General features: G+C 38.7%; 1 protein-coding gene across 1 annotated transcript; it reads right to left on the bottom strand.

The window, feature by feature from the left end:
- Positions 1–17,973: 17,973 nt before the first annotated feature.
- On the bottom strand, positions 17,974–71,779 carry LOC141799922 (uncharacterized). The gene is made up of 9 exons (XM_074682345.1): positions 71,661–71,779; positions 64,049–64,139; positions 59,106–59,192; positions 44,867–45,019; positions 37,925–38,051; positions 37,769–37,801; positions 37,307–37,404; positions 34,335–34,418; positions 17,974–18,317 (listed from the first exon to the last, which is right to left on the bottom strand). The coding sequence occupies exons 2-9, from the start codon at positions 64,124–64,126 to the stop codon at positions 18,216–18,218; spliced, it is 762 nt and encodes a 253-aa protein (XP_074538446.1). The 5' UTR covers positions 64,127–64,139; positions 71,661–71,779; the 3' UTR covers positions 17,974–18,215.
- Between the last annotated feature and the right edge of the window lie 310 nt (positions 71,780–72,089).

Genomic DNA, 72,089 nt, shown 5'->3' with positions numbered 1-72,089 from the left:
TTTATTCTCATCCTTATCTGAAATGATGATGAGAATGTGATGCAGGCCTGCAACGTAAGATGTCCTAACATCCATAGAAATCCCTCACATGAGGGTTTCAAACTGTTCTGAAAAAAGTCCGAAGACAGGTGAGAATTTATAAAACATGTGAGGACAGGACAGGTGTGTAACAGTCTGAGTTTATTCAGAGACCCATCATTAGTCTGGCTTCATGACCAAAAACCTTCATCAGAAGAAAGAAACAAACATTTTTAAAGCAGAAGTCGACTCAGCTCAGAACGAGCAGATATCTGTTCTAAATCTCTTTGTCCTTGGATTCCTGACACAAAATAACGTGCTCTGACAAAAAAATGAATCACTGAATCCAAAAAAAGTGTTAAATTCCTGTGACTGATGACGGCTGCAATACGCAGATATTTAAGAGCAGGTTTTAAAAGTCACAGAGTCGTGAGAGTTGGATGTAAACGTGGATAAAAATCCAAAGGTTTGTTGTCCGTAAGAAACAGGATGTGTTTAAGAAGAGAGTCAAAGAATTTAAATTTGAGATAAAAAATAAAAACAACTGGGAGACAGATGGATCAACAGACTTTAGAAATGGAGCTTTAATTATTGTCATTGTAGAAGGAGCTTTTGTGCTATTAAACTAAAATAAGCCTGAATCCTGAAAAGCACATTTGCTGTTGGAGATTCATTTGCTTTCTCATTAAATCCACGCTTATGAATGCAGCCTTTTGATCTCCGCGACCGAACAACAACAAATCATTAGGTTACACCGCTGAAAGTGATGAAAAATGGAAGAATTTGAAGCAGCCAAAAACCAAACGAAGCTGAACGCTGACACAAACCAGGCTGTGCCAACACACGGTGGGCTGAGCAGTGTGTGTGTGTGTGTGTGTTTTTTTCTGAATAAACCTCGGGAACAGACAGACTGAGAGCACGCAGACAGTGCAGCTGGTCAGCAGCAGATTTCAGGTGGTGGCGTGCATGGAGAAACGGACATTAATTCAATCAGAAGCATTTGTATTCAGAGGATGGTGAAGTTAATGGAGAAATCATTTGATGAAGATTTGCATGGTGCAGCATGGTTTGAAACTGGAGTTTGTCACATTCATGTTCTCCTCAGTCAAATGTGACTTTCTGCTCTTTTTGGGCATCAATCCACGTGTGAGTGGAGGCATTCTGTGGATAACAACACCCCGACCTGAAAAGCTGCCACTTCGTGAGATTTGTGTCACCACCCGGCTCTGACAAATGGTACAGAGCCTAATGTTGTGCATGTCAATATGTTTCCATGGCAATGGAGTCTTCGGAGGCGAGAGGCGACGGCTTATAATGTGCCAAGAGGAACCTCCGGAGAAATCTTACAGGGGTGAAACTATGTTTTCCAACTTTTTCTGGAAGAAGATGATTAAACGGATTCACGGCTCCTTTATTAAAAACAACCTTCAGACATTTATCCGAGGTGATTTGATTGCAAAAAGGTTGCTGTAACCTCACAAGTCACAACAATGATGGTGGAAATAAAATCAATTTTACAATCTGGAGAAAAGAGCGGAAAAGTTTTCCTCGATTTCCAAAAAGTGACACTTTCAGAACTTTCTTTAAATCCCCTGTGAGGAGTTTTCTCAACGAAGATGAAGCAAATACAGGTGACTGAGAGACAGACCAAAGCAAACGATAACTGCACAGACAAGATCAGTGTTTGTCAAGTTACTGAAAATGAGTTTCAAATATTTAGTGTTCATTTTAGTCTGATGATAAATTCTGAAAGCAGCAGACTCAACAGCTGATCTGAGAACAACAATCAGTCTGTTTGTCCCTCTTTGGATCTTTGGATCACAGATTGTGGAGCTGCCGGTCACTCTGTTGGTTTTGCTTTTTGTTGAAGCAGGTTGTAGAATGGTGAAAAAAGTTTTACATCCTGTTTGTAGATTCACCAGACCTTCAATTTTATTTTGGACAGGAGTGTTTCTCGCATTAAAAAGATACCTAATCAATTAATATATATATAAATATATATATATATATATATATATATATATATATATATATATATATATATATATATATATATATATATATATATATATATATATATATATATATATATATATATATTTTTTTTTTTTTTTTTTTGAAAGCAGGATTTTACAGTGATTAGACACTCTATGCATTTATGAAATATTACATTAAGAAAAGTTTAATTTCTTTTTATACAGCTAGCCAAAAACTACACAAATCAAAAAGAGTCAAAAATAACTTAAAAATGTTTGGTTCCAAAAAAATTAAAATAATAAAATAAAATAAAATAAAGAAAAGAAATTTTGGGCATTTTTTCATACTAGGCAACAGTGATGATGAGATGATTTCTTTTTTTTTTTTCATAAAGTTTTGAGCACCTTCTCTGTTATTTGTTGGCTTTGATACTGACCATGTAGAAAACTCACAATTTAGTTGTGTGATTGTTTCTTGTAAAAAGTAAAAAAATAAAAAAATAAAAATCATCTCTTTGTTTGTGTCTTTCGAATGCAGTCACACCCATCGAAATATTCAAAACATTTCCATAAATATTGTGTCAAATGTAAAGGGTGTCCATTTTTATTTTGTCTTTTTTTTTTTTTTTTTTTTTACTGCTGTATATGTTACGTGTTGTATTGGCAACAACAGACCCCAGCCCTTTCCACCCCTTTAAGGAAAAACTGACGGGCAAAACAACCCACAAGCTTGGCTACAGTTTGCAGCAAAAGTTTTCATGTTTTTAAATTGTTTTTGCATTTTACATGCAGTCTTCTTTCATCTCATTTTAGCTGCTATGTATTTTACTTTTTTTTTTTCCGTACAGCACTTTGGCCCACATTGTCTGTTTTTAAAGTGCTTAACAAATAAAGTCAGATTGTATTGGAAACAGAGCCAGATTAGCTACATCCATACGTCCACTATCTTTACTGCTTTGAGACTGGGTTATGTTTTCAGCATTAACGTGCATTGCTTTTTTTTACTTTTTAACACTCAGTGTGGCATCAATTTTTTAACTGCAGGGGGCGGTGTATCACAAATGCACATCTACCACTGTACTAAACTAGAGTAGAAGAAGCTTTTTTTTTTTTGGCCAATTCTTTTTCTGCCGAGTTTGGCAGCAATTTCAAACCAGGAATTTTTTTAATCACACATTTATGGTGATCTCTGTGTGATGAATCATATTAACGCCCCGATTTTTCTACTTCAAAAGCTTGGAGCTAAGTTTTCAGAGCTGGGCAATGCAGAAATTTTCCACTTTAAAAAAAAGAAACATTTTTTTTATTATTATTTTATATTTTTATCTTTATTTTTACATTTCAGGTCATTGTTACATATCGTGCACTAACAGGCCTCTTACAGACAGAGATGTAACAAAAACCCTAAATGTAAAAAAAATATATATATGATAGAAAAATAAAAATAAATAAATAAATAAATAAAAAATTTAAAGCTTGAAACGCGACAATGCAACAAAAGTGCTGAGCTGGAAATATAATGAAAAAGATTTAAAAAATGGAATACAACCAAAATGTAATAACCCAAGATTGTGACAAGTTGTTACATTTTGGCAAAAATTCATTACATTTCAGGTTTTTTTTTGTTTTTGTTTTTTTACATTTTTAAAATATATTTTGGGCTCAGCACTGGTGTTACATTATGGGTCATTGCACATTTCTGCATTTTCACAGGGTCTGCCCAAAAAATTTTGACCCTTGTGCAAAAGTAGCTGATGACCGCTGCGTTAGCTGGATTGCATGATAAATAAGCGTTTACTATTTGGAAAACTACTCATAACGTAGCTCTGTCTGTTTTCTTCTGCTTCAACAGCTTAATAATGTGTTGTAAAGATAACATTTCCCTTTGGAGGTTCTTCTTTTTTTTTTTTGGCACATCCAACCGGGAGGAGACTTCAGGATGAAGCTCAGGGATTATATCCAGCCTGGGAGGGCCTCAGGATCCCCGGAGAAGAGCTGTGGGAGAGGGGTGTCTCTGTGGACCTGTGTAACCTGCTGAGAGTTTTATTCAAGAGGAGGGAAATTCATCAATGCATGAATCAATGAACGATTAATGATGTCTTCAGAGCTCCTTCTTGAACAGTTCTGATTTAGAGAACAAGCTTTAAAAGGAAATCAAATCTCGTTACATTCTGAGTGATTTCAAGACTTCAGCTGCTTCTCGTCAAATTAAGGTGAAAGAAAGAATATTTGCGTGGCTCGATGATGAAACATGCTACCCACATGGGACGTGCTGTCCAGGCTCGTTTTGTTTATCCAGCACTGCGCCTCTTATTTACCCAACATCCAGCTCTCAGCATTTAATTTCATTATTCAACAGTTTAAAGAGGAGGAAATGTCCAAACACAAACTGACTCTGAGTTCATTAAACAAGAGTCAGTTCACAGAGTTCGTGCAGGGAACAAACACCAACACCCACTGTCTCCTGGACGTCTGCAAAGCGTTCCTTCAGGAGCAATTCATACCTGGAAGAAGACTTTGTATAAAACAGAGTAGAAACGCTGCAGGAAGTTAGAGCCTCTCACAGACGGTCTGGGCTGCAGATTGTAATGTTGCTCACACTACAAATAACAACATTTCTACACATTTAGCTCTAAAACATCACTTTTTATGCAGATTTAGAGAAATATTTGTTTAATATATTCAAATATTTTAAATAATTGTGAATATTTCTCTAAATCAGGGCTGTCCGATCAAGGGCCTGTGGGCAAAAATAGGTCCGCCAGTGTTATTTTATTTTTATTTTATTTTTTTATTATTATTTATTTATTTATTAATTTATTTATTTATTTATTTATTTACTTATTTATCTATTTATTTATTTGTGTGTCTGTGTATATTTTTAAATATTATTATTTCCCCACTGTCAGCAGCCTGATTAACTCATTATTTATTTATTTATTTATTTATTTATTTATTTATTTATTTATTTGTGTGTGTATATATTTTTAAATATCATTATTATTTTCCCACTGTCAGCAGCCTGATTAACTCATTATTTATTTATTTATTGTTGCACTTCTGCTTTGCATTGGTGATAGTCCCATGAGCTCAAATCAGGGAGTCCATGACCAGGGAATGAAAGGATGCAGGGTCACGGCTGGGATGGAGCGTGTGATACGGTGGCTCTCTGAGAAGAGGGAGGTAAAAAATAGTTGGTAACCTGAGTTTTCTTTTACAGAAATTGATCCCACAGCAGTTTGCCTAATATGTAGGCAGAAAGTCGCTGTTTTAATCTTGGTAGAAGTCATTTAAAGGGGAAAAAAATCCAAAGCAGGTATCCAGTTTTATTACTATTCCTGATTTTAAAAGGATGGAAAATGCACAATTTTGGTTTGGAGCATGCTGTGCCCCATGTTTATGCTATATGGCACTAAATATCTTTGAAGACAAAGGCCTGGTTTTTTGCGCCATATGGATGTTCAGTAGTTTCATGCTGTGAAGTACAGTGAAGAGAAGTGTTTTCATTTTCAAAACAACCCGTATCAGTATTTATTTTGCACAATTATGCTATAGGCATATTTAATATCATGCAATGCAACATGAATGTTTAGGTTTTGGTCGTTTACTGAAACAAATTCGGACACCCCTGATCTAAATGGTTGATGTTATATCCAAGTGTTTTATCTAAATGTCCTGGTTCCAAATATTCAGCCACATTTCTAAATATTTAGTTTTTTATCTTAAATATTTAGCTAAGACTAAGTTTTTTTTTATCTCAGATTTCTGAATATAGAGCAAATATTTCTCAATATTTGTTAAAGTTTATAAATATTTAGTCAAGGTTTCTAAATCTTGAGCATAGACTTAGAAATATTTGCTAAGATTTCTAAATATGAAGTCAAAATTTCGAAATAATTCACGCTCCCACCCTCCGGAAGCACCAAAATAAAAGTTGGAGGAAGCAATCCCGCCAAATAGGATTCTGAGAAAATCAAACACAGTCGGCTAAATCAGCCATTAAAAAATAAATGTACCAAGTGCTGTGATGGAGCTGTTAAAGATCCTGTGTCCGACATCCAAGAAGTACGGCTTGACATTCTCAAAATCCTGCTTGGCTGGATCGCTTTATTGAACTTCGATTTTGGTGCATCTGGCAGATGGGAGTGTGAATTTGCATTTAAGCTGAATAATTAGATATTCTAGCTAAATATTTACAAATTGTAGCTAAATATTTGGAAAACTTTCTTTAAGATTAAGAAATCTTTGCCAAAGATTTAAAAAATATTGACAAAGTCTTTAGATACCTTAGCAAAGATTTAAAAATCTCAGATAAATATTTATTCTTAGCTAAATATATAGAATATAAACTAAATGTTTAGAGATGTAGCTAAATATTAAGGATCAGGACATTTTTTTAACGTTTATGTAAAACATTTAATATTTAGATAAAGCATTCAACATTTTTCTAAATATAAAAAATATATTTAATATAAAATAATATAAAATATAAAAAATTTCAAAATATTTGACAAATATTTTGCAATTTTTTTTTCTAAATCTTCATAAAAAGTGATGTTTTAGAGCTAAATGTGGAGAAATGTTGTTATTTGTAGTGTGTGCAGCTTTACAGCCTCATCGGCCGGACATAAAATGTGCTTCCTCTTGTCGTCCCTGTGGAGTTGTGTTGAAGGGACCACAATGAGCAAGATGTGATGATGACGACTGAAGCTGCTTTGATCAATAATCTTAATCTTCAATAAAGATTCATGGGTCGTTTAGACGTATGTATACACAACAATCCCATTTTGATGCTCGTAGAAGAAACACTCGCAGCTCTTCTCTCCTCGAATCCCGGAGCAGTTCATTTGTAGTGAGAACACCATTAATCCAGCAACTGGAACGAATGTCTGCTTGACTCATCACACTTCAGTCCTAGCTGAGGTAGTTAGCTTCAAAATACTAACTACCTCACTGGCTGAAATGAAGGGATTACTCACCATTTCATTCGATTCTACATCAGCTCTGGAGCTGGTGTGTAGTGTGCAGCTTCCTTTGGATCCAAACAGCTGATTTTCCTCCAGATCATTGAACCTGGAGAATCTGTCCTCATCACAGAAACCGATGGTTTCGTATCCTCAGTGTAATAAAACAGCCACCGTTGGTGTTTCTGAGCATGTTGTTCGACCGTTTTGAAAAACAAACTCATCGCCCTAAATGTCAACGAGGCTTTTGACCTCCTCGCCACTCCGAGCCGACCCCATGACTCATTTTGATGATGGGTTGATGAGGCAACGCTAGTCAGCATCTCTAAGCAGGTTTTTCACAGAGGAAGGTGCAACAAGAGCCGAGGATACCGGATTTGCTTTGCAGGGGGAAAGAGTCTGAGATACGACGTGGAGGGAAGAATGCAACGAGTTTTAATTTATCTGAATCAGATGAATCAGAAAAAAAAGCAAAGAGCAACAGGTGTGACGACATCCTGACAAAATCAAGAGCAACCTTACCATTTGAAGGAACAGATGTTATTGATTATTATTAAAACGCTGATATGAAAGCTGGTAGGATTTGGTCTTTATTGACTTTGTTGTTCTTTCATTCTGAATTTCCTTTTTTTTTTTTTTTTATTACAATCCAACCTTTGAATAAGAATATCTTCATCAGGGCTGCAAGGTGGCACACACTGGTTAGGGCTGTTGCCTCACAGTAAGAAGGTCACCAGTTTGAATCCCAGTTCGGACAAAGTGGGCCTTTCTGTGTGGGGTCTGAATGGTCGTCCTGTACCATGGGTACTCCAGCTTCCCCCCACAGTCCAAAAACATGCTCATCGGGTTAACTTGTGATTCTAAATTTCCTGTAGATGAGTTTGTGTGTGAAAGGTTGTCTGTCTCTGTGAGGGTTTAGTCTTTGCTTCTCTCTTTCTTTATGTTTCCTAATGTTTTCTTTGTTGTGTAATACATGTCTCAGGCCATGTCAACACATAGCAGGATATTTGGTTAAACCACATATATTTTTATACCTTTAGGCAGGGGCGTATTTAGTCATTTGGGGGCCCAAGGCAAACCCAGTCAGTGGGGCCCTCCATGTCCTTGTAACTCATCTTCCTCAGAGCTAGACTGGCTTTCCCTGGGTCCACTGTCTCTTTCTGAGAATCAAGGCATGAGACAGTGCTAATCTTGTACATGGTAACTTAACACAACTAAATGCATTTCCTCAAGTTCTGTACTTTAGTTTTATTTTGAAAAAAGTGAATCCATAATTTAGTCCACTTTGTCCTGGATTTGAAATCTTTTATGGTCAATTGACAGCTTATTTGTCCCACAGTGGGGAATTTACAGAGTAGCAGTAACAAAAAAGAAAGTATGAAGTGAAAAACATTACAATAGGTAAATATTAAAAAAAATACTTTAGTAAAGAAAAAATATGTAAATATCAAGCACAACATAAAACTGGAAAAAAATCTACTGAAAGAGGTGATATTTACAGTTACCATACTTTTTGGTACTATTTTTTTAAAGTTAATGTTTTTTTTATTTGACCCTCTGTCCAGTGAGTTATGTTTCCAAAAAATAGATTTTGTACAATAATGTTTATCGTCAACTCAAAAAGTTTGATTTTGAAAAAATTATCCTATTTCCTGGGATAAAGTCCTTAAAATCCCAAAAGTCTTATATGTTGATCTCAGATCTCAGAGCAACATTGGTTTTATTTCTGACTTGGTTGAAAATAAGAAAACAAATGGAAAAAAAAAAAAAATAAAAAAAAACACTTTCTTCCTGAATCAAATTTTCAGATGTGTTGTAACATGGAATAGCCCATTGAATAAGAAGGGAGGGGGAGTACCCAAAAGAATAATTAAAGATTAAGCCTTTTGATGTATTTTGAAGTATTTTGAAGTAAGATTTAGAAAAAATAAATGCTTTCAATTGAAGAGAACTTCAGAAATCTGTTTTTAAGAGATGTTTTGGGGGCCCCTGGGAATCTTGGGGCTCCAGGCAGCTGCCTGTGTTTGCCTAATTGTAGCTACGCCCCTGCCTTTAGGCCTCTTGTCCACACGAAACTGCAGTTTACATCACTGAAAACTAAGGCCACTTTTAAACGGAATGTCCTGCAAAAATTCTTCCTTTGCGTTTCCAAAAGCCACCCGTGTTTACATGAGGATGGCATGGAAACCATTTGCGTACATACGACTCCAAGAGGACAAGTCATAACAATGTAGAGGCCATGTCAGTTCAGTAGTGGGGATGTGGATATATGTCTGTATATGTGCTACTTGGAAATCAGCCATCATTGTTGTGGTTGTTCTTTCTTTTTCTGCCGTTTTATTGCGTGAGACGGTTGGCAATCCAACCTCGAGGTGCATTACCGCCATCAACTGGACCGGAATGGCTTAACTGGAAGTTGTGTCTGCGCATGCAACCTTCACCTGAAACTGCGAGTGACCATGCCGTGACGTCTGCGTTTCACCTTGAAACGCTCTGCTCTGTGGTTATATGAGGCTGGATAGAGGAGCGATTCGAAAACTCTCCACTCTGGAGAGCTTTTCAAAAGTTTTCAGACAAAATGCAACACGGTCTCAGCCAAACGCAAGGCCAAAACGCAACGAGACGTCATCGCATTTGACTGTTTTTGGCATCGTGTAAATGCGGCCTAAGCTTTTCTGGAAACAGACTTTTGACCAGTCTATGGGAAGCTCCACATCTTGCCCAAAGACAACTGGAATAGGCTCCAGCCATCCACAACCCTGAACAGGATGAGTAGTAGAAAACGGATGGATGGATGTCACTACCAAAATTGGAATCCACTAGAGTTGGGCCTGTATACACTTTCAGTCATCAAACAAATGGAACTATCAGTCCTAACGTTCTGTTATGGAACGGCCCATTTAGCTGCAGCGTTGGCCGCATGCACAACTGCAAATAATCGTCCAGTTGACTAATTACTCCATGAAAGAGACACAGGTGCAGATTTGCATGTCTATCATGTCTATACTCAAAAACAGCAATAAACCGGGTGTGTGGTCACGGTGTGGCTGATAGAAGATCAAGAAAAACATTTTTTACCCAAAGAAATTGAGATTTTATAACAAGAAACACATGAACAAACAGCCGTTAACCGTGAGTCAAACAGGTAAACAAAGAGAAAGAGAAAGTTTGGCGATCTTGAACAAAGTAAATGTGTGTGCTAATGGCTTGTAAGGCATATGGGCCCAGGACTGTCCAACAGAAAAAGGAGCAGAAGAAAGCTAAACAGGAGAGTGATAGAACACGGGCTAAAACACGGGCTTAACTGTTTGTGCTCATTTCTATTTTCTTCTGGACTTTAAACTACAAACCGAATTTTTAAAGTTTGCTTGTTGCATTTCAAGCAAACTTAATGTTTATTATGTGAGAGTGTGTAAATTAAATTATTATTTACTCATGTAAGGTCACTCCTTTTAAAGGTGCAAATGAGAATTTTATTAGGCTCCTTGGTGGTTGCTGTTGGGGTTTTTTTATGTCTGTTTACTTTTGTTTATGTATTGGGTTTTTTCTACTTAAATATGTGTTTATGTTCAAATAAAAGAAAGAAAGAAAGAAAGAAAGAAAGAAAGAAAGAAAGAAAAACTACGAATTAAAGACCTTACCTTGTCGCTTTGCATGCTGGGAAAAGTTGTCCTTAACAAAGAAAAGTTGTGTAAAGAGAAGATCTGCTCTCATTCATTTTCTTCCAAAAAGAGTCACGTTCTAACAACAGTGGGTGATGGTGCTCATGGGAAATGGAGTCTTTATCCTGGAAAAACAGCAACAATTCCTGCCAACGCCAAACAGATGGTCCTCACTTTGATTTTAACTAGATGCTTCTTCTGTTTCCAGCGCTGTGTGAATGAAACTGTTCATGATTTGAGAAACATTTTCAGACAGAAACGACTTCAAACACTCCGACTTCCTGTGACTGTAAATCAAATGCGTGAGTTCGGGAAACTGTAGCGTCGATGATCTTCTGCTGAGTCATGGCGCTGTCGGTGCTTTAGAATAATATTGTGGAGAGAAAGAAGCTGATGATATTTGTCATTCACTACCTTCACTGAAAATGATTGTAGGGGTATAAAAGCCTCTTTTGGCTTCAACAGCAGCGTAACCATGAACTGAGAGGAGACAAGAGATGTGGCTTTGATTGGAGGATCATTTTTGGAAGTAGATTTTTTCTGTTTAGTCTTAACAAAGAGTTTTGAGTTTCTAATTTTGATTTCTTTCGACGGCGACAGGCAGCCAGTCATTAAAACTCCCTGACCTGTCTTGTGTCAGCTGAGCTCTTATGGGTCCTTCACCAGTGAGCGCACATCACATCACCTCAAGCGCTCGTGTGTCACTGAGTCACACTGAGTTAAAGTTCAGTAATTTAGTGATTAAAAAACCACTCTGTGTGTGTGGAGCAATTTATTCAGCTGCCAAACACACCGACGAGGCAAAACAACAGCTCTGAAACCTGTAACACTGCTCCTCAGATCCTGCAAACGAATCACATTAACATTTGAGCCGCTCTGTGCTCTGCCCTTATTGCCTTTAGCAAACGAAGTCTAAAGAGGACCCTGATAGTTCTATCATCAGGAAGCGACAAATAAAAGAGACAAAATTCAGACTTGATAAAAAAGAAAAGTCTCCAAGGAATTTAATTAGCGGTCAAAAGGAGAGCGTGTACTCTCGATATAACGCACTGATCATGTCCCACAGCCCTGTCGCACGTAATGAGCTGCTTTGGTAATCTTCAAAAGGCAGAGGCTGGTTTTTACCCAGTCATTGTATATACTTTTTGCTCTAATTAAACATAAATCCAATATGGGGCATGTGCCAATTTTCAGAGTTATTCAAAAAAAAAAAAAAAGGAAAAGGAATCAGCCGGAGGCAATCACAGATACGAGCTGTCAATCCCCGGCAGAGCAGCCGCTACTTTCACTGTGATATATTAACACTCAGTCAGAGGGAGGCTTTTCACTCCAAATCAACTATTAGCTGTTTTAATTAACAGTGATTTTATAGCAACAAGCTGTAAACACATCAACAAGTTCAGACAGGAAGAAGTGTCCCAAGTGTATTTCACTTTTGTATTTTAACAAGTACTGTTAGGTGATTAAAAAAAATAATCTAATTAATTACTGGATTTGTAATTAATTACTCGAATTAATCGCATTTTAATCTCATATCTAGTGTGCTCTTTGGATGAGAAAGGAGGAGAAGAGGTGAGATGACAGAGACATAGCGAGATGCTGCAAGTCAGAAAAGTTCAGGCAGCTCACACTCCAACTGAGGATGTGTCGTGGTAGTTCAGTGAGAAAGAGCGGCGCCATCAGGAGAAAAGAAACAAAAGAAGAGTGTCCACTCTTCTTAGCTAGTTTAGATTCGTCCACTCCACTCCCTGCTTGCTCGCACTCTGCTCTGCTTACATGCCCTGGTCTGAACAGTTAGGTCCAATTTAGTGCCACTTACATTATTCTGGAGTAGGAGTCGCTCTCATTTCACAGAGGCTGTTTTCCAAACCGCCTACTATTGGCTGAATTTCAGTCTGTAGTAGGTAATATGCGAAAAAAAATCCTAAGTTTGCAACAGACCAGTCTACCTGGCGTACTGTTTCCCACAACGCTGTTTGTCTAAGCAGGTGGCAGATTTTAGTGAATTGTCGCCATCTACTGGAATGAGTCAGCATTACAGCTACAATACAACAACACTAACATGAGACGGCCAGTGAGATGGAAGTGAAGTGATGCGAAGAAACACCTGTAAATCTTGTCGCTTACAGTAGTAAAAAAAGGTGTTTACTTCTACAAATTCATTAAACCCCATATAAACCACTTATTTTTTAAACCATGCGTGGATTATATAGAGGTGATTTTTTTCCATCAGCTGTAAAAAATAAAAATCCCTTCCAGATTTATTTTCTGGAAACGATATAACTTTTGGTGTAAGATTAGAAATCAATAATGATGATTCTGCTACGATATGATTAATAAAATAACCAAAATGCTGAGATCTGCCCATAGATTGTTTTGTACATTCATAATAAAGGGGAAAAAAAATAAAAATAAAAACATCATCTGTAGCTCCACTTCTGAAACCGGAAACCAGAGTAGTATACTACAAAACAGACTCAACAGACAGTCATACTACATAAAACAGACAAAAGCAGTAGGTAGAATGCAGTGCCTACTACATACTACATTCACATCAGTGGAGGCTGCTGGTCAGTCAAGGCCTACATCATGAATTTGTTTATTTACTTAAATGTAAATTCTACCCTCCGTACTTTTCAAGAAAATGATCTGTGACCCTGTCGTACCAGCCAGGTGTATTTTCCAGGGATTTTACCAGTGTTCTGTCAACGCTTGTCGTTTGTAAGAAAGGTAGACTCGCTGGGGGTCGATAAAGTCTCCAGATTAGTCCAGAACAACTGAGAAGATGCTCCAGTGGAAGTTTAAACTTCAAGATCCCTGACTGGCTCATTTCACTGTCAATCAAAAAGGGATTGGGCCTCAGACAGATCATCCAATCATCATACAGAAGCCCAGCGTCCAGGCCAGCCCACTGCCTCACAGACACCCAGAGACGCTGAGCGTCCGATGGGCGGGACAAAGCCCAGCGTTTATCCAATGACCGTCCAGTTTCCACAGTGGAACAACCCACTCTACGCTTCCCCACTGAAGTCAGAAGACGCTCAGCGTCCAACTGTGTTAAAGCGCTGAGACGCTGCAGGGATGAATGAGAAGGAGGTGGAGCCAGTTACCTGTGATAGGAGCTGATTCTGAACTAAAGATGAAGGAATTCTAGCAAATATTTTGTCAATGAAATGTTCACACAGCAGAACATATCACCGCTTTTTATGGGGACATTTTAGGGGAAGCTGAGCTTCCCTTGCAGTCTTAGAGCAATCACCACTGATTCACGTGTAGTATGTAGTAGGCAGTTTGGAAAACAGGCACATACATGGATGAAAGGGGAGATGGAGTTGGGAGGGGTGGAGAGAGGAGTGAATGGAGAAAGGCGAAAGTGAAACTTAAGTATGCGTGGTGTTTCTCCTTGGGGAGAACTGGAAGAGACAAAGGCAGAAAAGCCAGCCCAAATAAGCAGGTACACTTCAGAAAACAGGATTCAAAAACTCAGGGCCATGTTCTTGTCATGTTCGTAGGGATGGGTACCTTTCACATCTGAAATGATACGGCACCAATGCCCGATACCTGGCAATCAGTGTTGGCACTCAATGGTACCAATTTTCGGTATTTTTGTGAACTTTCGTCTAAAATAAAATCTTTTTTTTTTTTTTAATTTAACACACATATTCTCAGTATATAAACTTGTAATGCTGTGTTCATGTCCAGCATGGAAAATCAACTACTCTTCCACTCACTCACAGTCACAAGGATGCGTTTAGGTACCAAAACATGGCACCGTTTGATTTTCCTGTAGAAAGCCTGGCATCAGGCCTGGTTAATCTCTATGGCATAAATGATATTAATGATTGAATGTCACATTTATTGGCATTTAATCTTCTATAGAATTTCCCAGCAGAAACAAGAACAAGAGGACTAGACTCAGGATCAGATCTGCAGATGTTAGCGGATTTATCGAAGATGCCTCTCTACAACAAACCTAGAAAAACAGTCAAAACTTTCCCCAAGTTACAGCCATCAGTGACTTTAAGCAGCCCCCTGAATTCATCCTTTTTTTTATCAAACTCAGCTTCTGAGAAAAACAAACTTCAACTTGTTGCATGATCAGTTTTACAAAAACATGCTTGTCTTGGTTTTTTTTTCCTCCCTGCCATCACAAATCTCAAAACTCGAGCTCGAATGAACTTAATACTATAAAACTACGACTTCTTCATGTTCAAAGAGGTGGGAAACGTATGACTCTGATGATGAAGACACGGCTCATTAAAAATCCTTAAGGGTGTTTAATTCCTCCTTAAGGTGCCGGTTGGGTCATCAGTCTTCACAGATCAGGTTTGATAAAGTTTCTCTACAAGGATTCCCCGCTGCTCGTCCTGCAGATACAACCCATTTGGACCTTTTTGCAGTTTCATCAGCGAACATGTTGCCAAATGTTTTCACATCAGGAACAATAGGAGTGAATAATGATAATACCTCTGTACCGGCAGCCTTCTGTTCCAGCTGTTAGCTAATGAACTTTCTCTGCTGGGGAGCCTGAGTGTAAAGTGCTTTACTGAAAAAACAGGAATTAAAAACTGATGTTGTGAAAACATATTGTAAACAGAGAGTTGCAGAGTTCAGGGAGAGTTTATCATCATGAAATTAGACTTCATAAGTTTTCAAAGCTCTGGAAGAGTTGAAGGAAAAGTTTGTTTGCAATATTTAAAATTATGTCAGTCTTAAGTTTTGGTTTTCTCTGGCTTTGGTCTGCAGTTTTTATGAATGACAAAATATTTTTTTATTTAAAAATCAAAAGATTGATGATTTTATGATCGCTCTCATTTTAAAGAGATTAAAACTTGCCCTTACAGCTTGTTTTTTCTCACTTTTATTTTTTTTCATCCACATGTTAAATGATTTCATCTCTCTACAGGCTCTACTAGGGGTTTCAGGAAAAAATCATTATATGATATATCAGGATTTTTCATTTGACAATATAAAAATTGGGATTATTTGTCAAAAAATCTTCTTTTTTTTTTTTTTTTTTTAATTGAAATTCTTCATTTCAGTCTTTGGATTTTTGGTTTTTGAACTGGATTGGGAAAAAGTTACCACTCGTCCCCAGCGGGGGGGGGGGGGGGGGGGGGGGGGGGGATTATTTTCTGTAACTCGCATGATATGCATTTTATGGGAAAATATAGCTCCTGATATAGTCCGTGGACATTATCATCACCATAAACTTGTTCACATGGTCCAAATTTGTCATGGAGCAGTTCGGCGATCCTTATGTGCTGACCTCATAATTTCAGTAAGTGTCATGAAATTTCATAAAGATCTCGGATTGGGGGATTTCTTCAACATACACTCACCGGCCACTTTACCAGGCAAACCTTGCTAGTACAGGGTTGGACCTTCTTCAGCCATCAGAAGATGGGTACACTGTGCTCATAAAGGGATGGACATGGTCAGCAACAATACTCAGGAAGGCTGTGGACTTTAAACCATGCTCAGTTGGTACTAAGGGGCCCAAAGTGAGCCAAGAAAATATCCCCCACACCATTACACCAGCAGCAGCAGCCTGAACCGTCGATACAAGGCAGGATGGATCCATGCTTTCATGTTGTTGACGCCAAATTCTGACCCTACCATCTGAATGTGGAGCAGAAATCCAGACTCATCAGACCAGGCAACGTTTTTCCAATCTTCTATTGTCCAGTTTTGGTGTTGCTGTGTGAATTGTAGCCTCAGTTTCCTGTTCTTAGCTGACAGGAGGGTCACCCGGTGTGGTCTTCTGCTGCTGTAGTCCATCTGCCTCAAGGTTGGACGTGTTGTGCGTTCAGAGATGCTCTTCTGCAGACCTCGGTTGTAACCAGTGGTTATTTGAGTTACTGTTGCCTTTCTATCAGCTCCAACCAGTCTGTCCATTCTCCTCTGACCTCTGGCATCAACAAGGCATTTTGGCCCACAGAACTGCTGCTCACTGGATATTTTCTCTTTTTGGGACCATTCTCTGTAAACCCTAGAGATGGTTGTGGGTTAAAATCCCAGTAGATCAGCAGTTTCTGAAATACTCAGACCATGCCATGTTCAAAGCCTCTTAATGCATTGAGTTGCTGCCATGTGATTGGCTGATTAGAAATTTGCGTTAACGAGCAGTTGGACAGGTGTGCCTAAATGTGGAAAAATATTAAACCCCCTTTTTAAAGTTTTACTTAGTGTTGACTCTTACAATTTAAATGTGACGGAAACAAACTAAAGTGATGGTAAAACCAAATTGGCATAACTTTCTTTAACCAGATATATATTTGTTGTTTTATTACGCCTGTTTTCACTTTTTAAGAAACTGTTGTTGAGAGAAAACTGAAGATGCAGATTATTTTTTGATTAAAATCGACAGAAATAATGACGTCTGATGAGTTTAGAAAAGTATTTTAAACAAAACAAAACAAAACAAAAAAACAGTTAATGAAGCATGAGTCATCTTATTTGTTGTTTTCTTTGAAACTTAAATTGTGATGAAACTGAGACATTACAAGGACATCTGTGATCTCTGAGGCGACTTTTACAGCTGCTGTAAATCTGTGATATTTCTCTGTTTGCGAAGCTGCAAAACTTTCTGAATCAGACCCCAAATTTGACTAAAGTGAAGAGCAGTTATATTGAGATGATAAAGCACTACGAGGGGAATGTTTGATAAAACAGTTCTGCATGTTCCTGCTAATGAATCACCTTCTTCAGGACGCAAAGTTTTAATTAAAATCAGTGGTTTACAAGAAAATGTGTAACCTTCCACTCAGGGGTCTGTTCCATTACATCTCACACCACCTTCTGAGTCAAAACTAAAAATAGGGCTTCTTTCTGCCAGCTGATTAAAATGTAAGACACACAGACCCTGTATGAGACATAAATCAGTTCCACCCAGGGTTAAGAATACCTTTCAACCCCTTTGAAGAGGGAATTTCGCGTTTCTCATCGTGTCATTGCCGCCAAGCCGACCTGGTTATTAATCAGAGGCGGCCTTGGCGCTCCTCCTGGCGCGCTGGGACTGGAGATGTCCCCGGCCACAGCGTGACTCCGTGTTCGAAATAATCACGCACCCCAAAGTACAGCAGCCCCCAGCCGGCCTCTGAAGAGCTGTCTGAGTTTGTTCCTCCGCCAGCGTGGGGCGGCGGGTATTAACAGCATCCTCGAGTTTCCTTCATTACGAATTCATCTCCAAAACAAATGTCAGGAGAAATGAAGTCAACCAAACCGGACCGACCTCTGAAGTGAAATAAAACAACACGGACCAGTTTATATTCACAGTCTTATTTTACACTGACAGTTACATCCTGTTCTCCAGGTGTGTTTACATCATTATACATGTTTTTACAAGGAGTCATAACCAATGTTGGATAAAATATCTGTACAAAAACAACACAAAGGGAGAATAAAAACAGCGACAAAATATAAAAATCACACAAAAGCGCTTCCTTAACATCAAAACCCGCAGTTAAAACTGCACGCTGTATTTTCCTTTTGATCTCTATCTCTCTGAGCTGTGACTAAGCCGGTAGGATCTCTTCACTTTGTTTAATAAGCATCCCTGCAGTCTCTGCCGTTACCAGGATGTCCTCCATAGCTCATATAATTTCAGCATGGGCCCTCTTGAAGTCGTGGACAAACTGACAGATCAACCCAAAGAGCTCCTGAGAGTCCTGATCCGCCGGTTCCCCGAATTTCACCTTCAGGAAGAGGAAGAAAACAGTGTTAGCGTCTCTGAAAGGAGAAACTTCAGTCTGTCAGTGAGTACACTTTCCGAGACCTTCGAGCTTGTGGAAATATTTCCCAATTAACAGCTTTAATTAGCTAACCTGTTCCTGTGCCGTGCATATTCTCCGTGACAAAAGACTGTGGGTATAATTACCTCATACACTTCCACAGCATGCAGCCCGCTCCTGGAGTGCTCTTATACACTGACGTGGACATTCACTCATGAATTAATACTTACACAGAGGAGGTCAAAGGTCGCAGGCATAAAAACGTTCATAATACTTGAGTCAAACTTTATCAGAAAGGGTCACAGTGGATAAGTGGTCTAATTGGCTTATTACATGCTGTTGACTGTACAGGTTCAAACTCAGACACAAGCTATGCATCTTATTTTCTTCACTCCACGTTCAGTTCATTTTTAGAGTTCCTTTTCAGATTAATTCAAAGCTCTTGTGATGAACTTTTGGCGCCCCCTGGTGGCTGCTGTATGTGGCATTTCTTAATAGGAGCTTCATCAGTAATACACCAGAACGCTAGGCCTACATTTTGTGCCATGGAAATCAAGGTTAAAAAATATTCTAAAGATGCCATGAGGAGGATCTGTTTCGATAGCACTCCCTCGCCACCTTCTGGCCCGGAGTCTTTGCACATTGTCGTAAATTACTTTTAGTGAGGCGTGTGTTTGTTTTGGAATTAAATGGAGATCAGATCAAAATAAATATTTATCGGTTACGTACAGTTACGTAGCCCCACATTTAGAAACGTGACATCAAGCAAACGTTGTAGCAGCCAGCTATATGTAGCGCTACCGACAGCCTGGTGCTCTGAGGTATCTGTAAGCTAACTTGACAACAAGTGAACACTGTCAGTTTGTAAGTAGTTTAGTAGCTGTCTATATTTAGCACAGCTAGCAGTGCTCTAAGACATGTCTGTAATGTGTAACGTTAGTAAATCCTGGTTAGCTATGTCCTGCCAGTCATCTACCAATTAGAGCTAACGTAACCTCACTCTTCATTTTATTGATAGACTCTCAAGTTTAAACAGACCACTGCAGAATAACTGCTGACTGTGGGTTTCAATCAACATTAGCACAAACAGTTTAGCCCCTGTGTTATAGAGGGATACAGCCCAAGCTAAAGGCTAATTAGCCTTTAGCTAAGGCTCCGGTGTCCACCATCACCACAAAATTAATCACAGAAATCGTTTTCAGCAGAGAAAAACACAGATCTCTCTTCTCATTACAAAACTTTGTCAGCCGGTGTGGTGTTGTCATAGAGACTGAGACGTGTCATAGATCAAACCAGTAGGTACGCTAAGAAGCATCAATTTAAAATAACCAGTAACCAGGAATATTGGCTCAGATAATCTCATTTTAAAGTGTGGATTATGATCAGGCATATATCTAGAAGGGAGTCTTTTTCAAGAACACTTTCAAACTCTTCACAGCCCCTTTACAAAGCTTTTTTTGTATCATTATGACACGTTTATTATTTTCAGTTTTAAGGTAACCTTTTTTGTTTTAGTTTTTTTTTTCTTAAACTGTCATGGTTTAACCATAGATTGTAAAAATAAAAAAATGGACGCCATCTTGCTTGACTCGAAGTGAGGTCACCACAAAACGACTGCTCCCCCTGGTGGCTGGCTGCAGTATAGGTCAAAAAATCCATCTCCCCAGTCATTCCAGATGAGCTGTGGTCAAAATTTAAAGAATTAACACACCTCATAGAAATGTTTCTCATGTCTGGTTGTTGTGGTGATTTGAAGATATCATTTGGCTGCCTTGTATTCAAGTCCTCTTTTTTTCTGAAAAGTTTTGTTTTTATTAGTTATAAGAGATTAAAAATGAGGTTTTACGTCACATTTACTGATGATTGACAGCTGCTGTTCTCGTGTATTTTTTCGGGGATTGTAAAACATGTCTGGAGGAAGAGTCAAGAAGTGATTAGACTCACAAAGGAAAAAAATGATTATCATTTTTGGCACTCGGCTCCACAAAAATTCTCCCAGAATCACTCAAAGTCTCTACTGCACAGACTCTGGCTGCACAACTGCTATTAACATTTACTTTTTTACTATTTCAAGTTATTCACGGGACTTGTGCTGCTTGAATTACCAGTAATGTAGATTCTGCCTCTTATGTGACACATCTTTAATGATAGCCCAGATATTATTAGGTAGCATATCTGTCGGCAACTGAGTCTGAATTTTCAACTTTTCACCAATAGGACAAGGAGAAAAGCTCAGAGCGTCATCTGATGGTTTCCTTCTTCTGCTGCTTTTAGCCTCTGTGCTAACAGGTTTTACAAGCCAAAGAGTTAAACTGTTTAAACTGATTAACCAATAATAACACAAGTTTTTAGAAATTATCTTAAAGTGAATTTAATAAGCCACTGTGAAGTAATTAATTCATAATAATCTGTGATTTAGCAGAATTATGAATAATTAGACAGAGAGCTCTATGCTAAACGTCCCTTAGCACCCTCTTAAGATCAGAATGTGTTGCTTTCAGTGGGTCTTGAAAGCTTCGCGCAGGTGTCAGACGTTAATTTTAAACAAATTTCCTCATAGCAAGAGGGAGCCGTCAGATTTAAACACCTGTCTCTTGAATATTACACGACACCGTCGAAGAAGATGTGCAAATGAGCCTATTTGCATACTTTGTACCTGATATTTTTGCACAACCTGTCGGGAATGCTCAACATGAGTTATCAACACAGGCGTGAGTTTTTCTGTGTGTTTTCAGTCTGACTGACATAATCCACCCCCCCCCTGCTCGGCCTGTTAGTCGATCAGCCTGGTTGCTTTTCTGTGTGCATGTTAAATATTTGCATGCATTTTTTAACAAACACATACTGTGCCCAATAAAGCCAACAAATCTACAACCCCTCTTCCAAACGGCTTTGAGGGAATAAAGGGCTCGCCTGTTCTATGAGTCAATGTGTTTCCTATTTAACGAGTGAGGATAAGGAGGATAATGAGATTGCATTGTGTATCGTACCGTGGTGGAAAATGCTAAAAAATCAGCGCTGCCTCATGTCCCTGCTGGCATCAAAAATGCATAATTGGTGCAACTAATCCTCAAATGTCAGTCATAGAAGGTGTTTCTTCAATAGTATCACTTATATCGGCACCGTCACAATGAGGAAAAGGGCAACAAACTGCAGCTGTAGTGACGTAAAATATGTGTACTGAGGTGTTTTTATATCTGTTTTCGTACACTGTACATCAGATAACCCTCCTAAATGTCCTGCTGACAGCGACGTTACGATGTGTTATCAACCAAAACGCTTTAAACCAAAACACAGAGGGTCAAAATAAAGTGTTAGTGGAATCATAAGAACTTCAGCTGCCAAATCTCCTCCAGTAATGTCCCCTGGAAATAACAAGCAGATAAAAACTGCTTACCTGAGTACGTTTCTGTGACAGTGTTATCATTTTCAGGCGCATATGTGCCCCACTGGGTTTGCAAGGAAGGGAGTGTGAGAACAACAGGAGCACAAAGTGAGTGACTAAACTGGGTTTAAGTCACAAAGTGTTGAGAAGGAAAGAAAAACAGAAAATGTCTGAAAAAAAAGAAAAAAAAGGATGTGGTGCTGTAAACGAGGGGTCTACATGGATTGATATTTAAGAAGCAAACATGGGCGCTACAAACAATCAGCTTACGGTGAAATAAAAGTTGTGGGATGTATAATTCATTATTTCATTGAAAAAGTAAAGCATAATTAGGACTAATATCTCATTGGAAAATTACAATTTTACAATATTTTACAATATTTTAACCAGGAATGCAAACAATTAATCGATCGTCGATTAATTGTTGATAAGAAATTACTCGATTAAAATAAATTAATTGCATTTGAAGGGATAGTTCCGTTTTTTTGAAGTGGGGTTGTATGAGCTCTGTGTGACCACTAAGGGCATTAGATACAGTAGAAAGTTGTCTCCTCTCCCTCGGTAAGAGTGTCCGTGGATGTTTCCTCTGTATTCCTTTCAGTCGCCATCTGTAGCAGCTCCTCCTCTGTGTACTCCGGTTCATACAGGTATCCTTTTGGTTCCAAAGTGAATGAAACTTCATCGTCGCTGTCATAGTCGCTCATTTTGAATTTCCTACGCTGCCTCACAATCCTTAGAGTACAAACAAAAGAATTATGATACTTGATCAAACTTACACGAGGCTACAACCGGCGCTCGAAGCATAGCTTGTTTACATTCCCTACAGCTGAAAGGAGGAGGGGGGACGGAGCAAACTAGCGCTGCGCGGAAGGATACATGACCAGTCAGTTAGGTCCGGATAAATGTTTATATTTCCAAAGACTTAATGCACTTAAAAAATATTTTATGTAGCGTACTCTTAAACTGTGGTATTACTTTTGATTTTAGTTCTTGTAGGCAGAGAAAATAGCCTTTGAATTTGGTACTGTCTCTCCCTGTTAGCGTCTATTTCCTCGTCACCATCGATTACAGTCTGTGTCTTACTGAGGGAGAGGAGACAACTTTCTACTGTATCTAATGTCCTTAGTGGTCACATAGAGCTCATACAACCCCACTTCAAAAAAACTGAACTATCCCTTTAGTGGCGTTTTTAACCCATAATTTCCCGCCAGCCCGCATAAGGGCATGCTTTGTACCAGACATCCTTGACGCTCACACAGGAGCACAAGAGGAGCAGACCTCTTACAACAACAACAACAACAACAACAACAACAACAACAACAACAACAACAAGACAACGAAAAGAAGTGGACAACTTTCTTAAAGATACACCACCACTTTCTGACTCAAGTCCTGCAGCGTGGTGGAAGGTGAATGAAGGCAGGTCTGTCCCTGCTGAGCGAGTGTTTTTAGCAGCTCGGCTAACTGTGAACAGGCTGTGCATAAGGCTCACTCCTGACCAGTGTTTCCTCTACCATTGTATAGGGGGGCGGCCCGCCCTTCAACAGAGGCACCAGCCCCCCTGAAAGTCAAGTTAATTTTTCATTCCCTATAGCACCAGATCACAGCAGAAGTGATTCAGAGTCACCTTTCTCATAAATCAGGTCTATACCTTGTTTTTTTTAATTTGACGGACTAAATAGCCATATTCATCTAATTTACATAACGTGATGTCATTTGTACATCGTCACATTTACAATTCTCCTGGCGCTGCCCCCAAAGTGTTAACAGACACACAAACACGTGTGCACATTTACACACACAGACAGGATCATTCTGTACAGTAAAATCACCACAAGAAACATCGGCCATGCCTTCTCTGTGAAAATGCAACAGTCGCTCTCCTGCCCCCAGCTGTAGACGCTACCATGGCATGGATGTTTTTGTTTTGTTTATGGGCACATCCATTTTTCATAGGGATGTTTTTAGTTGTTTACAGGCAGCCTGCATTAAAGGAGGATTATAGATGGTGCTAATAGTCCAACTGTGACACCTTCACTGCTATATAAGAGACAGTGCACTAATTTATTTAAGTCTCCTTTATTTGTTCTATTTATGAAAGTACTATTTGAGAAGTTTGTTTTGCTTCTAAGAGACAGTGCATTTATTTATTTTCATATTTTAAATAGCCTTAGAATAGACAGTTCCCTGCTGTTACAAACTTTTTTTTTACTAAGGAGTATGATTTTCATTTTCTCTTTCATAAGAAAGATAGCATTTTTGTAGAAAGCAACCTATTGATGCAGTGGGAAATGTAGCTTCCCAGAAAAATTACTGCTTATCAAGTAATCGATCATCAATAGATAAGATGAAACAATTATCAATTAATGAGGTAACTGATCATTTGCATCCCTAATTTTAACTAGTGCTGTCAGGCGGTTAAAAACATCGAATTAATTACAGGATTTGTGATTAATTAATCTAATTAATCGCATTTTAATCCTATATCTGCTTCAGGTCTTGAAATAAAGAATTTGAATTCTAGGACATTACAAAACTATAGAGCATGATGAATCAAATGAAAACACAAAGAAGAGAAGATTTGTAAATTCTCATTTTTTTCAACTGGCTAATATTAAAATGTCTGTGTTCACTGCCTACAGACGTCAATTTGATTGCAACCATTTACTGGGTCTATAGAAGTAAAGAAGTAAAAGTCTGGTGGAGCTTGTCAGTCAAAATCCTGCCCATAAAGAACTGTGGGTGAGAGCGGTGCGCTCTTTGGATGAGAGCTCAGCATGGATATGAGGAGAAGATGTGAGATGACAGAGACATAACGAGACGCTGTAAGTCAGAAAAGTTCAAGTATTATTGTCATAAATTATTGTCATCATTTAACTTGTTCACATGGTCTAGTGTTAAAAAAGCAAACTAAAAATTGCAAAAATCACAAATATTGAAGAGTCACAACTCAAATCAAATGGGTGTCCCAAAAATCATAATAGAGTAGAATAATAAAAAAGCAGCTTTATTGTACAAGGATGAAAGATCTTCACAGTATTTCACTGTAATTTCTAAGTAACTTACTGGGAATGGGGTTTTAGGTATCTTGCTATAAAAAGCAAAGCATATATATAGTAGTGATATTGTAAGTGGTTTTGTTGTATTTTACTGGAACTTTGTTGACAGTAATTTACAGTAGAATTTACAGCAATACAGAAACTGCTTCATGTTGTTTCTTCCTGACATACTGTACTCAAGTTATGTATTCCTGCATGAGGAGATCCTGATTATGTCACAGCCTGTATGACTATGCATTCAGTGCATCATACGTCCAGCACAGAGAAGCATGTTACATAAAGCATCTGTTTCTATTTAAAACTGTTACAAAATCATGCCTCCAGATTATCATCCACTGAGAAAAGAAAAGAGAAAAACTTCTCCTGAATCAGACCCCCCAAATTTTTATGAGCTTCTTCCATGATTAATAAATTTGCATGTTGGCTATTCAGGGGCATCATTACGAATTCTCCTCTCCCATGAGGAGATGAGAAAATATGAAGCCTTCTCCCAAACCTGCTGCTCCTCTGCACAGAAACACAGCCGAGTCACTCTAAATCATTTCTGCTGTGCTCCTGAAGGCCTTTATTGTATATTCAGGAGCGTTCACAGGCACAATATTAGAACAGCGGCCCCCACACGCCGAAATCAGCCAAGGAGGAGGAGGAGGAGGGACGCAGGTGGAGGTGCAGACCTGCAGCTGTGCTGTTGATCTTTGAACAATGTGGTCTGATTGTGGCTTCACGTGACACCGTACAGCTTTAATACGACTTCTAGAGTTAAAAAAGTAACACTACATTATTTAAAAGAGCTGGTGCAGCTTTGATTTGGAAATGCAGAGATGACGGTGCATTTTGTCACGGCTCTCTGCTGATTAAAAACAACTCCTGGCCTGAGGGGGACACTGCAGTTAAAGGTCAAACTGTAAAACTTTTAAAGGCCACTGCCACTTCACCAGCCGACTGTTTTCAATAATACTTGAAGTGATTTATTGCACGGATATGGAACAATACCTAAATCTTCAGATTTATCATGTTGCATTTCACTTGAAAAGAACAGTTTGACTCCTCTATGATTTATCCTTTGATGGAAGACGATGTCCTCCTGCGTCGGTCTGTTTACTCACTTTGAATGTCACTGATTGAGACAGTATGTGAGGATTAATGCGTTGCTATCAAATATATTTTATACCACAAATAAAAGCTATAAAATAAAAACTAGCTGGGAAAATACCCCCAGAGGATATTGGAATAAATTGTTTTTGGTATCTATAATTTATATAATGTACATGATGAATAGTTTCTCATAAAACGCATTGTGTCTCATTGATTCCTCATTCAGTAGAACGTTCTTTTTAAAGGTCATGTTAATTTAAACAGCCGCTGGAATAAGGTTTAGCTTCAAGCGTAGATGCTTCAAACAAAGCAACAAACACAGCAGCAAACTCTGTTTCATGTTTGTTTAAAAGGAAAAGTCGGTGACTAAAACTGTGCTTATCTTTTGTTGTCATAGCGTCAGCCAGTGTTAGTTGTTAGATTAGACTCTAATACATCTCCCAACTTGGTCGCACCGTCTGAGCCCGGGAGGAAATATTTTTTTTAATCAAAGAAATAAAAGAATATGAAGTAAATTATTTTCTGAGATCAGGTTTCTTAAATTAAATATGCAGGGATTGGTTTAAAAACAGATTAAAGTAACAGCAAACATTAAAGCTCCTGTGAGTAACTTTTGCTTGATGTTGGTTTTGGCGCCCTCTGTGGACAGGTTAGTGCATCTTGTCTGTTTTCTGATTTTCTCCCATTTCCCCAAAGTCTGTTGTAAAACAGCATTTAAAGGCATTTAAATATATGTGTATGGTCTTCGTTGCATCTTAAAGTGAGCCTCAATAAATTCTTGATTTTCTTTCTCAACACAAAACAGGAAGTTACTGTGACTCACTTTTTATGGGCTTAAAACTGCCTCAAATTTTCTACAGTTAAACAGTTCTTCAGTTTCATTTAGCAGAAACTGTTTTTAGACAGAAGGCTGCAATAATATACTACAACTTTCAACAACAATCTGTAGTAAGTGCTGAAAATTCACTAAGAGCTGAGTCTGAGACCTTCTGACTCGTTCTACCCCTGAGGACAAAGAGGAGAAGGGTCAGATTAAGGTTCCAAGTGTTCCCTCAACAGATGAGTCTTCAGGCATCTCTTAAAGTAGAAAGGGACTCTGTGGATCGTATGGAGTTAGGTAATTCATTCCACCATTTGGGAACAACAGAGGAGAAGAGTCTGGCTAGTGATTTGGAGCCGCGCTGGGCTGGAAACACCAGGCGTCTTTCACAAGCAGATCGTAGAGGACCAGGAAGAATGTAGACCTGGATGAGGGACCCCAGGTAGGCAGGAGATGTTCTTGTCAATGTTTTAAATGTAAGACCCTTATCAAGCCCAAAAAAAAAAAAAAAAAAGTAGAAGAAGAATTGGTCTGCCACCTCTGTGTTTTTGTCGCACTGTCCAGTGAGTCTGGATATTATCTTTTTTATTGTTGCTGTTTATTCCTGGTTTTTAAAGTTTAAATACCTGCTTAAAGAGGACTTGGTCAACAGAGCTCAATTTTATTTATTTATTTATTTATTTATTTATTTATTTATTTATTTATTTATTTTTGATTAAAATTAACAAGTTATATTTAACAAAGGTGGGTTAATTATTTTTGATTCTGTGTTTATCTTTATTACGGTACTCATTTGTTGTCAAGGCAACATACTTTTTTAATGTTAAATATGAGTTGAAGCGTTTTTACAAAAAATGCCAGAGAGGTAGATTTTCAAAGTAAGGAGATAAAATAAAATGAATTTCATTTGATAATCAGATATTTTACATTCTACTTTTAAAGAATCATTTACACGCACGGGTGAGGGGGGACTCATGAGCCAACAAAAAGGCTCAGAGGTCAGGGGGTACACAAGACAAAAAAGGTTGGGAACCTACTTTACTACTCCTACTCAATCCACCGTCCTTCCATATCCAATAAATGACATGAAAAAGTCCATAAATTACTTTAAAAATAAAAAAAGGTTTACTTGATGAGAGAAGGTGTACGTCTGGGGACATCAGAGATCTAAAAGGAGGCTTAGTGTCAGTGTTAGGATATGGGACAAGTTGCCTGCTATTGAAAGATATGCTAGGCTAGTTGTTTATCTCTGTTTTTATACTGAGCTGAGCTAAGATCTGTTAGTGATAGCTTCACATTAATCACACAAACATGAATGTTCTTGTCACCTTACTCACATGCAAATAATAATAATAAAAAAAACATTTCACCAAATTTCTAGCTATTCCTTAAGTTTTTTTTTTAATTTTATTTTTTAAACCATGATGGTGCCCCTTGTTGTTCCCTTACTGAATCAAACAGAAAGGAGACGAGCAGAGCTTTGAAACAAGCTGGGAATATCCTTATTATCTCTGCACACTCACTCTGCCTTCAGGAACCGTCTTCTTGCTTGCTTGTAGAAAAAAGTTTGCAGTCCACAGGAATCTAATTGTGGCTCTAATATAACACAATTTCCTAGCAGGCCTAAAGCTCACAGCTCACAGTAAAATATCTGGGAGCTCAAACACAGCAGGAAGGGTAAGTGGACTCTCTATGATGATGGATCGTCCATGGAGATACGGGAAAGGTGAGAAAATAGGCTCTACTTTTGTATTGATTGTTTTTGGTGGGAACTCTATAAAAAAAGACAAAGTACCTGCTAAAATGTCAAAAGAAGGCTTGAGCTCTATAAACTTAATCTAACCAGGTTAGTGGGCAAAGGAAATGTCCTCCTTTATAGACAATGGGCTCAGAGGAAGCAGAGGGCTCCTTCTGAATCTGCTGGGATGAGTGACAGAGGGATTTTCTTTATGTTGAGATTAACGCTTACAGACAGCCATGTTCAGCAGACCGACTCAGAACACACAGTTATTTGCATTTTTCTTTTCAGAGGGATAAGTCAACAGCAGAAAGTACGTATAAGCACCAGAAACCCACATCTTTGGTGTCCTACCTCTGAAATAAACAGCCTCAAATGCTTCATCAAGGAGTATGCAAATAAAGTTCTTGTTCTGGTCTACTCCCCACACGTTTGGGTTTCCTTAAATAGGGGACACTTTTGGCTCAAATGATAACTAACTACTACTGAGAGGAACGCCTTTCTCTGATTGGCTGTGACCTGTTCTTTAATGCTCTAAAACCTATTTAAGAAGTGCTCTTTGAATTACTGTGACTCCTCAATCATTTGAGCTAGCTAGAAAATTCAAACAGCTCCTGAAAGGAGAAAAATAACCTTCACAGTATAATACAGATGATTACAGTACTGCGTAGGAATCCACATGCAACGACTTTCCAGTCACAGAAATTAACTGATGCAAGCTGTTCCCATTACCGTAACTCTTCAACTATTTGGGCAAGAGAAAAAACTCAAACCGTTCCTGGATGAAGAGAAGATGAGCTTTTCTGATCATGATTTCTGATCCTTTTTAGACCAAAATAACAACAAAATGCCCAGGTAGCCTGTGTAATACTCTCGCCCTGTTGGCTGTAGCTGCCAGTTGCAGCAACTCTCTCTTCTTTGTCCGTTTCTTGTAATTTTTTTGTCTCTTTTTTTGTTATCTTTGTATTTGGAGTGGGTCATTACTTTGTATGGCTTATTTGTTGGTCATAGACACCAAACTGGTTTTGTCTTGGATTGTGTGTCTGGAGATCCTACATGTACATGCAGCTGTTAACAGCCTGTAGAATGTCAATGCTAACTGGTGCGAGGCCGGATGTTTCCCACAAGGAGAGGAGAAGGAGGTGAGGACGACGTGCTGGTTCTCAGGTGTGAGCTAAGAAGTAACGACATCAACCTTGTCCTTCCATCCATCGTTATTGGGATCGTAAGATCTATCTCCAATAAGATGGATGAGCTAGCCGTGCTAACACAGCAACAGAGGGAAAACCAGAAGGCAGAGTAGCATCATGCAATTCACAGACATGGTTAACAGAGTCACTGTTGTGACTCCTCCTGAATTTCCCCTCGGGGATAATTAAGTATTTTCTATTCTATTCTATCCTATTCTATTCTATTCTATTCTATTCTATTCTATTCTATTCTATTCTAGTTCATTCTTTTTTATTCTATTCTATTCTATCATTGTTCAGTTTCCTATCTTAAGCAGCCGATTTGTTTCTGCGATGTAGAGTTAGCCCTACATAGTCACATTTGCAGTTTTCAGAGTTTTTTATCTATCTATCTATCTATCTATCTATCTATCTATCTATCTATCTATCTATCTATCTATCTATTCATCTCTCTATCTATCTATCTATCTATCTATCTATCTATCTATCTATCTATCTATCTATCTATCTATCTATCTATCTATCTATCTATCTATTCATTTACGTGCCTAAATGTGTGAGGAATGGTCAGTCACAAAGATGTGTTTGGTAACTAGCCTCATTAAGCCATGCTAACTAGCTGTACAGGCTAGCTTGTCTGTGTAAGGATTTATGTTTTTTACCTTAAAGGTATTTAATTTTCTTAAATTACTGTTGCCATGTTGTGTTAACCTCATTCTACAAAGTAAAGCTCTTAAATCTGTCTACAGCTCAATACTGATCGATCCATCCTAAAACCAGATTCAGGGTGTTATACCCCACAGCACCGTATCTGCCTGGCTAACAGGGCCACATCAGCTGACATCCACAGCACATCATCAACCCTCAGCATTCATTGACCATCTATAACAAATATCTCCCAGATGTCTTTGCTTCTGCTTCCTCTGAATCCGTCTCAGATGACTCAAACATATAAAACCTACACTAACCCTGCCACTTCTGCATGCTCAGTGTGTGGGGACAGGCAGCTGTCTATCAAAACATGATCCGTACTCCCACACAGCCTTTAGAAAAAGTCCACATGACAGGAGAGGGGTTTTAATCTGGGCTGTCAAATAGCTTTGACGGCTCATTGCCGCTCAGATTTCTATTAATGTTTGATGAGAGTCTCAACTTTGATAGCATATACAGCCTTTTACGATTTGACACCCAACGTCTAAAGGATTTATATGAGGAGTGTTACAAGTGACTCAATCTCCATTTACAGATCCTACATAAAAATGTAGAATCTGTGGGAAGGAGCCTGGATGTTAGTTTGGGACGTTTTCTGGTATGAAAATCTTTAACAAATAACATTCCAGCAAGTTTTTTGTGCTTTCTTGATGCAACAAAACCAGCCAGGTTTACATTGTAATGACACTAAAAAAAACCAACAAAGGTGATAAATTTGCTCCTCAAAGATGACGGTAAGATTCTCAAACCTTGTGGGATGCAACAGAAATACCGAGTCTGACATCCTTCCAAAAATTTATAGGTTGTTTTCTTCTCATCCTGAAGAAAAAACCTGAATTTTTACTTTGAACAAATTTGCTCCTAAAATAAGTTTGGCAACACAAAGGCTTCTTCATTCTGCATAAATCACAAAAAATTAGTTTTTCTCTGGTCTTTTAATTATCATGACTCCTCAACCATTTTTTTTCCAGGGTATTATGTGACGACCTCTCCCTATTTTCTCTGAAGTAGTGTTTCTAACCCTTCTTTGTCCTGTTTTAATTAATGATGCTGATTTTAAAACCTCTGATTGGCATTTTAGCTCAACCCCAGTGAGGCGCTGACCGCCCTCATGTCACCTGGACACACCTTAACAGCGTCACAGTGGAAGAAATGAAATCTTATCAAGTGTTTTTGTCTTATTTTCAGTATAAAAAGTATTTTTTAGACTTTATATGAGCCACATTCACCTAACCAGTCCAGAAAAATGTCTTATTTGAAGTTATTTAAAGACAAAAATGAGGTCTAAATTACTTTTCTAAACTATTCTAGTTTCAAGCATTTTTCTTGTTTCATTGGTAGTTTTGTTTTTACTAGTTACAAACAATTATGACCTCATTCTTAAATACAGTTTTCTGAATCTGAATAAGGCCAGTGACAAATGGGAGAAAAAAACTATTTGCAACCTATTGCCAGACCAGTGGAGGGCAGTAAGATGACTGCAAAGGTCAAGGGACAGTTCCTGTAGCTTTGTACCATAACATTTTATCACTTAAGTATCTAAAAGGCCAGCTGGTGATTTTTGTTATTTTAGCCTTAAAAGAGTCAGAGATCATACCACATCTTCTTCCAGGAAACATTTGAAATTTTTTGTTAGCCCAAATAGTAGAAGAATTACGGTAATGAGATCAGCCTGCTTTAATTATTACATGTGATTGGAACTTTGTTGCACTTGGATTCCTGTGCAATTCAATAATTGTCCTAACCTGGCTCAAGGGTCATGACAAAAAGGCAACAGACACTGAAATTAACAGCAAAATTGTGATAGACCATTGTACAATGAAACAGAAAAACAATATTTAATTTAATAAATGGAACAAAGACAACATTTGTTGGTGCACTGCAAAGAACTGAAATCTTATCAAGTGTTTTTGTCTTATTTTAAGAAGACAATGTCTTTTTAGACTTGATATGAGCTACATTCACCTGACCAGTCCAGAAAAATGTCTTATTTCAAGTTATTAAAGACTAAAATGAGGTCTGAATTGCATATAACAAGTAAAAAAAAAAAAAATCAATGGAACCAATGGAACAAGAAATTTTCTAGCTTCAAGCAAGTTTGGTTCTTGTTGCTAGGCACCGCCATGTTGCCTATGGCTGCCTATTGTAAATTTGTAAAAAAAAAAAAAAAAAAAAAAAATCGTCTCTTTTTCGTAATCTTTGTATGGTTTTTTTATGGAATTTGTTGGTCATATACACCAAACTTTTTGTGGCATAAGTGATATTTTTACTATTTTTGTCTGGAGATCCTACATGTAACCAGGGCTGCATTGTTTACATGTGAAATCAGCTGTTAGCAGCCTGTAGCATGTCAATGCTAACTGGTGCAGGGCCGGATGTTTCCCCACAAGGTGAGGAGAAGGAGGTGAGGACCACGTGCTGGTTCTCAGGTGTGAGCTAAGAAGTAGCGACATCACCCTTGTCCTTCCATCCATTGTTATTAAGAACGTAAGATCTATCTCCAATAAGATGGACAAGCTAGCCATGCTTACCCAGCAACAGAGGGAAGAACAGAGGGCAGAGTAGCAGCATGCTATTCACAGACATGGCTAACAGAGCTAACACCAGACACCAACGCCACATTAGAAGAGCTTCACCTGCTGTGAGCAGACAGGATCCAGGAGACAGAGACTGAACAGACTGCTGAAGAAGCTCAGTCCTGGACCCTGTGGAGGTGGAGTTCTATTCCATGCTATACTAAATTTTCAAGCAAGTTTGTTTTGTTCCATTGGCAGATTTTTAACTTTTTCCAAGCAATCCAAAACTCATTTTAGTCTTTAAATAACTTGAAATAAGACATTTTTCAGGACTGGTAAAGAGAATATGGCTCATATTAAGTCTAAAAAGACATTTTCTGAAAAATGACAAAAACACTTAAAAAGACATTAGTTTTTTGCAGTGCACTGTGTCGCACTGTTTTGGCATCACGTTATTACGTAGCTGATGGGGCTATCAATATCTGGCTTACACGCTGCTTTCTAAGACAGGCATGATTGGCTGTGAAAACACAAACAGGACCAGACTTTACCAGTCCAACCTGTACCAAACTGTGATCAACCCAAAACAGATGAATGAAATCTGGTGTTTTTTCTGCAAAATGTCACAATTCTTGTGGCAAAATCAATTTTTTCCTTCGCATCTGATCTGACTACATGGTTACTCCTGAAGAACTTATTTGGACAGAAAAGAAAAAGTCTGTGCTGGAAGTTATTTATCACCAACCACAGGCTACAACAGCATGCCTGAAAAGTCTGCTATCATCTCCCTGAGGCATGTATCATCTTCAGACAATAGCGAATGGGTTCTTAGATTGCAGTTGAGTGAGTCATAGCAACGGATCACCGTTATTTTAAAATCAAAGTTCACTTAGTGAAAAAAATAACTCCCGCTGCAGCTTTTACTACCACTTCTTTTTTCTGCAGAGGGATTCATTTACACAGTTTTGTGGTTTCTGTCTTTTGTGTCCTTTCTTGAAGAAAACAACACATCAGAAATCCACCAGGGATACTTCAACAGCTCCTCCTTTTCAAAGTTTTCTCGACTATTCATTGATGTCTCACATTAAGGGTCAGGATGATCTTGTCTCTCACATTTTTTGACAACAAAAAACGGAGAAATTGTGCATTAGAATCTTAAACTAACCAGAGGAGGTGTAGCATTTTTTCAGAGCTGCTTTCAGTTGTGTTTGCAGCTGAAGGATGTCAACCCTGCAGCTCAGAGTAAAAGATGCATTACGTCCTCGCTTTGGCCTCAAAGGACACCTATAGTGAAAAAGAAGTAACCTTGGGGACTTCTTACTCGGAGATATATGTACTTTTCCAGCGCAGCGAGAGAGATAACATGACAAATAATTGAAGAGGGCCATCCAGACACCACCGGAAAGGAAAGCAATCCATCTCCAGGGCTGTACAAAAGAGATATTGAAATAATAACTCAAGGATTACCAGTATGACAGAGTAGAGTTTCTTCATCTCCTCACACGTCTTCGTCAGTGCCGCGAGATCCATGTTGTATTTCTCAATTGCCATCTGGGGTACAGAGAGGAAGGAGAGGAAAGTCCCAGTGAGTTTTCTTCCTTCTTTCACTGAAACATTTCTCAAACTTTGTTATTTCTCAGGGTTTAACTTCTGCATAGCCAGCGTTTAAACTGGGAGAAGAATCCAACATTCAATTTGATGTGTTGATTGGAAGAAAATGATGTTTTCCAGTGAATACAAGCGGCCTTCCACAGTGTATTTATGACCCTGGCACAGCTGCAGTGGATACTACTGTTCCTTTTTTTATTGACAATGAGGGCAGTCATAAAGCGCCATGTTTGCTCTGAAAAAATAAACAGCTGAAGGTCTGTTTTCTAGAAAATGTTTAGGACAAACTGTCTCTGAAAAGATTTGTTTATTTCAAAGGTTTGTGATGCGAGGGCAGGATGGGCATAAATAAACAGAAAGTTCCAGGTGGTTGGTCCAGGATTGTCACGGCTCTTTGAAGCAGCACCGACGTCAAATAGTGGTGCAAGGCTACACCAAAACACATCGCTCCTTACACTCGACTTTCACTCGTGTGTTGTTTTGGTAGCCAGCTCGTCTCTTGGTTGTTTCAAAGGTGTTGGTTTTTAGATGCTGGCTGTGGTTGTTTCAAATACAATGGGGGGAAAAAGTATTGAACGCATCAACTTTTTTCTCATCACATTTATTTCCAAAGATGCAATTCAAACAAAATTTCTCCCAGACATTGGTATTAACTCAAATAATCCACACATGAAAAGAAATCACAACATTCAGGTCCATAAATAATGATTATGTGGAATTAAGTACGATAACACAGGAAAAAAGATTTGAACACGCTAACTGAGACTCCGCCAAACATGGTCTGTAGTATGACAGCCAAAAAGTTCAGTTTTGGTCTCATCTGACCAGACAACATTCTCACAGTATTCTACAGGCTTGTCAAGATGCTGTTTAGCAAACTTTAAACCAGCTTCAACATGCCTTTTCTTGAGGAATGGAGTCTTGCGGGCTGAGCGTCCATAGAGGCCACGGCGGTGGAGTGCATTGCCTTTTGTTTTCTCTGTAACAATTGTACCTGCTGCCTCGTAGTCTTTCTGGAGCACTTTCACGGTGGTCCTTGGCTTGTTGAGTACTCTTCTGACTATCTTTCTGACTCCCTGGTCAGAAATCTTCAAGGAGCTCCTGTGCGTGGCCTGTTGATGGTAAGGTGGTGCTTCTTCCACTTGTGAATAATGGCCCCAACGGTGCTGACTGGAATATTCAGGTGCTTTGATATAAGTCTGTAACCAGTTCCATTCTGATGCTGAGCAACAATCAGGTTGTGAATGTCTTCAGAGAGCTCTTTGCCTTTACCCATCATGAGGTGTGTGGTATTTAACTGCTTGGTGAAAAAACACCTTTTTTATAGGACCATCAATTTGCTCTAGCCCAGCTGATGTTGGTTTGCACTAACTGGAAGTTCAAGTAATAATTACTGACAGATTTCAGGTGGTATGGTGCATTTCCTTGTCAAAGTATACAGCCTTTCTATGGTGTGTTCAATACTTTTTTCCTGTGTTATCGTACTTAATTCCACATAATCAATATTTATGGACTTGAATGTCATAGTTTTTTTTTTCGTGTGTGGATTATTTGAGTTAATACCAATGTCTGGTAGAAATTTTGTTTGAATTGCATCTTTGGAAATAAATGTTATGAGAAAAAAGTTGACACGTTCAATACTTATTTTCCCCACTGTATTTGAATGAAGGCCAGGATGTTCAGATTCCATCATGAGTTAACAATACTAACATTAGTTCAACTGTATCCTTGCTCTAAGGCAGGGGTTTCCAAACTTTTCAGCCCACAAGTCACAAAATAGTTCTGCAGTAGACTGGCGCCATCTTGCCATAAGAGCACACTAATCAGCCAATCCAAAACCATAATAAAACAAACAAAAAAATAAAAGCCTAAGATACTCAACACAGTAGGAATTTGGATAACTTTAGCTGTACTTAATAAAGTAATCTTCTCCCATTAATACCGTCATTATCCTGATTACTGTTTGCATGGTTTTATTTGGACAGTGCTATGGTAGCTCACACAAAAAATGAGCTAGCTCAAAGTTCAGTTCACACCAATCAAAATGAACTAGTTCATGTTTCTAGTTCATTTTTCAAAATTTTGAACTTAGTTAATGATCCAAAAAAAATGAACTAGTTCACGTCCATTTTTTCGCTACCGTTATATTTTCAATAGAGCAAGCTGTGCTTTCATGCAGAGATAGACCGATATGGATTTTTCTGGGCCACTACTGATTATTTGTAGTCAAGGAGGCCAATAACCAATATTTGAAGTCGATATTAATTTGCAGTCAAAGTAAAAATTTTGGTGTCAAATTTTGAACAATACAAACTCCAACGCTTAACAAACACAGATGACAGCTGTTATCTTGTAGCATGTTTTTTTTAGCTGTGTCAAACAAACTCTGCTCAGCTTTGTCTGTTTTTTTTTTTCTGATCTTCAAACTGGTCTGATTGTCAAAACTTTAAGAAATGACTTGCCCTGGTACCTCCTCCCCTGGGAGATACTTTCAATACTGTGAGTGCTTGTACAGTCAACGGCCTGCATGGATAGCTTTATTAATGTAAATGCCACTAGAACCTGTTGGGAGAAAATCATCAGTGCATGTTAAGAAAATGAATGAGTATCTGATCACATCCCTCGTGGCTGTAAAGCTCTTTCCAAAGCAGCGAATGCCGATAAAGGTGAAGAAGAAGAAGAAGATCCAGAGCTGAGAAAGCAGATATTAAACAGCTCATTTGTGCGAGAAACGATGAACGCCATCGATTCGATGTTTGTTTACAGGAAGACACATTGTACATTTAAATTAAGTTGTAAATAAATAATAAACACAAGATTTAATGCTTTACCTTCAGGTCTTTGGAGAAGTTGGGGTGGAGGACTACAGCGTCTCTCTTCTTGGAAATCTTTTTGTACTGAATGACTTTTTGCAGCTCATTCTTCAAGACTGAAACACACACACACACACACACACACCTTGGTGAGCATTTGTCACATGTGACCACTGAGGCAAACAGCAGCTTTAAATCAGATGCTGTCTCCTGTGTGATGATGAGGAGTGCTTTATTTGTGCCTGTGGTAACAGTTTGTAAGTCATCATACAGAAAATATATTGGACTGGGCCCGTTTACTCCCTGCAGACGACGCTGTTTCGACAAAGAACAGTAAAACTTCAATTACAGAAAGAGCGGGTAAATGTTACTATCGCACCGTCTCGCAAAAAGCTTACGGTGGCACAAAAGAGTCGGGTCAGTATTACAGTTATCTCAGCACATTTGAGAGCAGTCTGTAGTAAAATCCGATCTACTCACCATCAACTTCTGCGGTCAGGCCTTTGATGGAGGCTTTCCAAAAGAGTCACACACACACACAAAGAGAGAAAAACACATTTCACTTTACAGACCTCACTTGAAAAGAACAACACAGGCTTTCTCTCAGCTTTTGATCAAATCTCGATTAGCGAATACCTCCCGGGACAGTTTCGAATTCTGCCAACTCCTGGGTAAAAGTGGCCAAGCATGGTTCGTGCAACATAATCTGCTCCACAAGGGCGTGCAGCAAGGTGAACTTGTCTCTCCCACGGAGCTGTGAAAGCTGGGGATGGAGAGAAAACACACAATGAGAAAAAAGAAAAAGGGGGCACGGCCTGTACAAAGCTGTGGTCCCCTGCTGCACAGCACGAGGACTAAGGAAGGAAGAAAGATGTGTACTCTGATATCTGCTCCTGCAGAAATGCCGCTTTGTCTCTCAAGGCCAGGGGGAGAATCTCTGCTGGCACATATAGGTTGTTTTTATTTGTGCTGTCCATTCATCATGTTCTGTATTGAGACTGTAAACACAAGCCTTGGAATTCCAGTTTAAAGTGACTTCTGAACTCACAAATATCAGGGTCAAGTGGTTTAAATTGATGAATGGAAAGTATTGCTCGTAGTTGATGTTGTTATGTTTGAAGGACAGCTCATCCTTGAACACAATCCTGCCTGGACATGCAATCCACCTCTCCACGGTAATGAAACAGTATATGAGTGTTGATGAACATGTTTCAAAAGTACATTGAGCCTCAAAAAGCTTTGTATGTTTTTACAGCTCATTTGGATCATCGGTGTTTAAAGAGGGGGTATTGTGGTCGTTGTAAACTCATTATTTCATCTCTTTGGTGCCCTATAGTAGCTATACATAATTTACAGCTCAAAAACACACTGATAATCAGAAAACTCTTATTTAAAATTATTTTTAGCTGCTGTCTCTTTAAGACTCCCAGCTCCCAAACCCCCCTTTCTCTGATTGGCCAGCCCTCTGGAATTAAAGTTAGGGACTTATTAATACATACAATACTTACTTATCTATTTATCCAGGGCTGTCACTTTAACATGTTAATTAGATTAATTAATTACATCGCAAATTAATGCGTTATAAAATTAAAACAAGATTAATTAAAGTACACAGACGTTTTAATATTGGCCAGTTGAAGGACCCGTACATGCGCTGCTAATCAAACCAAACAAAACTGAGGCGACAACAGGAATAGAGATGATGAATGCAAGTGTGGCTAAAAAAGAAATGAAAAAGGGATGGTCAGCTAAAACACGGTTGTTATTATTATAGAATTTAGGAATTTTTGGACAAGATGCCCTGACTTAGGTTTTATGCAATCATCAATAAAAATGTAGATTTACAAATCTTTCTTTGAGTATTCATTTGATTAGTTGTGCTCTACAATTTTGTGATGTCCTAGAACTTCAAATTGGTGTTTGAGGCCCACCCAAGGGGTGGCATATGGTTTAGAAAATTGGCGCCAATGTAGAAGTGCTAGAAGTTGCTGTTCAGCGAGAATTGGCATGAGGCTGGCTCCAGAAAAGTACACACCGAGCCAAAAAACAGACTTTTATGGCATGAAAAAGCCTATTTATGGCGTGGTTTAAAGAACAGCTAATTTTGCTGTCAGCACACACTGTACAGAGGATTTCTTTTCAAATTCAGGGGTTTTGACGATATAACAATCTTCTGGGCCCTGTTCTACGAAGCAAGTTCAGCCTAGCAAGATAGCCTTGGAGCTACCTCGCTGAACTGAGCGCGGTAGCCGGTGGTCTCGCTACACGGTTTTACGACGCTGGTTATCAACCTCCTAAGTGGATCCAGCTAGGCAATGAGCGCGTGCACGCATATAAGGCGGAGTCCGCTGCATCTGACCAATCGCGAACATGGAGCAGTCTGGAGCGTCAGAGCAGGCCGGTGAGAGAAGGATTGGATACTTCACACAGGAGGAGCAGGAGGTGATCATGAGGAAGTATGACGAGCGGAAACATGTAATTAACGTTAAAAGCAGCACCGTCTGCTGCTGCTAAAGCACGGAAGGAGTGCTGGCAGAAAATTGCTCACAGTCTAAATGCGTAAGTGTAGTGGTGTAGTGCAAATAAAATATTTTGTGCCATTATCATCCTGAAATAGCACTGTTCACCATGCACTTTACTGTAACATGCAACATACTAATGAATTTATTCATTTGTTCGTTCCTATCGTGTTTACATTTTTTGTGTGATATGTAGCCCACATGAGCCCTACATGAATTCCTGTCACAATTGTAAGACGGGCAATAAAATATTGTCATGGAACAGAAGTGTTGGCATTGAAGATCTTATTATGGCAATGAGAGTTCTTCATTCCCTTTAACTACCTTTAGAAAGTGTCATGTACTACCAACCCCTCCCTGGGAAACCTGGACCTTTCATAAAGGTGGTCATCCCAAAAAGAGAGTGGGTCGGGCTCCGATGTGCACGGGATCCTCTAAGAACGGACAAGACATTTTTTTGTGAGGGCTCATTGGTCAGTGGGCGGGGTTTTTATAGTCCGTGAGTTCAATCTGGAACCTAACCTGCCCCGGAGCAGGTTAGCCGCTCAGTGTACGTTGCCATGGAGACTCGCCTCGCTGAGGAGTGATCCCGTGTCGTAGAACAGGGAATCCGGAACCTATCCTCAAAGCTACCTCGCTAGGCAGTAATCCTGCTTCGTAGAACAGGGCCCTGATTGTCCAATCAGAGATACAGCTCAGGTCACGTGACTGATGGGCACCCTGTAGCTGTCAGAAAGGAAGCTCAAAGGCTGTGTTTTATAACCAATGTGGCTGTGTCTGCAGATTGTTTTCTTTCACTGTTTCAGGAACAGACAGGTGACCTTGTGGAGACTACACCCATATTTTAGATCATCAATGGGCCCACTCTTTGATGTGACAAAAGGAGATCTTTATGTAATGACCTCATCATGTCTTGAAGATCTTGTGCTATTTTTATGAAGACCTTGGAGTTTGAGGCCCACCCTTTAATGTTTCATAAAGTAGTTGGGAGATCCTTGACCTCATCATTTCAGCAAGTCTCGTGGAGATCTCGTGAAGATCTGGTGCTAATCCAACACTGTTTCTTTAAATCCATGTTTAAAATATGGGACTGCAGAAACCCCCTCTTTAATATTTGAAGAGCTGTGAAAATGCTACCAACACATAATTCATCAAGGTCCTAAATTAACATATTCTTCATTTTTAACATCATATTTACTCCACCAGCCCTGCTGCTGTGATAGGAAGTAACCACTCTGCTGTGCTTTATAACAGCACATACTTTTGACGAGTCAAATGTACCAGGAACTTTGAGTCAAGGCCAAAAGTGCTTTGAATTTGAGCTTCCACCTACGAGCTGCAGGGCCAGCGATTTGGATTGATGTCAGCGGACACACTGCTGCACAAAAGCAGAGTCATATTCTTTAAAAAAATATATCAAAAAATAAACTGTATACAAAAAAGGAAAGATGTTTTAGACCACACAGGTGCAGCCGTGCAGAAATAAATGAAAGACCTCGAGGGAGACACCTTGGCTTTGGTATACAGCTTCAAGTGGACACTTGAGGAACTGCGGTTTCCTTGCAGGATTTATTTCTCAACACCTGAGGTTGCATCTTGAGCACACTCGAACCTTGAAGACAGCAAAAGAGCAATGCAGAAACGACTCTAAAGGGCTGTCAGGAATCAAGGTATGGAGGATTGTTTCCTATAGCTGCATAAAAATGTGATAATGACTTCGTAATCCGGGACATTGTGCTTATGACGGGGAATTCAGAGGCTCTGGGTCGTGCTGTTTTGCAGTTAAAGGTCTAGTCCTCCCTCAAGTAGAGATGTCCACAAGTAAAAAAAAATAAAAAAAGAAGGAAAGTAAAGTCTCAGAAAAAGGTCATGGTCAGGCTTTTCTCCAGCTATTCATTTGTTGAGAGTGAGTCTCGAGCAGCAACAGTTTACTATTCTCAATTAGACCTGGAAACCCCTCTGAGGGAACACGAGGGCCCGGCTTCATTAAAAGGAGCAGAGGACTTTTTTTTTATCCCTGTGCCGAGAGCATTGCCCCTGAAACCATCCCAGCACAGAGACCTGCACACAAAGAGTGGCTCCAACTTGATTCAGAGCGAGGCAGAGAGTCCTCTTAATACATCCAACAAGTGCTGGACCTTAAGAGCAGCGGTTCAGCGTTTTGGGAAATAAGCTTAATCTCTTTCTTGCTGAGAGGTAGATAAGAAGATTGTGAGTACTTTAATAACTATGCAGAAAAAATGAGGCTGCAGCTGGAAGATGGTTAGCTTAGCTTAGCACAAAGACTGACTGCAGAGAGGAGCCGCTGATCCAGATATTAAATTAAACTACTGAAACATTTGACTGTTTTGTTTCTTCTATTTTAAAACAGATGTGGAATATACTATCACATCCACGTCACAGTTGCATGCTGGGAACAAGCCTGCACAAATCACCAACTGCTTCTCACCTACAACAGCAGAAAGTCATGATAAAGCTGCAAGAATGGGGATTCAATTAGCTCATCTCCTCAGTGTTGAGTTTAGGTGTCAAACTATATCCACAAAAAAAACTGAAAAACTGTGCCTGACACTCATTGCTCTGTGGATTTATGCTATAAGACACTCTGCCGAGAGCAAAATAAATCATTTCAGAACTTTTTCTGCCTCTAATGTAAGCTAAACCTGCTAAACCTACTTCTTTTAGCGCATAAGAGTCTGAATTACAGGCAGTTTTTACGCATCTAACATTTAGGTATTGCAGTGAAAATGCTAACTTAGGGGTGAAGATGGTCCTTGTTTAGGTCACGCCCCCTAGTGGAATTGAAACCGACATTGCAGTATAATAAAATGCATTTTCAAATCACAAAGGCTGCAATTAAAAAAATAATAATAATTAAAAAAAACTTCTCTTCATCCTTCCTTAAACCAGCAAAAGTCGATATGTTGGTTTTTCTGGCAAACAAAAAAAACCCATGAGCTAGCTGGCGTGAGCGTTACTTTGCATGGTTCATTTGTTGGTCATGGACACCAAACTGGTTTTGTCTTCAGTGATATTTTTACTACTTTTTGCTCCTGTGTTTGTCTAGAGATCCTACATGTAACCATGGCTGCATTGTTAACATGTGAGATCAGCTGTTAGCAGCCTGTAGCATGTCAATGCTAACTGGTGCAAGGCCGGATGTCTTCCCACAAGGTGAGGAGAAGGAGGTGAGGACGACGTGCTGGTTCTCAGGTGTGAGCTAAGAAGTGACGACATGGACCTGTCCTTCATCCATCGTTATTGGGAACGTAAGATCTATTTCCAACAAGATGGACAAGCTAGCAACAGAGAGAATACCAGAAGGCAGAGTAGCATCATGCTAATCACAGACATGGCTAACGGATCCAGGAGACAGAGACTGAACAGACTGCTGAAGAAGCTCAGTCCTGGACCCTGTGGAGGTGGAGGCTGGCTGAACTGGACAATGATGGTCAAGCTGTCAGCATCTATTTTCTTATGGAGCTTTTTGCACTTTCTATACACTTTTTTACTTTTGTTTTCGTGATAGCTGCTGCAACTCCTCCTGAATTTCCCCTCTGGGATAAATAAAGTATTTTCTATATTATTCTATTCTATTCTATTCTATTAAAAGCACAAAACATAACTTGGAGGGAAAAAAAGAGAAATACTGACTCATCACAGTAGATGGCATTAATGCCGTGTATAACCACTTGCACCCACTTGCAATAAACAGGAAAAGCAGATGACAACAATGGTGCTGCTATTGTGGAGCTGTGAACTTAAAGACAGCAAAAAAAATGGCTGTCATCTTGCTCATCTTGAAGTGAGGTCTCCACAAAAACTGCTCCCCCTGGTGGCTGGCTACAGTATAGGTCAAAAATCCATCTCCCCAGTCTTTCCAGATGGGCTGTGGTCAAACTTTAAGAAATTAATACACTTAGTAGAAATGTTTCTCACGTCTGATTGTTGTGGTGATTTGAAGATATCGTTTGGCTGTCTTTTATTCAAGTCCTATTTTTCTGAAAAGTTTGGTTTTTATTAGTTATAAGAGGTTAAAAACAAGGTTTTATGTCACGTTTAACGATGATTGACAGCTGATGTTCTTGTTTATTTTTTGAGGATTGTGAAATATGTCAGGAGGGAGAGCCAATAAGAGATTAGACTCTTAAAAGAAAAAATATATTTATTATTTTTGTCACCTTTTAAAACTCCAAATCCTTATTTATATTAACAGATGTGTTTCACAGGAAAGTCCTCCACACATTGTGTACCAATAAAAGAAGTGAGGAGCTAAAACCAGGCTGAAAACATGTTTACTTCTGCTGTAAAAACAAACTTCTTTCACTTTCAGCCTAATTTGGTCCCTGGGCTGAAAACGTGAAGAGCTGCAGTTTGCACTCACACATTAAGAGATTTGACCCATTGGTGAATGGAAAATCAAAAACACAACCAAAAGTGAAGCTGCAGACGCTCTAAAACGCCACATGTTGACGAGATGCTACTCCACATCTCGGAAAAGTTCTGAATTCAAGCAGTTTTTGCTCTCTTGAAACGTGCATATTTGTTATTTGGTGGTTGATTCCTGGCTGTTACCTTTGAAGAGAGCCAAACAACATGCATCTCTAAGTTTGGAGCCTCATTACTGAGCTGAGTTAGCCCTCTTCCCTGCCTCAGCTTCACGGTTAGCAGACAGAAATGAGAGGAATAAATTCTCCCATTTACCTAAGCTTAAAAGCATCTATCTAAAAAATCTCCAACTGTTCATTAAATAAACCTGAAAATGGGCTCAAACGTTTTGCTGTAATCAAAGGAGCGACTGACTGGCAGCAGTTAATGAGTGTTCACATCTAAGAGATCCAGAAACCAGCAGCCACACTCAGCGGAGACAGACAGAGATATTAAACCACACATCTATCAGACGGACTAAGTCTAAGTCCTGAGTGAATCAGCAGCAGAAAGACATGAGAGAACGCTGAAAGAGGATGTAGAGAAGTCATGCAGTGTATATCAATGAGTAGTCTTATTAGCCCAGTGCTGCAACTCAATCAAAGGTCAGGAAAGAGCGGCGGAGTCGTACTTTCGTTAAGGAGGAGAGGCGGAATCCCTTGGCCTTTTCCTTCCTGGCGTTGTCGTTGAGGTAATTGCCAATGGCGAGGAGGTACTCCAGCACGGAAACAAATGACCTGCAGTTGTTCAGCTGCGTGCACATTCTGATCTTCTGGTTAATCAGCTGGAAGACAAACACAGGGGCACAGAGCAAAGTCATTTTCTTCTGTAATCCAACCGCATGCGGGCTCCCGCTTTCATTTCCTGCACACAACAAACTGTGAAATTTAAGTGGAATAAAGCTTGTTTAGGAGCTGTGTGTGCTGATAAAGCATGGACAAAAATAACTTAAGGCTTCAGTTTTTTTTTTTCTACATCACAAACATAAAGAGCTATCTCACAACACCTCATTTGACCCAAGATAATCAGGACTCGGTTGTTTGCCAGATTATCACCGCGTGTGCAATTTAATCAGGCGTAAATATCCCACAAGAATATCACAAAATTAGCTTCAAAATAAACAGTTCTGCAGGAAAACAGATGGATAAATAAAAGAAGTTATTCAAATCAATATGTGATTTAATTCATTCGCCAGTGGTGTATTTTAGAAGAAAGGAGGTAATGCTCAGGGAATCACAGTCCTTGACGAAAAGTTTGCTTTTCCAAATAAGTTCTGTGCCAGTCAGCAGCAACACCCCACCATATGGTGCAGCTGTTTTAAGAATAAGTTCCTCAAATCTGCCTGTGGGACGGCTTCAATCAGAGGAAGGAGAAAAAGAGGCGTGCAGATACATTTTATCAGCTCGGCTGTTACAGGAAACTACAGTAGTTTGGATGAAATATACCAGAAACAGCTCCACACATGATGTAAGGGAAGAGATTTTACACACATTTCTTCTTCTAGAGATTAAACACAAATTTTATAACCACAGGTTTTTTTTTGGAGAGCTCTAAAACACAAGAGACTGCAGTTTTTCTGTAGCTCAGTAGAAAATAATTTCTTCAACCTCATTGTATTCTTTGGTGGCTGAAAAAGATTTTTTGAGGTGTAATCAAGAGATACTGCTGGTAACCAATCCATCCACCCATTTTCTAACACTTAACCAGGGTGGAGTCGTGGTGGCAGCAGCGTCAGTAGTGAAGCAGATCATCAAGTTGAACAAGGATCTGAGCCCCTGAGGGCAGAGCTTGGACTTAACAGTGGATCTACAAGCTTTGGGAAGAGATGGTAAGAATGAGATTTTAGACACAAGCACAAGTTTTGAAAGCCTCTCGACGTCAGAAGTCGTGTTGTTCAACGTGGGCTTTGAGCCTCTACACCAACACCCACAAGGCGTCCGCTTGTCAGTCAGGGGAGCTCTGCCTCTGATTGGACAAACTCAAGCACTTACTATCTTCTAAACCTCTGATGATATTAAAAAAAAATCCACCAGAGTCAGCTTCAGGGGGACACTACAGGTTGAATTCCTCGCGGTTGGAGGTTGCCGCTTGGAATAAACCCATAACTGCAGGGAATTGAAAGGATCCCCCTGAGGTCGATGGAGAATCTGATAAGGATGCCTCATGGACAAATTCTTTTAAACCAGGGGTCTGCAACCTTTACTTTCAAAGGAGCCATTTTGCCTCAGCTCACCTGGATTAAAGTCATACCAGAGCCACAAAATCTACTTTATCTTCACAATAGAGACTATAAAGTGTACAAAATTCTATACACTGTTAAAGTCTAGTCAATAGTTATCTAAACATGACGTTTGTTTATTTTATGCAGTTCTATATGTACAGGTGTCTGCAACCTGCAGCTCTGGAGCCTCATGTGGCTGCAGAGCTGCATTGCAGTGGCTCTTTGTAGCTTTTAAAAAATATTATCTAAACAAAAATTTATATTTTTCACATAGATGGATTTTTTTTTAATTTCCCTTTTTTATTTGTCAAATTTTAGAAATTATTATTTTTAACATATTTTTGAAAAGTTTTAAAATTATATTTTTACATTGGGAATTAACTTAATGCAAATAAAAAAACATTAATACACTCTAGTGAAATTTCAAATAATTTGCGAGTTTTGTAAACATTTTGCAAATTTTTGATAGAATTTCTATTTTTCTCATAGAGAGAATTTTTTTGAATTCCAATTCTTTAGATTTGTCAAATTTTTGAAATTAGTTTTTTAAATATATTTTTTAAAAGTTTTGAATTTTTATTTTTATCTTCAAAATTTACTTAATTTAAAAAAATAAATAAATAAGTGAAATTTCAAATTATTTGTGAGTTTTGTACAAATTTTGCAAATTTTTGCAATTCTTTGCATTTTTTGAAATATCTAAAAATATATATTTTTTTAACAAAATGATCAAAAATAAGAACCTAAGACATCACGTATACAATTTTACACATCAAATTTTATATATTTGAAAAACTTCTTTTTTAGATAACTAATCACTAGAATTTATTATGTATAGAATTTTACACTCTATTATATCTTTATTTTGAAGATAAAGTACATTTTGTCGCTCCGGAATGACTTTAATCCAGGTGATCTGAGGCAAAAAGGCTTCTTTGAAAGTAAAGGTTGCAGACCCCTGTATATGTCTATATGATAGTTTATTACTTTTCAAAAACAAAATTGCAAAAAATAAATAAATAAATATATAAACAAATAATATAATAAAAAATTTTGTGGCGTTACTTTTGACTAGAACTGGTACAGGTCCCAAAATTACCGACCCGTACCATCCCACTTTTTGGTACCCTTCTGTTGAGGTGCCAGGCATACTGATCCAAAACTGTATTTCTATTCATGGCACACACCTTCTCTGAAACAAAGCTTGATTGCACTTGTACCAAACTGTACTGATCCATACCGGACCGCTTGGTGGGCTTATTTCTTATCTGACCTCAGAATGTCTCAGGGTTCCCAAAAAGAAGCTGGAAAGCATTACTGGGGGGTCTCTGGGTAATCTTACTGAGCCTCTGCATTGACAAACAGTGTACAGATCCATTCCCTAACAGTTCATGATAGAAGTTTCAAGAGTGTTGGGAGAAAAAAAAATACCACAAATTGGTTGAACACTTCATACATAGTCCTACAAACACACGCAGGAGGATGGACGACACCCAGCGCCTCCAATCCAAGACATTCCCAGCTGGTGGAACGCCAAACTGAGAGATCACCAAATCAACAAAGATAAGCTCTGATCTCCAACTGCAAAGAAACACCCCAGCCACGCTGACCAATGCAGAATCTTAAAAAGTTAAGAAGCTTCAGACACTCCTGGAGCCCTACAGGTGAGAGTCTTCAAAACATTAGAGTTTAGTGTAGCATCTTTCTGAATCAAATGCAACTAACAGAGAATCATCTATCAGGAGACTTTTGAGCAGCTACAAAGCACGGTATAATAATGGAGTGTTAAACATGCTTCAAAAAACGATTAATCGGAATTCATGGGATTAATCGCAATTCATGCGATTAATCGCAATTTGTGCGATTAATCACAGTTTAACAAAATTAATCTTATTGAAGCTCCAGTTTAAAGTAAAATGATAAAACAGAAATTTATATCTGGATTTATAGATATTGAGATTATATTCTTTGACAGTTTTCTAAACTGTGGTTACGAAACCTGAAGCTGAATATGCTCCGTGTTAAAATTACAGCTGCACACTTCTTTTTGCCATTCAGTACATCGTATCTCCAGGAGCTGCCTCCCTGTCTCCTGCATCACTGGATTTGGATCCAAGCCTTCGACTCTCTTATTTCTATTTGAAATGGTTTCTCTCTGAGCACAGCAAACAGTTTAAAGATGGAGCTGGGTCCACTACGCGGAGTACAGCCTGTCACCCTGGCAGCGAAAGTTTGCACCAACAAACCAATCGTAGGTGAGAATCCTCCCTGAGGCTTCTACATTTTCTCTCCTCGAGCCTGGTCTTTCAGGTGGCGAGTAAATCCTCCTAAATGTTCTGGCTTTAAGGAGTCTGTCGTGTCAGAGAATCAGAGGATTTAAGAGTCTTCTGCCACAGACAGGACCCTAACCTTTCCATCTCTGAACGTGTTGTACCATGAAACAGACACGCAGCAGATTAGGAAGAAGCAGAGGAGCTGTACCCAAACAGCGACGCTGCGTTTGATTGAAAAATGACCTTTTTTAATATCTCTAAGTTAGAACGATGTGCGAGAAGAAACAGCATCAGGAAGAAAAAGCAGAGAACAAATTGAAACTTAATGAAATTGCTAATCTTTCTTGTCGAGTCATCTAGCAGCGCGCACGATATGTTTGTCTCCGTGTCTTAGACAAAGAAAAATTGCTGTCACAGTCAATGGATTACAAGGCCATCATTCTTATCCATTGTTTCTCTTCTTTCGCAGACAGTCAGCAGACAAGAGATTAGGGCCGAGGCACTGATGCTGAAAGGAACAGAAGCTTCAGAGAATCACATAAAAAAAAGAAAAAGAGGAGAAGACAGAGGAGCTGGGAGGTATTCTTGTCTGACTGCAATATCTTCACAGCCTGCAGTCCCTGCTGCCAATAAACAGGAACCCTCTATAGGAGTATTAACCATCCGTCTGACTAACGTGGACCTGGAAAGTGAAGATACTGGCACTGCACAAGTGTGACATATTCACCCTGATATGATAAATACACGCTTAAATGACCTCGAATATTTGATGAGCAGATTTACGATGCATATTAACAAGAAAAAATAACTCAACTGTGGGGAAATAGTCGTTAAAGGAGCAGGCTTCACAAGTCATGCTGATCTTATTAAGTTAATATTTAGTTTTACACAGTTTTGGTAGAAAAAGTGTGCAGAAATTTCTACATTTTTGGGAAAAAAAATGAGACAAAAAACTGTTGAGGGTTTGAAGTTAAACCAAAAAAATAAAATAAAATAAAATAAAATAAAATAAAATAAAATAAAATAAATAGATAAATAAATAAAACACCATTTTTATTTGAGCTAATAAAAAGTTTACGTTAAATAAAAATAAACAAATAAATAAATAAAATTATTTAAATAAATATGAAATTTGGGCAATGGATCTGGATATCTCTGGACAAAATTAAATAAAAAAAAGTAAAAAATCACACGTCACCTGACGTTGATTTATTGTTTTGTGATACCTTATTGACTGAAGGAGGCCATCTAGTGTCTTGAAGTGGTAATAGCAATAATTTGAGCCATAGCTTCATGTAAGTTTTGTTTTATTTTCCTATTAGAAAATATTTGTCTGTTTGTATTTTGACATTTAGAGAGATTAAGAAAATAAACCAATTAATTATAGAATTTGTAATTAATTAATCTAATTAATCGCATTTTAATCTCATATCTGCTCAAGGCCACCAAACAAAATGAATTCTAGGACATTACAAAATTGTAGAGCATGACGAATCAAATGAAAACACGAAGAAGAAAAGATTTGGAAATCCACTGTTTTTTTCAACTGGCCCATATAAAAATGTCCCCATTCACTGCCATCCATAGACATTAATTAGATTGCAACCTTTTACTACATCTATAGAAGTAAAATGGGTTTTTCAGCAGGGGGAGGAGGGGTCTGGCAGACTACTGTGGGTGAGAGTGATGCGCTCTTTGGACGAGAGCTCAGCATGGATATGAAGAGAAGATGTGACATGACAGAAACAAAGTGAGACGTTGCAAATCAGAAAAGTCCAGGCAGCTCACGCTCCAACTGAGGATGTGTCACGGTAGTTCAGAGAGAAAGAGTGGCGCCATCGTGAGAAAAGACGACAGAGATCATGGAGAGGATCAAAGGATGGAGCGCCCGATGATGCCAAAAAAAAGCATAAAAGGGGTCCACTCTTCTGAGGTAGTTTTGGTGTTTACATGGTCAAAACAATATTATTTGGGTCTTGAAAGATCGTTAAAGATGCTCTGAAAACGGCTGGCTGCCAACGAGTTCATCTTGCATTAATTTTCATAATGCATTAATTTGCAGTGTAATTAATTAATCTAATTAACGTGTTGAAGTGACATCCCTAGTTTTGAGTATTGAGACTAACTGTGACATTTTTCTGTGATGAAAGCTAAAACTCTGGTTTAACCCAAGTAACATCAGTATATGCTAACGGCTAGCATATAAATGCAATTTCCTGTATACATTAGCATCAAGCTAGCACATTTCTTCTTCTTTTTTTCCCATAATGCGTTTGGTTTATTAGGAGATGTATAAAATGTTAAATGTGTTGAATGGTGTGAGGGTAATTTTTATTTTGAAATGTTTACTTCCTAACAGTGGAGGGATGGAGCCTCCAACAGAGTTGGCTGAGAGTGGAGGTCTGCAGCTGGACTGTCTTGGACAAATTCACTTCTTCTTCTCTTTGGTGGCTTTGCTTGTCTTGACTCAGAAATGGTGAGGTAGGAAATCTGACTCACCTTAAAATTTAAAAGCCTCAGCAGACGTCACTTAGGCAGGGGACGTTTTTCAGAGACCGAAGGAGTAATCAGAGTGAAGCTGCCAACTGACGTCAAAGTGTAAGCAAGAACGACAACCTATTATTTTTCAAATGTCCTCATGTGTGAGGACAGAAGATCGAACTGTTATTTTCAACCAGGACGTCATGAAGCTCCTTCTTAAAGCCATGTAATCAACAAGAGGAAGGAAACATAAATACTCCTTCACTCAATCAGTAGCCACGCACATAATGTGCAGAAACAAACGCTCTTATGTCACAGCTATTATCTCCTCCGTACAATTCTCAGCCCCATTATATGCATTCAGTGCGTTCAGCAATACATAAAAAAGGAACTAATGCATGGGAGGTTATGAAACAGGCCTTACATAATCTGTGATTGACATCAGGACCTAAAACTTAGAAACAAGGGAATGTAAAGATACTATGTGGATGTTTCTCGATTACAATCTGCAAACACAGGATCAACCTGGAACACGCCTCATCAGATCCAATTAAAAAATCACTTACAGAAAAATCAGGAAGTTTATGTGTGAACTCTAAAATCATGGTTTTAAATGTTATGAGAAGGATCTGTTGTAATTGGACTGCCTCGCCACCTTCTGGCCCAGAGTCTCACACACAATGTTGTAAAGATGTGTCATTTAACGAGGCGTCTGTTTGTTTTGGAACAAAGTTTCTTTGTTTAAGACATCTTTACCAGACACATCACGACGAGGTAAGGTAATCTATCAGTATAGTTACCTAGCACTGTTGTTTGAAATGGGATAACAAGAAAACATTGTAGTAGCCGGCTACTAGCCAAGCTGCAGATAGCACTACATATAGCTGTGGCTACATGGTGTGCAGACGTGTCCATAGGCTAACGTGACATCAAGGAGACACAGTTCATACAGTAGTTTGGTAGCCGTACATAAGTAGTGCTACCAACAGCTCGGTGCTCTGAGACATGTCTGTAATGTGTAATGTCATTAAATCCTGGTTAGCTAAGTCATCTACCAAGCAGAGCTAACGCAACCTCACTCTTCATTTTATTGATAGACTCTCAAGTTTGAACAGACCACTGCAGAATAACTGCTGACTGTGGGTTCAATGGAACATTAGCACAAACAGTTAAACCCGTGTTTTAGCCTTTAGCCTTTGTTTTAGTCTTTAGCCTTTGTTTTAGTCTTTAGCCTTGTGTTTTGGCCTTAAGTCCTATTCCAACCTTTGGCCCTTTTTTTAAAGTCTCTAGCTTGTGTTGTAGCCTTTAACCCTTGTTTGGCCTGTAGCCCTTGTTTCAGCCTTTATCTTTTGTTTTAAAGTGTGTCAGCCTTAAGCTTGTTTTTTAGACCTCAGTCCTTGTTTTTAGCCTCTAGCTTGTGTTTTGGCCTTTCACTCATGTTTTAGCTTGTATTTTAGCCCTTTGCTCTTTCAATAGCCTTTAGCTTGTGTTTCAGCCTTTAGCCCTTCTTTTAGCCTTTCGCTTGTGTTTTAGCCTTTAGCTTATATTTTAGCCTTTTGCCCTTGTTTTAGCCTTTTGCTCATATTCTAGTTTGTGTTTTAGCCTTGAGCTTGTGTTTAAGCTTTTAGCCTTTGTTTGTGTTTTTAGCTTTTGTTTTAGCCTTTTAGCCTTGTGTTTTAGCCCTATTTTAGCGATTGGCCCTTTTTTGTCTTTAGCTTGTGTTTTAGTTTTTAGCTCATGTTTTAGCCTGTAGACTTGTTTCTGTCTTAAGCTCTTGTTTTAAACTTAAGTTAGCGTTTCAGCCTTTAGCTTGTGTTTTAGACCTGAGTCCTTTTAGCCTCTAGCTCGTCTTTGAGCTTTTAGCTCATGTTTTAGCTTGTGTTTTAGCCTTTAGTTTATATTTTAGCCTTTTGCTGATATTTTAGCTTGTGTTTTAGCCTTTAGCTTGTGTTTTAGCTTATAGCCTTGTATTTTAGCCTTTACCCTTGTGTTTTAGCCTTTGGGCCTTTTTTTAGCCTTCAGCTTGTGTTTTAGCCTTTAGCCAGTGTTTTAGCCCCTGTGTTAGCATTAAGCTTGCGCTCCTCTGCTCTTCTGTCCTTTTTTTGTCAGACAGTTAGGCTCCTGTGTCCACCATCACTACAAAATTAGTCAAAGAAATTGTTTTTAGCAGAGAAAAACACAGATCTTTTTTCCCTCTACTAAACTTTGTCAGTCAGCGTGGTGTTGTCATAGACGTGCCGGGAAATCAATCCGGTTGTGGACGACCTGACCAGGAAGCTAATAAATAGCATTTAGGAATAACAGATATAAGTGCTAAAAATCTCATTTTAAAGTGTGGATTTCAATCAGGCATATGTAGGAGGGGGACTTTTTCAAGATCACTTTCAAACTCCTCACAGCCCCTTTAAAATAAAATACATAGATGTGAATTTTATAAATAAGCAAAACTTTGAGGCATACACTCTCACTGCATGTGCTGCTTTCAACTTCTGTGATGCTTAATGAAGATTTCTTTCAAGGATACCTCCAAACCTTCTTTTAACAACCTAAAACTTTCCAAGATGTGATTTCATTTTGAAAAATAAAAGTTGAAATTACAGATTCGCATTGATGGGCTATAGATGACTGCTCGAAGGTTACAGCACAGAAAAGCCCTCTCACGCACACTCACTAAAAAAACTTTGAGTCCTCCTCTCACCTCTTCAAGGAACAATTCTGCAAAGTTATAAGAGCTTTTAGACTCATACTTTCATTCCTATAACCCCCCTGTGGACAAAGCAGCCATGGCTGATTTCATCCCCCGTGTATATTTAGCATTTCTTGACAAGATCTCTTGCCAGTTTAATCTATCACTCATCCAGAATCCTCACCATGAAATGTGTGAAAAAAGGTCGAATCTGCAGCGTGCTGTTAATCACTTTGTCTGACACCTACCCTCCAACGGTGCTTTCAGACATCAAAAATAACTCAAGAGAGACGGTCTCTCTGTTTGTTAGTGGTCCTGTCAGATTGTTTAGGGTCACAGAGACTGATATGTATGAAGTTCAGTTAGTTACACAACCAGACAAAAACTCTTGGTGTCTCTTTACAAAGCTGTATTTATGACATGTTGATGTTAAAAGCGTTTTTTGGCTGGTTGAAACATGTTAGGTTGGGCTTAGATGTTGGGCATGATTTCATTTTGAAGCCAATTGGAAAAAAATAGGACCACTTCATTGAGATGCAGAAAAAAAGCAACCCTTAGGTGTCTTATAAATGCAATCTACGCCAATAAAAATGCAGAACTGTTGTTTGTGTTGATTTGGCGCCCCCTCTGGACATTTTAATGTAATGCTGCTTTACACTTTAACATCACATACAAACAAATGATCAGATGTCTCATAATTTCAAAACAAAGCACCATGTTCTGGCTCCCGATCGTAAATCTCATCCTGGTTTATCAAAAACTAGGGCACATGGCCTGAAGTCGTCAGCAGGAGGTTATGGAAAAGGAAAAGTTCATTTTGAAAGTGAAAACTTAATAATTTTCTACAACACAACACATTCTTTCTATAAGGACACAAAGAGAAAGGAGAAAGTGTCTGCGCTTCCCCTCTCCTTCCCTCTGCAGTGACACCTGCAAAACACAAGCCCCGCCCTGAGATCCTGCCAAAAACAAAACAATAAGTCACTGTGGGATTTTTCTTTTGATCGTACTAGCCCTGTTTTTAATTCTATTATTGCTGCCTATTTTGGAGCAGCTCTCGCTTCTTGGTCCTTTTCTTAAAATTTTTTCGTCTCCTTTTCGTGATCTTTGTATTTGGAGTGGATCATTTCTTTGTATGGCTCATTTGTTGGTCACGGACACCAAATTTTTTGCGGCTTCAGCGATATTTTTGACTATTTTTGCTCCTGTGTTTGTCTGGAGATCCTACATGTAACCATGGCTGCATTGTTTACATGTGAAATCAGCTGTTAGCAGCCTGTAACATGTCAATGCTAACTGGTGTAAGACCAGATGTTTCCCACAAGGTGAGAAGGAGTTGAGGATGACGTGCTGGTTCTCAGGTGTGAGCCAAGAAGTGATGACATCGACCTGTCCTTTCAACCATCATTATTGGGAACGTAAGATCTATCTCCAATAAGACAGACGCTAGCTGTGGTAACCCAGCAACACAGGGAATACCAGAAGGCAGAGTAGCATCATGCTATTCACAGACATGGCTAACGGAGCTAACACTGGATACTAACGCCACATTGGAAGAGCTTCACCTGCTGTGAGCAGACAGGATCCAGGAGACAGAGACTGAACAGACTGCTGAAGAAGCTCAGTCCTGGACTCTGTGGAGGTGGAGGCTGGCTGACTGGATAATGATGGACAAGCTGTCATCATCTATTTTCTTATGGAGCTTTTTACACTTTCTATACACTTTATTTTGTTGTACTTCTTACAATGACAATAAAGTTCTATTCTATTTCAGAGACCTAGCATTTGATGATATTTTTTTGCCTGTTTTTTTTATAACACTGTATCTTCCTCACCTTGTGGGGAACATCAGGCCTTGCACCAGTTAGCGTTAACATGCTACAGGCTGCTAACTGCTGAATTCACATGCAAATAATGCAGTCATGGTTACATGTAGGATCTCAAGACACAGACAGGAGCAAAAATAGTAAAAGTTTCACTGAGGACAAAACCAGTTTGGTGTCCACGACAACAAATGAGCCATACAAAGTAATGATCCACTCCACATGCAAAGATGATAAAAAGAGATGAAAAGATTATAAGAAAGAAGAAGCAACAACCAACAGGGCGGCAGCTAGCAACTGGGGGGTGTTGTTGGGGCTATCAGGCCATGCCCCCTTGATCTTTTTGGGGTGGTGAATCTATCCTGGAATCATCTATAGTGGAGCCATCTTTATCTGATTTAGAAGTTTCAAGAATTCAAAGTATGTTTGTGTTATAATAGAACCATAATCAGTCTTTGTGTTGATGATCTGGTTTTCTTTCGTCATTATTCTCAGTCTGTTTCATAACCAGCCAAAACCTCCTCAGTGAAGCTCTAAAGCAAACTCAACAGTAACTTTTCATCCATGGTTTGTGTTTGTTCTCTTTTCTTTTTTTTCCTCTGTATTTATTTAAGAGTGCTCGTCTCTAAAGCGAGTTTAGAAGTTTGTTGATTGATGTTAAATTTCCTCGTTTCTCCTCCTCAAAGTGGGTTTTCATCGAGCTTCTGATAAAGATAACAACCGTCTCTGTTTTACACCACCTACAGGAAACTGGCACTTGATTTGATTAAGACCCATCTTTTCTGCTCCGTCAAACGCAGCGCGGTGTCTTAAAGTGCCTCTCATGCCCTTCTGGTTTCGAGACTCTTAACCATCCGGCAAATCGAATGGAAACTTCTTCAGCTGCACTTCAGACATAAAGCTCAAACTGGAGGGTAAAAAAGCTTTCATGTATTAATGTAAGTTTGTCCCGAGATGTTCTTTCCATTTATGTCTCCAACCACCATGTATCTGAACATTAGCATCTGAATTACAGGAAACATTTGCATGTTCGTGTTTTATTCTGTGCTACAAAAGGAGGCCAGTGTTGAAACAGCCTGATGTCTGATTCACATGGAGCAGGATTCAAAGATGAAAGTTTGAGGAGGGGTTACAATTACCACACCACGACAGATCATATTTCTATAACATAACGGTATTTTGGAGCAAAGAGTTTAAAGGGAGTGAGGGGTTGAGGTTAATTGTTTAGAAGACATTAAGTACACAATGTGTTCATTTTAGGATTTCCTAGCAAGGCGCCGCTCTGTTGGTTGTGGCTGCCTGTTGCAGAGGCTCTGTCTTCTCAGAGTGGATCATTACTTTGTATGGCTCATTTGTTGGTCGTGGACCCCAAACTTTTTGTGTCTTCAGTGATATTTTTACTATTTTTTCTCCTGTGTTTGTCTGAAGATCCTACATGTAACCATACCTGTATTATTTACATGTGAAATCAGCTGTTAGCAGCCTGAAACATGTCAATGCTAACTGGTGCAAGGCCTGATGTTTCCCCACAAGGTGAGGAGAAGGAGGTGAGGACGACGTGCTGGTTCTCAGGTGCGAGCTAAGAAGTGATGACATTGACCTGTCCTTTCATCCATTGTTATTGGGAACATAAGATCTATCTCCAATAAGATGGACAAGCTAGCCACGCTAACCCAGCAACAGAGGGAATACCAGAGGGCAGAGTAGCATCATGCTATTCACAGACATGCCTAACAGAGCTGACATCAGACACCAACGTCACATTGGAAGAACTTCACCTGCTGTGAGCAGACAGGATCCAGGAGACAGAGACTGAACAGACTGCTGAAGAAGCTCAGTCCTGGACCCTGTGGAGGTGAAGGCTGGCTGACTGGATAATGATGGACAAGCTGTCAGCATCTATTTTCTTATGGACCTTTTTGCACTTTCTATACACTTTCTTACTTTTGTTTTCTTGATTGCTGCTGTGACTCCTCCTAAATTTCCCCTTGGGGATAATTAAGTATTTTCTATTCTATTCTAAACATGAAACATGTAAGTGTTAACTAAAACACACTAAAAAGCCTACCCTAAGTGTATTGACCCTGCACTAGTGATGGGTATCGAATTAGGTACTTTTACAGGTACCAACCGAATTCTGTCAAAAGTACCGGGTACCGATTCATGTAAAATCAAAAGGTACCATGTTTAGATACCTAAATGCATCTTTGTGATTGTGAGGGAGTAGGAGAGTAGGTTATTTTCCGTGCTGGGCATGAACACAGCATTGCAAGGTTTAATATTGAAGAATAAATATGTTAAATTGAAAAAAAGTCTATACTTTATTATTGATTAGTATGATTAGTGGCAAAAACATGCAGCAACGAGTCATGCAGTGGAGCATCATGGGAAATCTTGTTATTACGAGATAGTACCTCGTTAAAACAGAACATTTTAAAATAAATACATTCCTGCCTTTATTTGATAGTTTTGCCGCAAAAACAGGAGAATTTTTTTTTTCTTTTTTTTGAGTGAACGCAATACCCCACCGTAGTTTTCTGATCTTAGCACTTCAAGAACCAAAAAAGCACAAAAAACATATAAACTTTTTTTCTTGGATGGAAAATTAAAGGCTTGAAATTCAAATAGATTTCATATTCCTTGCATTTTAAAAGTGACAGTGACAGAGTTAATAGGGGAGGAAGTTAAAGGGTTAATTAGCATTATTATAAACATGCCTAAGTTAGCCAAAAGGCTAGTTTCCATCTGTAGTCCCTGAAGTTAAAATAGGCTACTTAAAAAGCACCAAATAAAATTTGTACATCTCTGACTGACTTGATGCCTGTAAAAGTTCTATTTAACTATTTTCACCGTCAACACATCTCAAGACTGTTTCAAGTCTCCATCAAAAAAAGTGATGCTATATCTTGTTAGCTACCTCAACCTTTCAACTACCTCTCAGAGAGAAATGTTTCTCTCCCATGGAAGCTACTAGATACAGCATTGAAGGCTGAATCTGAGACTAATTTAGTCTTTTCTTCTGTCATGATAAAGGTCATCATCAACCACATCTCACTTTTTTTCCCTGGCCATTAATTTGTGAAAGAAATAATCAGAAGCTATGTGACCGTTAGCTTTGGCTTTATCCAACAGGCTACAGGGTGTGAATTAGAGGTTACGCCTCAGTACGGATACACCTGCTGGGTCAAATATTTCCCTCCTCACTTTGAAAACCTGATGAAAAAAGGTCTTTTCCTTTTCACTGTGAGTGAGTCAACGTTTCTTCTGTGTTTTTTTTACTGTCTGTCAACACCACAGGGATTGTAAGTGTAGCTTTAAACCTGCTGGTTCATGTTTCTCACATTCACTTGTGCTGATCTGACTCTGCAGGTGATGGACGCACTCACCGGCTGCAGGTCGTTCATGCTGTTGGGCAGCTCTCTCAGGGTCAGCAGCAGGTCCAGCTGGGAGCTCAGATGGGGGATATTGCACATCTGTAACGAGAAGGACGCAAGTCAAGTGAGCAATTATTATACCACACTCAGGCGATGATGGGAAAATGTGTGTAAAGCCAGCCTGCAGGGCCGTACAGTCGCTGAATGGCTGCGGCTCTTTCTCTCAGGATCTGTGTTGAGATTACCTCAGGCGAAAAAAGGAGAGCTGCAGGCCTGTCGACGGGCTGATTTAATAGAGAAACTGAAGGCTTGACACCTCGAAACGATTGGCTGAGCTGCCTAGTCGACCTTTGAGTCTGTGCTAACCTCTAATAAATCACTCCACATTGTCAGACAGTCTCGCTCACGCTCAGGTGATGTCTCCTAGAAGCCAAAGGGCACTTAGTCTGAAGGATGGTCAAGAAGGATATTAGGATAAGTGTAAGGAATCAAGGCTGTGAAGAAAAGCGCCTGGTTTTTATCACCGTCTGCATTCTTCAGCTCAAGTCTCACTTTTTCTGACACATTTTTATCTTAACAGGTCACATCGACTCTCCATCAAAGTAACACAGGGGTGAAATATCTCCTCCTTAAAATAACTTTTTCTCACATTACACAGAAATCACAGTCTCAGGTAGTTTGCTGACTGTGTGTCAGAGCCAAACAGGAACTCTGACGCTCACTAAATTGGAAGAGTGAAAAAAAAAGGAAGAACTCACAGAGGGTTTGACTCTGGCTCAGCTCAGATCCCAGTAAAGCTTCACAGCCTGATTTAGGAACATACAACAGCTTCATGTGCAGCGAGGTGCAAAGGATGATTAGGATTTTTTTTCCATCTTCAGGAAAAGGTCAGTGCTTAATGCATCGATCAGTCTGTTTGGTTGGTGGGAAAATTGTTTGCAGATGACGCCCTCGTGTCCGTCACAGACATCCTCATTAGAAATTGATAATCCTGAACTGTGTGACGGGACATCAGTCTAATTTTAACCCTCTATGTATCAGAGCTGGACCAAGCCAATGTGGCGCCCTGGGTGAGCTTTTATGTGCAAGGTAAATTTATTTATATCGCATATTTCAGCAAGGCAATTCAAAGTAAACATATTAAAAGAAAACCATTAAAATTTAATTTAAAAAATAAAAGGAAAAAAAAATCAGTTCCAAATATAAGAAGATACAATAAAACAAATTTTCAAAAAAGTTAAAATATAGAAAAAGAGAGATAATTTAAGATAAGAGTCATAGTGCAGAGTTTAAAAGTTGTGCAATTAAGAAAAATGTTATTGAAATGAATTGTAAAAATGCTCTAATAAAAGGCAGCTGTAAAACGATTGTCACTCCATTAAAATAATGGCCTCAGTCATTTTTCAAGTTTTTGGGAAAACATAAAAACCAAATGATTTTTATTAGTCATTTCAATCAAAAAGGCCTTAACGGTAGATGACTGTTGACATCCAAAGGACATTGTAGTGCAACTTCTTTGCTGGGTTTGTTATTGAACTTGACAACTTCTTAAAACCTGACCATTAAATGTCCTTTTATTCTATAAAGCTAAATCAAAACGTAAATAACTCCAACCTAAATTAAACAAATGTCAGGTCAGTCTTACCCCGAGTAGGCATACTCATACATCTCCTTCCAAAAAGAAAATAAATAAAAGAAATAAGTGGGTTAGCCAGGGATAGGTAGCTAGCTAGAGGTAGCTAAATTTGTAGTTAAACCACAACTTTTTCAATTTAGACGAAATTACTACACAACATTATACCCAGGCCTTATAATAGTGAACCTAATTACTCGCCAGCTTCCTCTGTACTTAAGTTTCTGTTTCTTCCTGAAGCAGCTGCCATCATGAAAGCTTGTTATATTGCCCGAGTCACACATTTTATCCTTAATAATCTAAAATTTTGACTTAAGGCAGAATTGAAACAGCCTAAGTCACCCTCTTGACATAGACCATTGTACTATAGGGCATAAAGAGCACGAAGCGATTTAACCAGAGATGGCCAGCATTATTTAAAGATAGTTTAAGCCAAAAACTCATTTTCATCCAAAAATGACTTAGGCTATTATTTTACTAGGGTGATGATATATATGTCAGCCCCTCCATGGGCGATTTACGTACAGTTTCAGAAGAAATCTAATAGCATTGTTTGTATCATTTTTAATTTAAAAGAAAGCATGTGACCCAATTTACATTAATGGGGTAAAAGTAAGCTGCGTTTCCACCAAGCAGTACGGGTCGGTTCAGTACGGTTTGGGACGGTTTGGTACAGTTAAGTCTGATCCCGTTTGCGTTTCCACAGCAGACTGTGCCCTCTCTTGGTGGGCGGGGTGTAAGCCGGATGCTGGAAGCCGCAGCTAGTAAACAATAGGGCGACGCTGTAGCAGCTTACCCCGCTATTAAATCCAACAAAGAAGAAAACGCGACACAGTAAACAAAGAGCACGGATGGAAGACATGCAGCATTTCGTCCTCTCTGTGATTTTCATGTAACTCTCTGTTACAAAGTGCAATCAAGCTTCCTTTCAGAGAAGACTGTGAGCTGCCAGGAGAAATGCAGCCGCTGTCGGGGTAAGTGACAATTCTTTTGACCAATCAACGGTCTGCAGTGTGTTGCTCCACCTCCCGAGAGCTAATCGGTTCAGTCTGGCACCCATACGAAAGGGTCCCAAAAAAGTGGGACGGCTCGTCTCGGTTTTTAGGGATCCGTCCCGGGATGAGTCAGTGGAAACGCCACTAAAAGCGCACCGTACCGAGACGAACCGACCCGGACTGCTTGGTGGAAACACGGCTGTAGATAATTGTGCATTAGGGATTATTGCTAGGCCTAGGTGCTAAAATATGCACGCTGTAAGTACCTTTTTTTTCTTTTTGCCCCTGCCCTTCAAAAGGTCTGTGCACACCACTGATTAATGTCCAACTATTACTGATGCTATACGGTTTGAATTCTAAGGTAGAACTAGAAAAAGCCTGTGTAGAAGTACTTTCCGTGCACTGCAGCACTTTTGAGTCAAATTCAAGTTTTACGTTTTTTTTATGCCTCGTTTTAGTCCAAAGGCTGCCTTTGCACACCAAGGGCAACTTGGATAAGAAGTAAAAATTTGCAAGAAACTTGGAGGTGTCACATTCAATCTCCGCAGCTTTACTCCTCTTAACGTCTTTATAATCGTTGTTTTTGTAGTTTGTATGTCATTTGTCTTAAAGAGCCAGGTGCTGGAACAGGAACACAATCTAGCGGTCTGCCATGTTGAATATTTTGGTATGAAACATGTCAACAAGGAGCATTTTGATTGGTTGGATGTGTGCTTGACACAAGCAAAACATTGGAAAAAATTGACCTTGGGCTGAAAAAATAAAAGCTGAAATTTCACTCAGCGAAATAACCTTGGTGGTGTGAAAGCCTGGATTGAAATATAGTAGGTTCGAAAAAAAAAAAAAACAAAAACGCTTAAAAGGCTTTATTTGTTTTTTATAATCAATTTGTTACTATTATAATAATTGTTGTTGCTGTTGTTTTTAAAGCTGTAGTGCATAGAAATTAGTGAACATAAATGCTATTTATTGAAGTGTGGGCTCACACAATTCATGCCCCCCTGCATAAGTCTACACCTTGGTCGGGGCCCCCTAGTCTAAAAAGATTGGACATGCCCCTGCTTGTTAACGCGTTGTTTTGTTGCTTTGCTAATCATTGGACAGATTTATGCTGAATGGAGGGTTCATCTCTTGGAATAGTTGGAGTTACAGTCAAAGAGGGGACTCAAATTTCCCTCATCCAACAATTCGTCTTCTCTGTGCTTGGCATGTGGCTCCTTGTTACAAAGCCCAATCAAGCTTTGTTACATAGAAATACAGCAACCATTGTCACACAGGAAGTGACGATTCTTTGGACCAATAAACGGACTGCAGTGTTTCTAGCGCCGCCCTCTGGGGTCAAATCGCTATATATCAGGCACCCCAACAGAATGGGATGGTGTGGGTTAGTAATTTGGAGTCCTGTCCTGATTTTAGTCAATGAAAATGCCACAAAAAGTGTGCTGTACAGAGACAAACTAAAGTGAACCACTTGGTGGAAATGGGGCTAAAGATACCCAATGATCTTTGGGGCCACAAAAGTGAATTTGCCACCAGAGGAGGCAGGTGTAATTTGCAGTCATAGTAATGAGGCACTGCTTTACATTTGAGTCAGTGTGAGCTTTTACATTCTGACTATTTGCTTATACTGTCTATGCCACGGCCGGCCCTGCATGGTACCACTTATACAGCCTCCCAACACCACACCCCACAGGCTGAAAACACCTGTTTATGTTTACTTCGCCAAGCAGCACATGGAAGAAACATTTAACTCCAAGCTTTTCTAAAGTTGTCGAAAAAGGAAAATTGCCAAACATTGACTGTCGAATAAACCTTGAAAGGAGTCAGCACTCGCCTCTAAACTCAGGACTTTCACTCAATGCCATTTCACTCTCTATTAAGTGCCATTCTTAAATACCTGCTTAGGTTGGAGGCAATAAAGGGAGTTATTATGTGGTGGTTATCTGTTTAGGAGCATTCAGGCTGACTGTAGAAACTGTGCCTCCAGGAGAACACCAGGCTCCTCCTTGCATGTTAAACCTCTTATATCTACTCTCAGGGCTGATCCTGCATTTCATCAGCCACCCATCCTGCAGCCAAACACGCCGGTCAGATGACTGCCAGCATGCTGGGAGGTGATAACTAGAAAAATGCAAAGCGCTCATCATGACACCCACGTCGTGTGAATGAGGTGGCAGGTGCACGGGGACTCCACGTGTCGTCCTGGAGGAAAGTGTCCTCTCAGGTAGGAGGCGGATTAGACGGAGCGCATGCCACGTGTCATGAGACAGATCACAGCGGAAGTTCTTATTTAAAATCTGTTACCATGATAAAACTTAACACTGTACCTCCTTCATGTACTGATCCACAATATGCAGCTCTGAATCTGGTACTTTCAGGGATTTGTACTTTTCCACATCATCCATGGTGGGAACATACCTGAAACACAAAACAAAAAATATTTTGACATAATGTTTATTTTTCGATCATTTAAAGGTACATTTCCCCTGATTGACGCCTTCTTTGTCTGCCATAGTTACTGAGAAACGCTGCTAGACTCCTGATTGTGCTGCAGTTTTTATGTTGGCATAAATTGATGTTGTTAGTCACCGTGACAACGACATAATAATCCAGCCTTGGTGAGTGGCTTGTTCTCATATTGCTAGCTATTTTTGAACAAACCTACAAATACAAATAAATAAAAGCAGAGAAAGGACTACAAGTAAGTTTTAAGGTGTCTTTCTTTACATAGATGTTTAGTCATGTGTATCCAAATCAGATTTAAAGGTATACGAAAAGAAATGATCAATATTTTCAGGAATGTTTGCCAAAGAATTTCCCCAAAAATTCAGGACAGGCTGTCCCCTACGAAACCCCAAAAGATTCAAAATTAAATACATAAAAAATTGAAATAAATACCACTATGATAAATAATAGACAAATGAATAATATGGCCATTAAATTGTCAAATAAAACAATATTATTATGAAATATATATATATATATATATATATATATATATATATATATATATATATATATATATATATATATATATATATATATATATATATATTTTATATATATATATATATATATATATATATATATATATATATATATATATATATATATATATATATATATATAATAGATCATTTTAATTAGATATTTCATAATTATTATTTAAAAAGTTTCATTCTTTGTATGATAATGACTTTTTATATTTTTTGTATTTAAATTTTTTTCAAAAAATTGAAAATTAAAATTTAATTGTTGTATTATATATTTTGAAATGGTATTTATTTTAAAATGTTGTTTTTATTTATTTAATTATGAGTCTTTTGGGGTTACATAGCCCCCCAAAATGTGTATTTGAAGGACCACAAATACACATTGCAAATGTTCAACAGCTTGTGCAAGGGAGGCAGCACAGCAGTACACAATGGTGTCATCAGCATATAAATGTAACATCGCATGTGAGTCATACATGAACAAAAGTAAACAGAAAACAACAACAACCAATGAGCCAAATAAGTTTGTCATTTGCATGTTAAAAAAGGAGTGAGATGAAGTTGAAACTTATCTTGTCCAAAAAAATAGCAACAATAACAAAATTAATCCTAACATAACCAAATTAAACCAAATACTAATGTTATAAATAGACAAACAGTAAGAAAGAGAAGACTTGATGACTAAAGGGACAAGAGAACTATGTCACCCTTTAGTGACCTATAAACAGTCTCATCTTTTATCTTTTAAGAATCATTACCCTCAGAGCGAGGTGTCAGAACTCAGGTTGAAAAGTATCAGATCTCCGGTAAACATCTGTCAGGTGTCAGATTTTGGACCAAACTGCCTCAGACTAAAAAGTCCCACAGAAATACCACAAGTTTTATGTCTGTTTAAGTCCCTGTGAAGACTTTCTGAGTAATCTTTAAGAAGTCTCACATCTATATATTTGCCTGATTGTAATCCACAAATTAAAGAATCAGAATCAGAATTGCCTGTATTCGCCAAGTATCTCAGGAATGCAAGGAATTATTGTGGTATGTCTTTGAAAAAACTTCAATTTTGAAAAAGAATTCAGCTTTTGAGTGGGTTTTGCTCATAGACATAATGTTCACATGTATGCTCTAAATGCTAACGTCTTTGACATTAAAGAGGTGTCTGTTTACTTCCATCCTGAAAATGACGTTAAAGGGGCTGTGTGGAGTTTGAAAGCGATCTTGAAAAAGTTTCCCTTCTAGATATATGCCTGATGATAATCCACGCTTTAAAATGAGATTATCAGCACCAATATTGCTGGTTACAGGTTATCTTAAATTGCTGGTTCTTAGCTTCCCGATCAATTGATTTACAGCACGTCTAGGTCTCTATGACAGCACCACCCCAGCTGACAAAATTTTGTAGCGAGAGGAGATAAAACACAGGGATCAGTGTTTTTCTCTGCTAAAAAATATTTATGTGACTAATTTTGTAGTGATGTTGGACACAGGAGCCTAACTGTCAGACAGAAAAGTACAGAAGAACAGAAAAAAGATAAACAGGAAAGAGATACAGCCTGAGCTAAAAGGCTAATTAGCCTTTGTTTCGACCCAATCTCCATTTAATTCCAAAGCAAACACACGCCTTGCTAAAAGTATGGAGGTTAACAGAAGACTTGAAGCTTTTTAGATAAAAAAAAAAAAAAAAACAGAAAAATATGAAAGTGGGAAACATCACTGATTGTGTGAAGATCACACCAGTCACTCACAGGTTGAGTCAAACTGTCAACTCACACGCTCGCTCTGAGTTCCCCTGATTTTTACCTGCTCCGTTCTCACATCACCTAATCTGACTTTTGGTGAAAATTGTTCATGAGGGACCGGAAAAATCCTTCAGGATAGAACCTGGGAGAAAAGTTTAGCTGTTTGTGTTCACACCTGAGAAAAGTTGGAGTTCTGTGTCGATGTGTCTTCGGCACACGAGAGGCTGAATCTGCAGACGCCGGATATTTTTACTTCCGTTCACCAAACTTACCTCCAACACTGACTGGACATGCACATCAAACACATTCAGATTCTCTGTTTTCCCTCGCTGGTTTGAAGTGGGTGATGATAGCTGAAACATTTTTTGTGTGACTGTCACTCAATCATGATCGAATCACACCCACACAGTGTTTTGAGTGTTTCATCAAGATAAAAAAAAAAAAAGGCAGCCCCTCAAATTGGATTTGTCTTTTGAAGTCATAAATACTTTATGTTATGGCAGACAAGTTTTCTCTTCCTCTGTTTCTCTGAACTTGCACTAGAACTGTCAAAAGAGGAGCATTCAGCTTTTTTCATCCATCTAGTCCAGGGATCTGCAACCTTTACTTTCAGAAGAGCCATTTTATCTCATTTCGCCTGGATTTAAGTTATTCGGGAGCCACAAAATCTGCTTTATCTCCACATCTAAGACAGAGAGGTGCAGAAGGTTCTAAATAAAGTGAAAATCTAGTGAATAATTATCTCAACAAGAAGGGTTTTTGTTTGTTTATAAAACTACATGTGATGTCTTAAGTTTCTTATTTTCAATTATTTTTTTTATCGAAATATTTGTAATGGCATAAATTTCATAACTGCTAAATTAATGAAATTTTGATAAGTTGCAAAATACTCCAAAAAAATTAAAAATTCCCAAAATTTGCAATTTTCAAATGAAATGTTATTTAAAAAAATGTGCAAAAATGAAAAAATTGAGCACAAATTCATAAATTTGCAAAGATAAATTGTTATTTATTTTTCCCACAATTTTATAAATTGACAGAAAAGAAATAAAGAACTGTAATACAAAAAATGCCATATTTTCAAAATTTAATAAAAATATTACAAATAAATAAATAAATAAAATAAAAATAAAAATTGAAAATTTATAAAGAAGTGGAATCTAAGTTATTCACAAAAATTGCAGAAGTATAAAAAAAATGGAAATCTGAAAAAAAAACTTAAATTTTGCTAAGTCTACAAAAAATTGAAATTTTAAAGAGTTTAAAAATTAAAAAAAAAAACACCTCGGTCTAGTCTAAGGTTCTGCAACCTGCAACTCTAGGGCCTCTTTAATTCTGTGTGGATGGATTCATTTAACTGACAACATGCCAACTTCATATATGTTTTTGTGGTAAGACATTAGCAAACAACAAAAGAAATCGATGAGTTGAGAAATATTATCAAAAGATGTAATCAAATTAAAGTATTCTTAAAAAATTTTAGAAGTTTTTGCAAACTGATTTATTTTACTTTTTAATGTTTTTTATCAAGACTGTTTGCAATTTTAGAAAAATTTTTACATTTCAAAAAATATTGAACTTTTTGCAAATTCAATAATTTTCAGTTTTCATTATTTATTTATTTTTTGCTATTTTTTTTTATTTCAAAATTTGCAATATTTTATATTTCCCCAAATTTTGAAGTTTTTTTTTAAGTTTAATTATTTTCAATTTTCAATATGCTTTATTTTATTTATTGCAGATGAGTGCAATTATTTATTTATTTTTTGCACATTTTTTACATTACAAAGTTTTTGCAGTCTTTTAAAACATCATTTAAAAAAATATTAGCAAATTTTAGAATTTTCAAAATATCATTCAAAATAAAAAACACCAAGACATCACACATATAATTTCAAATATAATAAAAATATACTCTTTTAGATTGTAATTAACTTTGTATAGAATTTTATGGCCTTTATCTTTCTTATCATGAAGATAAAGTAGATTTCATGGCCCTGGAATGACTTTAGTGTATGTGAGCTCAGGCAAAACTGCTCATATAAAAGTAAAGGATGCAGACCCTTGGTCTGTGACTATGACTGATGTTCAAACACTTCTGCCCCACTTGGATGAGAAAACACAGACAAATCCTCAGATTAATGTAAATAATTCATGTTGCAATCAACAATGTTTTGTCCATTTCCATCACATGTACTTTCTCATTTTGACCTTTGCCTCTTTACGTCCTCACCGGCTCTTTAGCAGCTCTGCTCCCGTGCTGATTTCCAGCAGTCGAGAGAAAGATAAGTGATTAAAAGCCAAGTAGCGCTGCTGCTCTTTGTCAGCTTCCATAAGCCGCGAGACGCTGATGGAAACAACCATTTACTCGAATCGTACTGGATTTGAACCCGCTTGTCTTAAAGTGGACCTCCTCTGACTGAAGGCACATTCACTTTTTCATGAGCTGGTCTGTGTGCCACTGGAGGAGCACCAGCCATTAATATTGCAGCCTCTGTAGGGAGTGGCTCCTCCAAGATTGTATTCCTCAAACCTACGCCACAGCGCATTAAAATATATATTACGTTTTTCTTAGAATAAATAAAATCCTCCACAGAGTACATTAGATCACTCTCCCTCCAGGAGGTCAGCATCCAGAGCAGCCGAGTAAATACAGGTAAGACTCAGGAAGCATTTTACCCACTTTCACTCACATATTCCTGAGGGCATGTCAATAGTTTCCATCTCCGTAAATAACCCCGGATAAAACTTTTATTAGTAAGCTGCTCTGGTAAAAGGTTCTGGCATCTGCTCTTTAGTATTAGGACTGTGAGAAGGCCTGCAGTGCAAAACGTGTGTTTTCTCTCACAAGAACTGGCATAAGTTCAAGCTGTTTCTCACATAAGACGATGAATAATGGACGTCGCCTCTTTGACGTCACGTGTTGGTTTGTCTTCGTTGTGGGTTGTTATAGGGTTGGTTTTGGGGAGCGAAGCAGGGTCATGTTCGGATGAGCGATGGCTCGGCAGATGCCAAGTCGTCAAAGCCAAAGGTCTGAGCCTGTGGTTAATTCATTAGCTGGCAAATGAGCCAATCAACCATCATGTCTCCCAAGGAGGAGATTATTTTTGTGGGGGCTCATTAATGTTGTTTCCCAGACAAAGAGAAACCCAGAGCAGGTGACCAACTACTGCTCTTATCACCACAGCTGTTTGTGGAGGGAAACACAGACCCCTCAACTCCTCAAGTTCAATCAAATTTGGATCTAAGAGGCATTTCCCCACAAAAACTGCTCCCCCTGGTGGCTGGCTGGGGTATAGGTCAAAAAATCCATCTCCCCAGTCATTCCAGATGAGCTGTGGTCAAATTTTATAAAATTAATACACCTCGTAGAAGTGTTTCTCTTGTCTGATTGTTGTGGTGATTCGAAGATATTTGGCTGCCTTGTATTCAGGTCCTCTTTTCTGATTTTTTTTTTTTTTTATACGTTAGTTACAGGTAAAAAAACGAGGCTTTACGTCACATTTAACAATGATTGACAGCTGGCGTTCTTGTGTATTTCTTTCGGGGATTGTAAAATATGTCGGGAGTTCGAGTCAAAAAATTATTATTCTCTTGAACGAAAAAATCATTATTATTTTTGGCACACGGCTCCACTCAGATTTCCTTACGGCTACCAATGGCAGCGCCTGTGACGGGGGTATTTTGGCTTCAAAACTGTACAATGGTAAATGGCGGAGCCACGCTGTCCACTCTGTATACAGTCAGTGTTCTTAGCTGACTGTTAAACAGAATTTCTCTTTGAGGTGAGTCATTGGAGCTGAAGTTACCAGCACTGTTGTCTTAAGCCCCGTTTCCACCAAGCAGCCCAGTTTAGATCAGTATAGTTTTGCATTTCCACAGCCAACCATGACCCCTGGTGGTAGGCGGCATGTAAGACGGACACCGATAGCTGCATCAAGTAAATAATAGTGTGACAGCAGCGTGACACAGTGTACAGCACAAGCAAGAATTAAGACGGAAGGGAAAACTTGGTGGTAAGCAGGTGCTGCCATCTAGTGCCAGAAGAAGTGTTTTTTTTACATCTAAAATAATGTCGCCACAGCAAATCTCAATTAAAGTCAACAACATCTGGGCTGAGTCTCGGCGTTTTAGGGGACCTAAATTGAAACTTTTAAAAAGGCTTCCAGGGTGGAAATTTTTTGAAATGCTTAGCTGGCATTTGCAGTGAAAATGCTGACGTCACAACAGGCTTTGCGCATACAGCAGTACAGCTGTTACGATCGTCACAGACTACCATGTTGTGCTTGTGCTGCTCAATCTGCTGACTGTCTTTGAAAACTTAGTATTCATTAAAACACCAGATGATAGACCCAACTCTATTTCAGAGGTACACCAAATGTCGCTTCTGGATAGGACAGTTATAGTGCCATCTACAGGCCTGGCATGCTTACTACAGCATTTTCAGTTCCCTCAGCATTTCCATGGAAACGTAGATTTTTTTTCACTGTATTTTAGCGTTTTTGGATGAATGTTGTGTAAACAGGGGCTAAGAGTTCCCTGAACAGATAAGTCTTCAGACATCTCTTTAAAGTAGAAAGGGACTCTGCAGATTGTATTAAGAAGCACATTTAGCGCATGTAGCTCCACAAAGCAAAACCATGAAAATAGCATAAAAAATGCTAAGCAGCGGTAGCTCCACAATTTTTTTTTCTTTGTCCACTCTAAAAAACTTAACTCCCCAAAAATCATTTTTGTTCTCGCGTTTTTCTCCTTTTTAACTGCTAATAATTCCATACCATGTGTATAAAGCATTTACCAGATGTTAAAATATCACGTTAATGTACATTTCCGACCATTTTACAGCTATAGGAATAAAATATGTGCAGACCATTTTAGCCTCAGTATGTTGAGGGTTGACATGAGCCCCTGATGGGATTGATTCATTTTGGGAGCCAGCCTCTAGTGGCCACACACAGAACTGCAGCTTTGTTTCACTCCAGCTTTAGCTACATTTTCCAGCCCTGCTGTTTGCTGCAATACGCTCTCCACCATCTGTGACACGCTTTCCAATACCTCAGTGATTATTTGCTCGCTTCCACAGATGATATCCCTGCCAACAGACACACATCAGCCACCCGTGGCACACACACAGCTCTTCACCTCTCAGCTTCACTTGTGACACTATTAGGAGTGAATACAAATCAGCTTTTTTTGGCACAAAGTCATACCTCCTCAGAGAGGTGATGTGCTCATCAGACAGGCCTCCGTCTTCCTCATTAATGATGAACAGTTTGTCCTTCAGCTCTCCTGGCTGCACCGGGAAACTTTTGAGGAAAATGTCTGGAAGAACAATGGATTAGAAAAAAGTCAAAACATGCGATATTACATGAAAGCCTTTCTCTTGACAGATAGTCTTCTTATCCTGCGATGAAATGACTCAAAAAAGCATTGTGAAGACAAAGGGGCCTTTGCTTAATTACTTTCCCTCATATGCCTGAGGGAAATGCACAAATTTGCATTCTATCAAGTCAAAGCTGATGTGGTTTTTGTTTTACAGGAAATGTCTCTGCATAAATGAGGAGCTGAGAGAGAAAACCTTCGTTAGAACATTTTCAGACACGTGAAAAAACATGGTGAGTTTTATAAAACACATTTGG

The sequence above is a fragment of the Halichoeres trimaculatus genome, unplaced genomic scaffold (genome assembly GCF_033239565.1).
Source record: "Halichoeres trimaculatus isolate MK-OKI-2021-1 unplaced genomic scaffold, fHalTri1.1 fHalTri1_scaffold_11, whole genome shotgun sequence".
Lineage (NCBI taxonomy): Eukaryota > Metazoa > Chordata > Actinopteri > Labriformes > Labridae > Halichoeres > Halichoeres trimaculatus.
The sequence above is the reverse complement of the archived record's forward strand: the minus strand, read 5'-3'. Positions and strand labels throughout refer to the sequence as shown.

Coding starts and splice junctions, on each gene's coding strand:
- LOC141799922 (XM_074682345.1), bottom strand. CDS start 64,126: ATGGATGATGTGGAAAAGTACAAATCCCTGAAAGTACCAGATTCAGAG. Junction 37,802..37,924: donor ATTCGAAACTGTCCCGGGAG/GTATTCGCTAAT, acceptor TCTTTTGGAAAG/CCTCCATCAAAGGCCTGACC. Junction 18,318..34,334: donor AACTCTACTCTGTCATACTG/GTAATCCTTGAG, acceptor CTCTTCCTGAAG/GTGAAATTCGGGGAACCGGC.